General features: G+C 43.1%; 1 protein-coding gene across 1 annotated transcript; it reads left to right on the forward strand.

Moving 5' to 3' along the window:
• The first annotated feature begins 3520 nt into the window (after window positions 1–3520).
• MYL3 (myosin light chain 3) lies at window positions 3521–41329 on the forward strand. Its single transcript, XM_051609965.1, has 7 exons — window positions 3521–3734; window positions 26669–26696; window positions 32152–32301; window positions 33437–33610; window positions 35997–36074; window positions 37571–37606; window positions 41229–41329. The coding sequence occupies exons 1-6, from the start codon at window positions 3612–3614 to the stop codon at window positions 37597–37599; spliced, it is 582 nt and encodes a 193-aa protein (XP_051465925.1). The 5' UTR covers window positions 3521–3611; the 3' UTR covers window positions 37600–37606; window positions 41229–41329.
• The last annotated feature ends 30760 nt before the right edge of the window (window positions 41330–72089 follow it).

A 72089-nucleotide genomic window follows, 5' to 3' on the forward strand; every position in this document is an offset into this window, starting at 1 on the left:
TTGGACTAGATGATCTCCAGATGGTCCTTCCAACCCCCATCATTCTGTGATTCTGTGATATTGAGATAATCTTTGTATACCAATATGACTACTGAATTTTGGCTGAGAACCTGACTGAGGTGAATTTTCAGCCACCTTTCTGAATTGCCTTTGTTATTATTTTTCTTATGTCTTTTTATTAGATAATAGCTGAAGGAAAAAGAGAAACCCCCACCAACAAACCCCACAACTATGGCTGATCTGTGGAATTCAGAAGAGAAAGTGAAATACTAGCCTCCTGGTTATTATGGTCTCATCTTGCAGAGGTGGAGGTGACAAGATTCCAAGCAGCTGTTGAGCTTTTGCTGACAGTTTCATTGCCTGATATATTCCAGTGCTTTTTTCAGCTCAGGAATAAGACTTGATGCCTCTTTCAAATGTTGGGTAAAACACACTTATGTGTTTAGGCTGGTGTCTGCTTAGATGCTGCCCTGGTGGTTACAGCTGCTCTCAGGGCACATACTAATTTGCTCTCCAGTTCTGCTGCTTTGAATTTTCAGAATCCAGAATTTCCTGGGTCTGTGTTGGCTCCTGCAATGTCCATCAAGAAGTCTGTAGTGGGGGAACATGGTGAAATGACTCCCTGGTAGTTCTTTGGGTCTGTAGAAAGCTCTTACAATTCTCCAGCCATGACTTATTTCAATGCAGAAATCAATGCAGCAAAACTTTTTACAGGGCAGGAAAACAATGCAAGATTTCTGGTATTTCTTTGCAGAAATGTCTACTGCTTTCAGTGTTTGCTGAGATTTCTTTTTCTGATCAACAAGGTACATCAAATGCTTTCCACACTTCACTCTTGACAGAAATGGGACAAGTGAGAAATAGCAACCTGCAGAAAAACCTTTACCCTAGGGCTTTGCAATATGAAGCAATCTCAAAAGATGGAATTGAGCCCAGGTTGGGTTCATCTCACTGAATTTCAATGTCTACAGTGTAAATATCTTTCTGTGAACTGTGTGGCTCTGCTCCCATCAGAGTCAATGAGAACTAGTCCATACATTCAGCACGAGGCAGATGTGTCACTTTAAGCTGAAGCTTCATTACGTTGCTTAAATGCAAGTTTCTGGTGTCATTTGAGATGCTTCTGCCTACCATGGTCTCTCCAGAGCTGTGTAGATGTCCTGCAGCTTATTAATTCACGGGGTATGGGATTAATTTGCCTATATTGGTGTGTCTAGATCCATTTCTGATACCCTCTGGTATTTGAGACATGTATGGGACATGTTTCTACCTTACGGAAACTGCTCCCCTCACTGCAATGGCCATAGTGAGTAGATCAGTATGTTGTCATGTTGCTGTGAGAAACTTGTTCCTCAGGTGACCACATGGATTGGGACTGGCGGGCTCCATCACAGTGGATTTGTGACAGTGACAACTAAAGAGGACTAGAGTCTGGTCTGGTAAGAGTGAGCAGACAGATCTCCACACCACTTCTCATGATGACACATCCCTTCTGTACCACCAGCCCTGTGGAGAGGACCAGAATTGAGTTTCCTGGAAGGTGAGAAGATGCAGGGCAAAATGCAATTCTCCACGCAGTCCCTTAAACCCTGAAACACCAAAATATCTCACCAGCTTGGTCAGGAGCAGCTCATGACTCCTGCTACAGACAGTGTTCCTGAAGTGTCCTCTTTGATTAAGGGAGTGAACTTTGCTTCCCAGTATCCAAAAAGCACAAATTATCTTTACTGTGGCAATCTGGCTGTTGCAGTGATGTATTTATTGTGGCATTCCCTCCAACCTGAAATCACAAAGCAGTTTCTGATTCAGGTAGGATATGGACCTGCATGCTACAATGTACAGACACAAAGATCAGCCCTTCTCCATTCCTTCTCCAGTCTCTCTAGGATTCTCTACAACTCTCTCCAGGTTTCTCTACAAGCTCTACAACTACATGAAAGGAGATTGTAGCAATGTGGGTATTGGTCTCTTCTCCCAAGTAACAAGTAATAGAACCAAAGGAAATAGCCTCAAGTCTTGCCAAGGATGTTTAGATTGGGTATTAGGAAAAAGTCTTCCCTGAAAGGGTTGTCATGCACTGGAACAGGCTGCCAGGGCAGTGGTAGAGACCCCATCCCTGGAGGGGTTTTAAAGACATGCAGACATGATGCTTGGGGACATGGTTTAGTGGTGGACTTGGCAGTGCTTGGTTAAAGGTTGGACTTGCTGATCCTAAAGGGCTTTTCCAATCAAAACAGTTATATGGTTCCATGATTCCCAACCATTTTCACTTGCTGAAGCTGTGGTGGAGACAGCAGCTTAACAGAGGTGGTCAGTTTTCTGCATAGTATTCATGTTGCTCTTCATTGTGTACTGCCAGTCAGGGATGTGCCATGACCTGGGAGCAGCTGGGTGCCATAAAGCACAAGCCTCTTCCAGCAAAGCCACCCAGGAACAGAGGAGTGCAGAGAGGCAGGCACTGGGGGTCAGGCTGACAGCAGTGTTAGGAAAAGCAGGTCTCAAAGGGGGCTGGATGAGAGATAATCAGAATTTCACAGTAAATAAGAAAACCAGATATATATGATTCAATTGCTATTTATTTGAAATGTCAGCATGGATCCCCTTGCAAATACTTTGTGATTAGGTGGCTGGTTGTCTTTTCACAGGGCATGATGTTTCTTTGGAGAAAAAAAAACCAAACTCTAGGCAATGTGGAAAAGACTGTGTGGCAGAGAGTGACCTCCTGATTTAGAAAAATGACTTAACCAAATAGAGATCTGAAAATGGTTAACTCCATTCTGCTTTGAAGGGGGGGATATTTAAATCAAAGTGAAGCTGGGATTAGAAAGGCTTCAACTGGACACCCTTATCTTAGTTATTTGAATGGGAATTTGGCATTCAAGTCCCTAAAATGGTCTGGAAAATCTCAGCCATGAGGATGTACTCAGAGACAGACAGTGCTATCAGAGCCCCTGTGTGTAGATGTGTGTGTGTTTCACTGCTGGCTAGATGCTTTCTGCTGTAAGCAATACTGGTACTTTACAGCTTCCCAGGAGAAGACTGGTGTATGATCTGGGGCATGGATTCATCCCTGTGCCAGCTGACAGGTTGATGGAGAACTTCCCATATAGGCTCATCCTCATGTCTAAATATAATTTTGTGCTTGTCTATTAACGAACCGTGGCACAACAAAGGCCAGGGGTGCCATCCAGCCTGAAAGAGTGAGCTGGGAAAATAAGTGTCAGCACGGCTCTGGGGAGGAAAAAACCCATGGATAGCACCTGGGTTGTAACCCAACCTTGTACACGTACAGGCATACCCAAGCACACCAAAAATGTTTGACCCAGAGCCAGCCTCAGCCCTAAAATCCCCAAACTCTCTTTCCATTTAGGTGCTAATTCGTAACGATGCCCTGTCCCATGGCTCTAAAATAGCCCCGTAGATGTCTTGTCCTTTTATAGCAGTGGCCCTATTGTCAGCTCTGGCATGTGACAGGTCTGAGAGTGACACAATGTGTGACTTTAAGAGACTGGCCAGAGATAAAGACCTGTGGTGATTTATCCTGCAGCAGCCACCTCTTTCCTCTCTGTCTCCTTCTCTCCTTTCCTGAAGCAGCCCATCAGCAAACCAACATGGCACCAAAGAAGCCTGAACCTAAGAAGGCTGAACCTAAGAAGGAAGAACCCAAACCAGCACCTAAACCAGCAGAACCAGAACCCAAAAAAGAAGTTGAATTTAACCCAGCTTCTGTCAAAGTATGTATCTTTTGTCTTGGTAGGGGAGGAAGCAGGCTGGTGGGGCTTGGGTCGGTGGTGGTTCTGGTGATGGTGCGCTCAAGATGACCTTCTCCAAAAGCAGCTCCTGGTTTTGAGCAGAAAGTGAGCAGCAAAAGCAATTGTCACAGGCAGAATAGGACTGGGAGCAAAGTCATTGGGTGCTCTGCTAAACAGAGAAGCTAAGAGCTGAATTTTGTTTTATCTGAGGATGTTCAGACTTGTTTGTCTGATCCCCAAAGTTGCAAAGGTTATTGCACGCTCAGTGGGAAGCGTGCTGCTCCTCTGCAGGAGGGATTGCAGGGAGGTGCCAGGAAGGCTTGACTGTACTCAGGGCTGACCAGTAACTATATTGTAGGCTTGGAGCGGGTTTGACGGGTTGATTTAATTTCTCTCTGCCTTCAATGCATTGTTTTGGTAGACAACACCAGCCTGGGAATTCCTTAAAGTGAGGCAGTGACATCACCTTTGGTTTTCCAGAAAAGCCCAAGTGAATGGCAAAGGGCCCATGTGCCTGTCTGTGTGTTTTGGAAGGCAGGGAGGAACTTGGGCAAAAATCCTGATTGCCTGAAAAACCTCCTACTTTCAGGTTATGCCCTAGGGTTTCCTCCAAAGGGCACAAGGCTTCTCTTACTCCTCCTTCAGAGAATTATGTGCTGGAAAGCCTCACTGCTGATCTCAGCAGGGTTTGCTGAGGTTTTCTCAAATGTGTAAGGACAAGATTAGGTTTTCAAGGCCATTTCAGAAATAGGTTTTGAGAGAATATGGGGTCACTAACCCTGAGCTGCCTAACTGGCATCATGTTGCCCTTTCAGTGAACCACCCCATCGATAGGGAGCTGCCCATGTTGAGGAAACACTCAAGGTTTTAAAGCTGTGAAGTAGATCATTCCAGTGAAATGATGCTGAAAAGCAGGTAGCTAAGAGTGATTCTTTTAGTTCAAAAGAATTTTGTCAGAGAATAAGGAGAAAGAAATTCTGTATTCTTATGGAAATGACTATGAAATGGATTGTCAGAACATGACACTTGATTTTTAAATACTCAAAAACCAAATAAAGATCTAAAGATCAACAGTTCTCCTTCTGCACCACACTCATTCACATGCAATGTCAGGGACCACTGAATGCACCTTGTGGAGCAGCTTTCCCATTTTGTTTGTGCAGTAAATACCACATGACAGATAGACATTGCAAGACATGGCAGGATTTCTTTGCAGGGCATTGTCTTTCAGGAATTGTCCTCTGCGAAAAGGCATTGCCCTTGGGGAAAAGAAGAGGAGCTTTACAGCATCTCACAGGTTTCTTTCTCATGGGGCATTGGGCCAGGCAATGACTGGGTGTCAATCAATTATATTTTGTTGATCAGTTTAAAGCAGCCAGATACTTTCCTGCTTTTACAAGAAACCGGGCAAACAACAGAGGAGTCCTGGTGGGCATTAGGTTAGACATAGGTTGGACATTAGGAGAAAGATCTTTCCTGTGAGGGTGGTGAGATGCTGGAACAAGCTGCCCAGGAAGGTTGTGGATGCCCCCTCCCTGGAGATCTTCAAGGGCAGGTTGGCTGGGACCTTGAGCAACCTGATCTGGTGGGAGGTGTCCCTGCCCATGCAGGGGGGTTGGGACTAGATAATCTTTAAGGTCCCTTCCAACCCAAACCGTGCTATGATTCTGTGATGATCACCTGTGTTTGTGGTGAGCCAGAGGACGTGACACAAGTCATGACATATTGCCAAAGAGGAAAATGGACAGAATGCCACTGCCATCCAAGCCATCAGCTCCTCAGAGCTGAGACCAGGGATGAATGTCTCTGGAACACTCTCTTGTTAGCTTTATTTTTATTTTTTTCTTGTTACTTTTTAAAGTAAAATTTCCCCCTCAGAGAACCACAAAAAACGATGTCAGAAAGGGAATATGTTACCCTGACCCTTCAGTGTGCCTCCTGAGCACACTGCAGCAGCTCTCCTGGGTGCCTGGTAAATCCCAGGCTGCTGAAACCATTTGCTTCTGAGAATGACTTCCATCGTGACCTTGGGCAAGTGGTACGTGGTGGCATCCAGCTCTCTGCTAACATCTCTGTACTTAACATTCCTGCAACTGTAAAAGGAGGAGGGGGTAATTGCAATAACTTCACTCAGAGGGCACAGATACCTTCACATTGTGGTATTATTCAGCTGGGATACCATGACATTGTGGTATGAAGGGCAGCTAAGTCCAGTAGAAAGATGAGTTGTAATTAAAAAAAAAAAAAAATCAACAAAACAAAGAACAAACAAACCCAAACCCCAAACTGGTACTGCTCAAAAATAGTGATGCATCCTAGCAGTCATCACAATTTCAAAATCATCAAATACATTTTCACCCCAGTAGGATTTAAAACTAATCTATTTCTGCATTATTATTTTTTTCAAAACTTACTCACTCTGCAGTCTTATTCACCCAAATTCCTATTTTTCCCTCCAGCACAATTTGCAATTATGGGCTCTTATCATGTTTATTTAAAGTGTGAAAAAATATGTATTGAGTTCCTGAAAATTAAGTAAAACCAGTACTCCTGAGACAACATCCCTTCATCTCTACAAAGAATATCCCATTATCTAGTACACACAAAACTGGACTAGGGAAAGCATTGGTAGATGCATAGCTTGGGTCTGGGGCAATTATTTGTTTCTCCAGAACTCATAGCAAAGGGAGATGATATTCTCTAGAGAAGTTTTCCTGGGAAGTTTTCAATTAAATGTTTTTCATCCAAAAATGCAGCTGTCAAAATTGCAGCTATTTGTACACGATGGGTTGGATCTGTGTCAGAAACCTAGCTTTGGTGGAGCTCAGGTCATCTGGTATAGATCAGAATACCTCCCCGGATCATCATCCAACATTTGAAAAAAAGTGTTTTAATGAGTTTTGAAATTCTCCAAGTGTCTCATTTCTGCATTCCAGGGTGAAACTGGTTCTTATTTTCATGCAGAAGATAAACTATAGTTAAATAAAGGAGGGGAAAACAGACTCGTATCAAAACAAAACGTTAAAAATTTTCAAACTGCATCTTTGATGGGAATATCTCAATTTTCCAATGTTTATTCTTAGCTCTTATTGCACAATGTTATATTTGGAAGGTTTTAACTTTTTTTGGAGATGTGTCTTAGATGCTAAGAAGTCTCAAAGCCAGAGTGTTTCTGTGGTAGAAAAAAAGCTTCTTCAGTTTTCCTGACTGTTAGAGTCTACTGTCATGATAATGGTCTAAGAACATTATTCTGCACTCCAGAATCATCTTATGTTTTCCCATTGGTTTTCTCTTGCTTCTCCATGGTCTCAATCTGTTGGGTCTCCATTGGGATGTCAGTTAATGTGGCCTCAATGTGAGATATGGCCCCCTGAGTAAATGCAGTTATTCTAAAATGTTAATGTTGCTCACACGTATATTCCCACAGGATTTGATCCAATACTTAGAAATTTTCAGAGTAGATTGGGTGTGATTGAATGTTGTTTGCAACTCATAGAAAAGAGGTTTTTTGGGGGGAGGGGGTTTGTGTGTCTTTTTTTCTGTTAAACTTTGGCTGAGTTCATGAGGAAGTTTTTTATTTTAAGGGAAAATGTACTTCTGTGGAATGGCCCCTGAACCTTTTTGAGGAACAGATTGTCCCAAAGAGATCTGGTAACATGAAGATTGTCTTTTCCATCTTTCTCATCCATTTTGCCAGAAACACATTCCACTCTCCTGAAAACCCGACTGCAAATGATGCAAATGAAAAACAGGATTCATCCTTTTATTGTTATGGACACAGAAAGTGGGACTGGCTCCTCTAGCTTTAACCACTGGAAAGCTGATCAATGATCTTAAATAATCTATAATAAACAGGGAGAAACTCTCTAGGGGTTTGCCCCTTGCTGCAGTGATAAACACCTTTGTCAGGATGGATGCCCTTGGGAGATGCCGATCTGGTGACAAGAGGAGATGAGGCAGGTATTTGGGTGCCAACATTTCAGCAGCTAAAGTTAGCTGAGATGACGTGTGCTCCAAGTCCAGTGAGTCCTGGATACAGAAAGGCCACAGAGAGACAGCTGGTGTACATGAGGTCCTGGAAGGGACACAGCTTACCAGAGAGAGCTGTCCTTAGTAACCACATTTTCCCCAGCCATCACTTGATACTCCTATTGTAGCAGCATGCAGTACTACAGGTGGCTGGGAAAAAAAAACAGTCATCATTTATTTTTGAGGAGTGCTGTGATCTTGAAGCCATGTGAAACCTGAAAAGCCCTGCAGGCTTCTGAACATCTGCAGGGATGCTAAAAACAAAAACAAAACCAAAAAACTTCTTTCTCGTTCTGTGAGAAAAGATGTAAGAGCATCAGGGAGGGGAGCAGCCACGAGGGAAATACACAGGCATGGGGCAACACCAGTAAAGATGAGATCTTGCAGGACTTGTCTGCTCATCTCCAAAGCATGGAGTGTGCTGAAGGGTGATGACAGGGTTGCAGGAAAGGATTTGTGCAAGGGGGGAATGTGTGAGTCTCCTTGGCGGTGAGAAGCAGGGATGAGCAGAGGTCAGACAGTCTGCAGCCCAGGGGAAGGGAAGCAAATGTCCCTTGGGGGAGATGGATTAGTTTTCAGAGAGAAACCCCATTTCAACTACAAATTCCCTGCTAGTTGCGATTGTCAGAGCAGTCTTCAGTGCCTTGCTGGAGAATTTATACTGGGCTGAAGTGAGTGAAATGACTATTTCAGAGTGAGGTTGGACGTGGGAGAAATACATATGAGTTAATAGTGGACAGCTCTGTGAGAAGGGCTTAGAGTGCTGAAAAGGCAGGAGTTACTTTGTGGATAAAAATGGTTTTATTTGTAGGGTAAATGTGTTGCATGAGTGTGCATGAGAGAAATAAATGCTCTATTAAACACTTGTTTGTATTAAAGAAATTCAGTTTATGGGGGTAATGAGGGTGTGTACAAGAGAGGATGAAGGAGCATGACAGTTTTGTGCCTTTGTGCCTGAGGCAGAGGTTTTGTAATCAAGTTTTTGAGGGGTTTGTGTGTGCAATCTGTAGCCGTGGGGTGTGTGCCCTGATTTTGTGAAGTTTTGTAGCTGTGTGAGAGGTTTTGAATGTACCTCTTATTCAGCGAGAGGAATTCAGCTACACCCCTGACTTCCGTAAGAAGAGAGGGGAGTGTGTGTGTTTGCTTGTAGAGGTGAAGTGTTTTGTAGGCAAAAAGGCTCTTTGTGAGTAAGAAAGGTGAGGTATTGGCCCACTTGAGAGAGATTTTGAGTGTGCAAATGAAGTTATTTTATCTGGATGTGTGAGGAAACCAGTGTATGAGCACATGGGCACACATCTCTTCCGGCATGAGCGGCTCAGCCATGGACAAGCTTGTAGCTGGCTGGTGGCAGGACTGTAAGGTCCTTTACCACATAAACCTCTGGAAAACGTGATACAACAGGGGTGAGATAGGAAAGGGGGGATTTTCTTGCCAGAAAAAAGCATTTGCTGGGCCAAGGTTAAGACACCCCAGTGTGGGTGTGATGTGAACCTCAGCATATTGAGCAATCCCTTCTCTCTGGTGAAGAGACAACAGAACAGGTGTCTTCAAAGCCTTTCACCTGTGGTTACACCATGAAACCACAGGTATGTCAACAGGGCACCAGATAGATAGGGGGTGTTAGAGCCACCCAGGGCATCACAGTGCTCAGTGTGGGGACCATTACTTTTGGCCTTTGAGTAGATCACAGGATCACAGAATCACTCTGGTTGGAAAAGTACTGTAAGATCATCAAGTCCAACCATGAGCCTAAGTCTACCAAGTCCAGCGCTAAAGCACATTCCTAAGCACCACATCTACACTTCTTTTAAACACCTCCATGGGTGGTGATTAAGTGAACTCCCTAGAGAGTCTGGCAGATGATGTCCTGGGACATAGTAAAGGCATCCAACCACTAAGGGCTTGTCTGATTCAAAGCAAACCCATCTAGACATCCCATGTATTGTACACACATCATATGTAACTTGCAAGAAGAAATCATGTTATATTTTAGTAAGATGTGGGGTGATGCAGCTCTTTTCCCACTTTCAAACTTGTCAAGGTGTTAGATTTTGCGGAGAGGTTGGCCAAGTCTTCCTTAAAAGTGATGTGGGCCTCTTTACTCGCATGTGTGTGCCTGAGCCTCCAAGATCAGATATCAGGACAACTGAGGCTGGCCACCACAAATTTTCAACATCCCAACACCCTCTCATCTTTCTCTCTCCAACCTATTTTTTTCCCTTGGTTTCATTCCTTCCAGGTGCTACACATTTCCATTGTCATCACCATTATTATTGTTGGCCTAGAGTGCATCTCAGTTGAAATATTTTTAGAGAGCAATTTCCCTCCTGTGCTCACATATTTGAAGGTTTCTGAAGTGGGCAGACACCTGCCAGGCTAAACCAGGCCCATGCTGGGCCTCTTGCTCTCTCAGTGGTTTCTTCCTGAGCCTTTCATGCACAGAGAAATTTGAGCAGTGAGTCTGGAGGAGGCCCCAGGCACAAATGATGGAAAGTTTAGTAAAGGCAAGAGACACCATTGCAAGTCAGGAGGAAATGTTTCCTTTGGGGTTTTATGGGATTTGCCTCTGACTCACGGCACTTGCCATGAACCAGTGCTCTGGCAAGGTGTGAGAACTTCTGTAAGCTTACAGTGATTTATTTTTAATTTAGCAAGTGGTAAATGCCTCTTAGGTATGTGCTCAGACATTTCAGAGACCTGGGAAAATATCTTCAGATGCTCAGCGACAGCTCCCTTCTCACCATAATAACACTACAAACTCCTGCAACTCCAGACTAAGATTTCAGATGTCATATATTTTAAACACCAGATATACTCCTTAGGATGTGATGAATAAATTTGAAAGTGGAAAAAAAGTTCAGTCTGGCTTCTAAGGAGAGAACTTAGACATTTGGTTTAGATGAGATGCTGTCTCAGCCAGTTATATTGAAGAAAAAGGAGCTGCACCCTGAAACCTTTGGGTCCATAAGCTCAAGATGCTATCTCAAGCACAGGGTCTTAGCCAGCACTGCAGCTAAGTGCAGAGAGGCACTGGAAGTTTGAATTGCATTATTAAATATTTTTCCACAACTTGTTAACAGTTGACCCACTTAACTCTTGCACTAGAAAAATAATGAACCAAAGAGTCCTGACTTCCATGTGATGGGAACAGAAGAACCAGAAAAGAACAAAAGAGGAGAAGTTCCACACAAACCCCAGATAACCAGGGTCTTCTGCCCTGCTCAGTTGACCCCAAATGGAAATACGAGGATGAGTGAAGAAGGTCAAAGGCTCCTGCATGATCTGTTAAGTTCTCATGTCACTGAGTGTTGCGAACACTTGTTTTAGAGAGTGTAAGGCTGTTTGTTAATCTAATCTGGCATCCTATATGCAAATTTTGACTCAGATGAGCTCTACTGAGCGCAAAGTTGTTGCTTAGTTAAAAGCATTTTGGTACCAATGACAAAGAAAGAAAGGAAACAAACAAAAATAGGTGGGATTCACCTCTTGTATTTCAGGCATCTACTAGTTAGGCATTCAAGGCCAGGTTAGTCACTTTAGGTTCCCATCTGAGCTGCTAAAGAGAAACAGGCACTTCCAGAAGTTCATTCATTTCACCTGAAGTTGAACTTCTAAGATAGATCTAATAAAGCAGGGTAGAGAAGAGGGCCCCTGAAATATAGACACACTCAAGTAATGATCTGGATGCAGTGAAGAGCCCTGGCAGCTCATTTTTTGTGCCCCAGCTAAAGAGAACTGCAAATATTTGGTGCTCACCAGTGGGACACTGCCAGGGCTGGACTGTGTCTGGGTGCAAGCCAGTAAAACTATCTAGTTTGGTGCTGTATCACTCCACTGGTTTGGATTTCTACCAGTCTGGGGACTTTTCCACAGTATAGACAGGCTGCTGAATGTTAGAAGTTCTTCCCAAGGTCCTACTCTAAAAGAAATTATAGACCTACTCCAAAATCCTGGAAGGACCATGGAAGAGAAGACATCCTCAAGATTCTGAACCTGAGCAATTTCTACCATGCCTGAAAGAAAAACCTGCATTCTCCCTATCTGGCATCTCCTTGGAGCTGGGAGGGATCCAAATTCAGTAACCTGTGGTCCTTGCTAGGAAAAAAAACTGAGCTGAGGATTTCAGGTTATGGTGGGCAGCAGTTGCTTTGAGTGGGAGCTGGAAAATGATCATCCTCCTGGAGAGATCACCCTTCATATTCAGGAGAGCTGGAAGATTCTGTCAGGCCTGTCATCACAGTCCCTGTTCCCTCTCCAAAGCCTCCCTGCCTGTGAGAAGCTGTTGTATGCAGCTACCAAAGGGATTTCCTCAGGAGCTGGTGGCTGAGACATGCTGCCTTGCACAGAAAAACCAGGTGATGGTCAAACTTACAAATCCCCAGTAACATTTTTCTTCAGTGCTTCTGGACGGATCCCAGAGATAAGGATGGTTAAAAAGCCATGCTGCCCTGGCAGGCTTCTGAAGGCAGCTCTGCTCTTTTATTCTCTCCTTTATTTATTACACTGCATGTCAATCTGAAAGCTCAGGATGTTCCCAGCCAAGAGGGCCTTTGTGGGGCAGCTTTTAATAATGGAGAGAGCACCTTTCTCCCTCCTGCCCCTCCCTTCAGAGCAGCTGGCCCCAGGATGACATGGGTTTGGCAGCTTGCTTGACAGAAATGAATCAGTGCCTGAAAATGTAAAGCGTGTTTCAGTGTTAGGAAACAACGTGCAGCTTTGACCCAGTGAAATCACAGAATCACAGAATTGTTTTGCTTGGAAAAGACCTTTAAGATCATCAAGTCTAACTTTTCACCCAGGACAGCCAAGGCTACCTCTAAACCATGTTCCCAAGCATCACATCTACATGTCTTTAAAATTCCTCCAGGGATGGGGAGTCCCCCCCTGCCCTGGGCAGCCTGGGCAGCCTGGGCCAGGGCTTGACAACCCTTTCCAGGAAGGAATTGTTCCCCAGATCCAACCTCAACCTCCCCTGGCACAACTTGAGGCCGTTCCCTCTTGTCCCATCCCTTGTTCCTGGGGAGCAGAGCCCGACCCCCCTGGCTCCAACCTCCTCTCAGGCAGCTGCAGAGCCAGCAGGTCTCCCCTCAGCCTCCTTGGCTCCAGGCTGGACACCCCCAGCTCCCTCAGCTGCTCCTGCTCAGACTGGTGCTCCAGCCCCTTCCCCAGCTCCCTTACCTCTCTGGACACGCTCCAGAATTATTTCATCAGAAGAGGGGATGTGGGTTGACTCAAGTGCCTGTGGCTTTAGCATCATGATGATCCTCAGGAGATGCAGGCCAGGATGCAGAACTGCAAAGAAACAGTAAGATGGTGAGCAAGAATGCATGAAAACACAGCCCAAGGGTTTCTGTGGGGTATATTCTGCTCATTCTTAGAGCCAAAGCTGAATAGCTCAGCAAATTAAAGAAGCTTTCCAGATGTATTTTCTGGGCCATTGAAAGTCTGGCTGTCTTTGTCTACCTCTCTTGTTCACTGGGTGACATTTCTAGTAAAAATACTTTTTGGGGAGACTGGAAAAGTACAGCTTGGTGGTACCAGAAGGTTTTGCAAATGCGTATAGATTTTGCAAACAGTTTCCAAATGAAATCTGAAAAGCATAAAGAAAATTACCAGTTTCAGCTTATTTTAATATAAATTCCCTGTTTAGGTTTTTTTGATCTAAAGCAACTAGTAATTTTGAAGGGTTCTGTCCTTCATATAAAAAAAAATACCCAGAAATATGTAATGGTTGCAATTACTTCCATTTGGGCAAAAGAGAACATCTTGACTGATCTGAACCGTTTTTCTCCCTCATTTCCAACTAAAACTGTCATCAAGTAGAACACAAAAACCAAGTATGTTTTTATTCTTAATCAACATGACTTTTTCCCTGGAAATCTGGGAATTGCTCAGTGTCACCGTAAAATAAGCAGTAGGATGATTTATTTATTTTTTAAAAATCAATTTTCTGGGCAGTTTCCCTCTCCAATTCTTTGGCACACAGCTGACAAAAAATAACTTTTTTCTTGCAGTATCTGAGGTCTGTGGCCCAGGGACACACACAACCAAACCTGTAAGCAGCTCAGCTTGGTGTGAGGGGTGTAGAGATGAAAATCTGTCCAGTTCCATATGGTCTTTTTTATTTGAAATAAATCACAGTTGCAGCATTCCTAAATTCTCAGACCTTGGGGCATTGAAAGCAAAATGTGCAGCTTTCTGAGGCTGCATCTGGATTGCTGAGAACCAGGAGTGCAGTGAGATTTTTTTGAACATGGCTTTCCTTAGTCTCTTGTGGAAAGAAGATGAAGGGAGGTTGTAGGGAGGCTGGTGTTGGTCTCTTCTCCCAAGTAACTAGTAACAGGATGAGAGGAAATGGGTTTCAATTGTGCCAGGGAAGGTTAAGGTTGGATATTAGGAAAAGTTTCTTTACTGAAAGAGTGGTGAGGCCTTGGAATGGGCTGCCCAGGGAGCTGGTGGAGTCACCATCCCTGCACATGTTCAAGAAGTGTTTAAATGTGGCACTTCAGGATATAGTTTAGTTGTTGTGGTAGTTGGATTAGGGTTGGACTTGATGATCTTGAAGGTCTCTTCTAACCTTAATAATTCTATAATTCCTTGATTCGATGATCTCTTTACAGAAACTCAAACACCATCCATTTCATTACTCTGATACAGAAGAAAAGGTCGTGGCAGTGGTTAAACCCTGCCCAAGGATAGCCCAGCATTACTGACTCAGCTGAAATCAAAGTAAGATTTTCTGCAGGTGTGTCTAGGTTTGGTTTTTTCAGCTCCTTCTACACTTCCCCTCATACTTCTGGATGTTTCTCATCTTTATCTGTCCACCCTGATATTTATACACTCCTCGTCTCTCTGCAGTATTTCCCAGCCTGCTTTTCACTTCTGCATGAAGGACAGAAATTGTGCAAATTGTGCAAAGCAAAGAATTGTATAAAAGCAAAGCATTGATTTGAAAGGATTTCATTGCTCTCACAGGGGGATTTCAATGTAGATGTTATTTTCCCAGTTCATTTTCTCTTTTCAGTCTCTGTCTCAGACAAACAAGGACACAAGAAGTTGTTTATTTCTGTTTTGCCACTGGATGAAGTCTGCAGATTTTTGAAAAAGGGAAGATGAGAGAATAACAAACTCTTTTGACAGTTTCTGGGGTTTTCAAGTGGCTCTGCAGTAGGTCTTGACCTAGAAAGCCCTTACAGCAATACATCCTGCCATGGAAATGTACCTTCTGAGATCTCAGGCAACATGTCTGTCTCTTCAGCACGTGGTGTGGATGTGGACTCTGTCTTTATTTGATTTATAGGTGAGGAAGGAAGCAAAAGATCAGTGTGCAGATCTCATGCTATGAGGGTGCATACTCAAGGTGGGAAGCAATGAGAGCTGCATGACCACAGCCTTACATTATGGCTCCAGCCAGTGCCTCCCAGCCTTGCCTTTTCCTTTTCCTCTTTCCAATCTGCCCCTTGATGAACAGGGAGTTATTAAAAGCACACTCTGGATATGGAGCAGCACTGCAATAAGATCTGCATTTCTCACATAGCTGTTAAACCTCAATCAATATGGTTTTAATTGTCATTTGTGTAACGTGCAATAACTATTAAATTTAAATTAAATGCACAGCTCAGAGCATGCAGAAGGCCCTGGCTAAAGTGCTAACTTTTCCTGAGTTGCTGGAAAGCTGGACTGCAGAAACAGAGTATTTATTCCTCCCATAAACCTGTTAAATATTAATTTGGAGAAGGGAAAAAAATGTTGAGAGTAGCTATAGGAGGGATGGGGGTGGAGAGGAACAGTGGCTCTTAAAAGAAACAGACATGGTGTTTTTTTCCTAACTTTTGTTATTGTTGGAGCAGAGGTGCCTGGGTGCATGTTTCCCCAGTGTATGTGCTGACAGGACAGAAAAAAGTGTTAGTAGGTCTTCCCCCCTGGAACTACCCTGTGAACTAGCCCCCTGTGACTACCCCACATAAGGCAGTGAGTTGGATGGGAATGTGACATGGAGCCAGATGATTACGTGGTGCTTTTCCTCCTGCTCCTGCACCCAGCCCTTCTCAGGCACAGGCTGATTATGAAACCGTCACCAAGTCCTTGCCACGCTGGCCCAGGGCAATGCATCTCCATGTGAAGTGAATTCCCAAGTGAAGGAGCCCTTTGGCTTCACTCTGCAAGCCCCAGAAGTGACCTCAGGAACCATGTCCTTGAGTAAAGATCTATCTCTGTGCTACCATGTTACAGCAGCAAAGGGAGGACAGTGACAAATATAGCTCTGACAGGGGCTTTCATGAAGGGTTTTGATGTGCTAGAAGAGTAGAGCTGATATAAATACCTAAAAGCAGTTCCCCCTGGCAGCAGGTAAAGGCAGAGTGTATCTACACAAATTTTCAGACAGAGACATGCAGTGGTTACCTGCTCTGGACTGGACAAAAGCAGGTACCCAGTTAGCTCTGCACCAAGACCAGCAGCATGGGAAGAGCCTCTCCATGGACATGTCTTTTCTGGAGAGATCTACCCACCTTGCTGCAAAAGCTCTTGGCCTTTGGGTCTGAAACTAACCCAACCTCTCCTAAAGCTGTGGTGGCTCAAAATATAAAGCTTTCTGATGTTAGACTGTGAGCTCCTCCACCTCCATCTTCTTCCTCCCACTCTTCTGGGAGCCCTCAGGGACTTATCTGTTGTTTTAAGGTTTCCAAGTGACTTTGCTGTAAGGTTTCCAAGTGACAAAGTGGCTGGGTAAAGGCTAGATATTACTAAAACCAGCAACATCAAAGTAATATCAAAAATATTTCCCAACAATATTTCATATATATATATATACACGTATCAAATTATACTATTCTGGCAAGTGTAAAGAAGTGAAAAGAAATATGGGAAAGGAAATGGATGTAATAGGAGTAGAGGGGCAATGCCAATGTAATCTCCAGAAGGTTGGGGATTTTTTCCTTCCTAAGCAGCTTTCCTTCCTGAGTTTAGTTTCATGTCTCATTGTATGTGTCTTACATGGCACCATTCCCTCCCCTGCCCTGTCGGCTATCTGAATTCTAAAAAGCAGACAGCCAGAGAGGCACTCACCTAAATTTAACTTGAAATCATCAGGCTATGCTCAGGGTATGTGGTCAGCTTGCAGCTCAGCTCTCTTTGATGAGATAGATGCTTCCCAGAATTCCAGCCATGGACAGGGAACTGGGTATTGCTGCCACTAATAACAGGGATCAGAAGAGCTTTACTGGCTTTTGCTCTTGAATGCTGTCCACGTCACAGACAGATTCCCAGCAGGGGGCCAAGCAGCAAAGCCCCTTCCATTCACACATACACCCATGTTGATTTATCCCAGCTGAATACCTGCATCCTGCTTTGCCAAAGAGCTGTGCTCTAGATCCAAAAGATCCTGGCCTCTAGATTTAAAAGGATCAGTGTAGATTTATACCAGTCCTTTATAAACTATCATGTCTCACTTCTGGTTTCTCTGTGTACGTATGGTTGTCAATGTGAGTTGTGCAAACAATCTGTATTAAGAAGAAAATCTTCCCTGTGAGAGCTGTGATACACTAGCCCGTGTTGTCCAAAGAGACTGTGGATGTCCTGCCCCTGGAAGTGTTTAAGGCCAGCCTGGATGGGGCTTGGAACAACCTGGTGTAGTGAGAGGTGTCCCTGCCCACAGCAGGTGAGGTGGAACTGGATGATCTTGAAGGTCACTTCCAACCCAAACCATTCTAGAATTCTATTTTATATATTTATATATATATATGTGTGTGTGTGTGTGTGTGTATGTATCTGTAGTAAATATCCATATGTATATATAAAAGTCTATAGTGTATGGATGTGTGCATAGATGTGTGTAGGAAAGAAATGTGAGTGTGCATTTACGTATGTACATACAAATCACACACACAAATAAATACATATGAGCAAACATTTACATCCATGAGTGCCCTATGAAGTTCTTCTTTATCCATTTCCCCAGTTGCATATATAAGCACACAGTGCACCTACCCATGCAAGGTGCCTGGATGTCCAACACGGGGAGTAGTGCCCCTCTCCCTGCCCTCCAACAGGTTCAGGAGAGCCAAGCTCCACAGTCCATCCTTCTGGGCTCACTCTGGGAAGGAAGGTGGCTGGAGCCAGCCCAGCCTCCAGCCTGCAAAAACTGCTCCACTGCAGCAAAATTACACATCCAAAGCCTAGAATAGAAACTGTGACAATCTACTGATTGTGTTTTCTGGGAAGCAGCAGAACCTCACAGCCACTGGGCAGACGTGGCTAAAAAAACCTCCTGTGAGAAGCCTGCTCCTGTGAATGATCTTAGAAAAACAAACCCATTTATAACCCACCCGCCTTAAAACAGCAATGGGGAGCAAGAAAATAAAAAAATGCATTGTTGAGAACCCAACTATGGTTAAGAGCTGCCTGATGCTAACTGCTGAGTGCCTGTGGGGGTGGGAGGGCAGAGAAGAAGGGGAAAAAAAAAAACCAACAAAAGTAAAAACAAGGAAGAAGAAAAAAATAAAAATGAAAATATAAAATGCTGGTAAGAAAAATAGCTCAAAGTTTTCCCTGTATGTGGTTGGTGCTGACTAGTAGGTAACAGTCACAGCCTGGCAGAGGGTAGAAATGTTTTCTCTCTTTGATTTAATATTTGCAAAAAGAACTGCCTCCCCCCAAAAACAAAACCCCACAAAAAACCAACCTAAAAAAATGCACCCCTCTCTGTCCAGAAACTAAATGTCCTTGAATGTCTTGCTGCTTGGTGACAGCATCTTATACACACACTGAAGTTGCCTCCAACCTCCTTGCTTGTGATGGCAGGAGCTGGCTATAATGAGAGCAAAGTGATGTTGGGCACTGAGGCAACATGCACAGAGCTTGCAGGTCTCTGGAGAAACTTGTTTTTCAGTGTCACCCTCCAGGCTCCACTGCAAAGCCTGGAGAAAACTGTTACAGGTTGGAGCATTTGTTAATATGATCAGATTTTGGACACTGACACCATGGTAAGCAGACTGAAAGCAACCCAAAACCAAACTCTGTAATGTCAGCTCTGTTTGTGGTTGTAAGAAATTTCAGATTTGGCTTCTTTCTGAATCAATAAATAAACCTCTAAATCAAGCAAAGGACCCCAGCAGGCTGAACTGAAAGGAAAAAGTCATGGTGGTGGCAGGGAGAGGGAAAGGGTTTCTCCTACTTTTTGTCTTCCATTTGAAATGTTGATAAAAGGGCAGGATTTAAAATTCCCAACCTCTTGACCAAGATCCCAGCTGGGGCTCAGCTTTTCAAACTGGAGCTCCCTGGTGAGGCTGGGGACAGGCAGGAACATCCAGTACAGCTGTGGTTACAAAGTGAGTTCAGAGCCGTGTGTTTTTCAGCTCACAGTGAATAACGTCCTGCTTCGGAAAAGAACTTGAAAAAATCCCAACCAGAAGCAACCCCCAGAGTATGAAGCATGGCAGATATTTTTTTTTGTGCTCGTGGATTTTCTACAGGGAAATTTTGGCCCATTTAAAGCTGAGGCTGGGTTACAGTGGGATTATTTTGGGGGAGGCATGTGCACCGTGCCTGCCAGCTTCGGGTAAGAAAAGCAGAGCTCTCCCCGTTGCCAGCGCGTTATCATGGTGACACTTCAGCACCTTATCCTGTTGGGTTCTTTTCAAGACAGTTGCAGGGCAAGGGCTGTGACATTTTAAAGGGTCCAGGTGCTGTTTGGCTTTGTAGGAATTGCAAGTACATGAGGATGGGTGGGATTTGCTGGGGGCTGGCCATTGGCTTCATCCCAACCCTGGGAAGGCTTGGAGTGCTGATGGCTGCAATGCCAAAGATGGAGAAAAGCAACACTTTTGGAATGGAGTTGGGAGAGTGTGAAGTTTGCATCACATTGCATGATGTGAGGTTGTGTCAAGGTATGTCTGGGAAACCTTCATGTTTTCTACACAGGACACTGAAATTCTTGTGTTTGTGCGTTGCTGGGCTGCAAAACACTGTCAGACCAGTTCTGGGAGGAAGAAAGAGGACTGGAACACCTGCCTTACAAGGAAAGGCTGAGAGACCTGGGGCTGTTCAGTCTGGAGAGGAGAAGACTGAAGGGAGATCTAATTAATGTCTATAAATACATGAGGGCAACAAGAAGGCAGGGACAAGCTCTTGTCACTTGTGCCTTGTGACAGGACAAGGGGCAACAGATTCAAACTGGAGTCCAGGAAGTTCCACCTCAACATGAGGAAGAACTTCTTTCCTGTGAGGGTGACAGAGCCCTGGGACAGGCTGCCCAGAGAGGTGGTGGAGTCTCCTTCTCTGGGGACTTTCAAGACCTGTCTGGATGCCTTTCTGAGTGATCTGCCCTAGTTTTTGGTCCTGTTCTGGCAGGGGGGTTGGACTTGATGATCTTCCGAGGTTCCTTCCAACTCCTAACATTCTGTGATTCTGTGAAAAGCAAGGTAGATGGTTGTGGTGACTGGTGCTGCAGGTGGAGGTACTTTGCCAAGGTGTTTCATTTCTCAGAGGAGCTCCCTGTGTACTATCAAGAGCTTCAGCTTCCCCATTCAAACCTGACTCCTCTGCTTCCAGATTTTTACTTTACACACATTTTTCTGCTACCTCTTCCCTGAGACACTTTGAACTTATTTCACTTAGGCCAACCTCATATGATCTCATTCCTTTCTGGTGTGACTGGCACATCATCAGCAACCTACAAGGGTTACACAAATGTCTCATCTGAGAGCAAAATTAGTTTAGCAAAAGGTGGTTGTTTTTAGGCTTGGTGGGGGAATTAAAATATTAGAAGACACCAGCTTGAATTTTCAGGAGGAGGTTTCAGTAACACACAAAAAACCCACAGAAATTCTTTTTTGGCAGCTCAACATGGATTTGTTGAGTCCAGGAAGGCTTGTTTTGGTAGGGTTTGGACGATGTGGGCGAGTGGGATTCTTTAAGTCAATTTTACATGAAATATGACATTTCAATATGAAAATATTTGAATTTAAAATATTTAGAAAGAGAAGAACAAAGCTGCCAGTATTTACAAGACAAAACATTAGATTTTGGAAATGAAAGACAAAGTGAAAGGTTTTTGTGTAAAAATAATAAGTGGAATAATAATAATAATAATGCCTCTGGTTTTTTCTTACTTTAATCTGCTAACCAAATTAAATACAGAAGTGTCTGCCTTTTTCTGGGCACTTTCCAACATACTGTGTCCACCAAATGTGACCAAGTTTCCCTGTCCTGCTTGAGACCTTCCTTCATCTTAAGATGTTCATATTGCAAGGGGCACGTGATGTCCCATAATTACATGTGGAACGGTGGAGACCACCTGGCCTCGTGCATGTGAATTGGGAAATGGGTCTTGTTCCTTCCTAACACCCACTTACCAGGAGGTTTGAGGGCCAGAAACCCCCAGGAAGTATTGCAATGTGGTCCACAAGTTGCTCACTTGGGGTTCTTCTCCATCAGAGACATAACCCAACAATCTACTGCCTGTCTACTTCAAGCAGACAGCACAGGCAACCTCTGACCTCTCCTAAACCCCAGGCTCTCCTCCAGGACTTAACAGAGATAATGTTTTAGGTTTTATAATTTCTTTCATGGTTGCAAACATCTGAACAAAGATCTTCTAGTGAGGCTGGTGAAGGGGGGAGTTGCAGAGAAGGTGGGAAGCCAGTCGTCGATAAATGGTTGAAGAATCCCAAACCATGTTGCTGCAGGGAGAACAGTCAGTCCACAGAGTGGTTTATATTTTTGGTGCTGGCCATTGCCAGAAGCTGTCGCAGTTCTCCAGGACGGCTGTGTTGTTCTCCTGTTGAGGCTCTGGAATTTCCCTTTGCACTCCAGAAAGTTGTGGTGACACATTCCCCAGCCCAAAAAGGGCTACTGCTGGAGTTGGAAAAGGATGGTGAGTGAACAGCTCACTGCTCCTTCTGCCCCGGAAGGTATTTACAAAGAAACAAGAAGCAAGGGCATGTGAAGCACTGCCAAGGAACTGCCACCCAATGCTCTGAAGATGCAGAACACCAGCACCAAAGGTGAGGCTGCTTTGAGTGGACAGGTTGCCTAAAAAGTGCAAAGCTGAACCTGTGCCCTGTGGACTTAGCAGGCTGTGGTTCCTCGCTCAGTGGCAATTCAGAGCACAACAGTACAGCTGAGCAGGTTCAGAGCGAGGTGTTGAAGTCCAGGATTGTGTTGCATTTCTTTCTTTGGGATAGGAATATCATGGGTTCCCCAAATCCATTTCTCAGTGTCTCCACAGTCCTTCACCCGCCCATCCTAGAATAATCAAATGGTTTGGGTTGGAAGGGACCTTAAAGATCATTTAGTTTCAACTCCCCTGCCATGGGTGGGGACACCTCCCACTAGCCCACATTCAGTGCAATGCACCTACTTCAGCTCTCCCCCTCTCTAGCTTTGTTGCCACCTGGGAATATCACATGGAATGGCTCTGAGACCCAAAGCAGTGCTTCCTACCCCCAAAACCAGACACAGCTCATTCACACAAGATTTTTGTGTCCACTTCTTGAGGGACAAGGTGAATCAAAACATGACAGAACTCATCCATGCTTGTTCCAAACTAAAGTAGGGACCAGAAACCCATAAGGCTGAAGTTACAGTAGAAGCAGTGGAGATACACTGCTGAAATTATTCAGCTCTCAGGAAACCCAGATAAAAGAAAGATTAAAATTGAACATTTTGTCATGGAAAAGAGTGCAGGCTGGAGAAAAAAGTGCTTATGTAACAGCATCCTCTGCATGACCTTGACAAAGACTTTGCCTCATTTTTTCTGATCTTGAAGTATTTTTAATGAAGGGCTTCACCAACTCAGCTGAAAATAATGGTTGATTCCTATTGCCACTTCACTTTCCTTATTGGTATAGTCAGGTATCATAAAAAGTCAACAATTCTGTTCTCTCTTTGACTCCCAGACACTGTATTTTCTGTCATTCCATAATTATCTGTCATTTCAGACCATCTTGAAGTATTTTTTCTTCTGAAAGCATTGGTGGCAAACCTGAAAAATAGAGTATCAGTAGAGTTTTATGGTTGGGTTTCTATCTTGCAAAACATTCATTGTATTTTAGCTGTTCCACGTGAAGATTGGGTGCAACCTCTTGTACTGCGTGTCACAGCTCACATAGTCATAGAATCACAGACTGGTTTGAGTCGGCAGGGAACTGAAAGTTCATCTAGTTCCATACCCCTACATGGACAGAGACACCTCCCACTAGGTCAGGTTGTTCAGAGCCAAATGGGACCTGCCTTTGAACACTTCCAGGGATGGGGCAGCCACAGCTTCTCTGGGTAACTCGTTCCACTGTCTCACCACCCTCATAGTGAAGAATTTCCTCTTAATGTCTAGCCTAAATCTCCCCTCTTCCAGTTTTGATCCATTACCTCTTGATCTCTCACTACAAACCCTTTTGAAAAGTCCTTCCTCAGCTTTCCTGGAGCCCCTTCAGGCACTGGAAGGTGCTCTAAGATCTCCTGAGAGCCTCCTCTTCTCCACTCTCACCCCAACTCTCTCAGCCTGTCTCCAATCAGAGCTTCTTCAGCCCTTTGATCATCTTTGTGGCCTTCCCCTGGAATTTTCTCCAGGATCTCCATGTCCTTCTTACATTAGGGGCTCCAGAATTGGACACAATGCTCCAGGTGGGGTCTCATGAGGACTGGGTAAAGGGGCAGAATCCCCTCCCTGGCCCTGCTGGCCACACTGCTTTTGATGATGTCCAGGACATGGTTGCTTTCTGGGCTGGAAGTGCACATGGCTCATGTTGAGCTTCTTGTCCACCACCACCCCCAAGTCCTTTTCCTCTGAACTGTTTTTGATCCATTCTCCACACATACCAGTCAAGTGTCTGTATGCTGTACCACACCTTCCCTCCCATCAAACCAGAGCTGAGTAGAAATAATGAAGTCCTCAGGGCAACCCTGGGACCCAAATGTAGATATAGCAAAAGTTTCAGAAGGCAAAGGACATGAGTGATCAGGATTGACCATCAAACTAAGGGTTGGAGCTGTATGAGACTTGGCCATGTGTCAAGGTTTGCCCATGGGCAGTGGAGGAGTTTATGCACCTCATGATTACTCTGCACAAAAAAAGCTGGGAGAAGGGACGATGGGGATGTTGTGTATTAATATTTTCAAAAGGGCCTTAGTGGAAAAACCCACATGATTGTGGAATACAAATGCAATCTCAACATGATACTGATCTTGCTGGCCTTTTGGGTCTCTTCCCATCTGCTGCATTTCTGCCTACTAAATCAGTCTGCCAAGAGCACAATAAAAACAAAACCCTTCTCTTTCTTCAAAACTAGCCCTGCCATGGCTCAGTGAAAACCTGGCTCTCTGAATTAGGATTCCTCAGAATACCATGAAACAAGTAGAATATTGTTTCTTTTCTGGAGGGGCTCCTTGCTTGCATTGTCTAAATACTTCTCCCCAGAAGACCTTCTGACTGGTGGTTAGCAACAGTTTTATTAATAGGACTGGTTTCAGGCTTTGTTATGTCTGACTTATCATGCACAGAGTTATGTGTTTGATTGAGGTACTAAGGGTTTAATCAAAAAATTCCCTGAGATATGAAGCTGTGAATGACGTTCACAAGGGGTGTGTGCATCCCTCCTGGGGCCTCTGGGCCAGAATCAGCTTAATGCCTTTGTTTAGACAAAGAGGAATGTTGCATTAGGGCTACAGTTGATGTCACTGGTCACCAGGTGATGATCCCCTAAAGCCATGATCCTTAAAACAGCAGGAAAGCTGGCATAACACTTCTTGTTTGTTATGGAAAGATTTTAATTCAGATGCCTGGTGTCTTCAAAGGATACGTAGCACAGTCCACAGTCAGGGCAGGAGACAAGTAGGAAGAAATTAGCAATCAGCAGCTGTTTCTCACGTGACTTTATGCCAAGCACCACCACTGTGAGCCTTGGTGTTGTGGTGCTTGGCACTCATAGGAATGTCCTTGCTTGCTCCTTGTTCCTTGCTTGTCCCAAATATTCCCTGCAACCTCAGGGAGCAGAAAAAATGCCAGGGGAAAGTCAATTCTTGTGAAATGCCAGCATATTTAAAACTATCAAACAAACAAACAAACAAACAGAGAAATGAAACCCCAATGGAAAGAATTCTGGACTAGGAACTGGAGAATGTAAAGCCATATCTGGGAAAGCAAATTGACATTAAGGCTGGGAGCAGGTTTTTCAGCCTCCTGCTTCAGGTGAGGAGGTGCTGAGAGAGCCCAGTGAAGTCTGGTGTGGTGCTGGTGTGCAGTGGTGTAAGTGCCTGGGGCAGGAGTGGGCCTGGGCTTCAGGGATACCAAAGATGACATTGGTTTTGTGTATTTCTCACCATTCTGAGGGAGAGGGAAAGGAAAAAAAAACCACCTCAGCCATCTTCAGTCTAAATATAGTCCAAAGTTCATTCCATCCATCTTCAATGATACCTTATGGCTGTGTAAATGATGACTCACCTTTCCCTACAACTCCACGGTGGTTTGTGCTGAGAGGGGAGAAAATAGCAGCAGCCACCACCCACACATCTCTGCAACCTTCCTGAGAGGAAGCCATGCCTGGGTGGTAAGTCTGGTCAAACCATCTGCCATGACCTTGCCAGCTGTCACACAGGGCCTCCCAGCGCTGGGTGGTGGTTTTATAGGGCCCATAATCTAAGGTGAGGCATGCTCAGCCCTTCAGCTCCAAACTTCTCTTTTGCTCCAGCTGTGGGAATTTACAGTCATCCTTTTTTTGCTCTGGTACAGTTTCTCCTGGCCTGCAGTCTGCCAAAGAATTAGCTCACACCTGGGTGAGACTCACCAGAAAGGGACATCTAGATCTGTGTTAGTTACCCACACTCTTTTTATTTGAGTTAGAAAAACTGATTGATCCACTCAGTGAAAAGGAGAACATAACTCATCTTCTCTCCAAGTATGGACCTAAGGCAAGTCAAATCACACCCAGAAGTGCCCATTCCCTTCTACCTGCTATAAAGCAAGTGTGAGGTCATGGACATAAATGTCTACATCTAAGTGTAGCTGAGATGAGTTCTTCCCCAAGAGCAAGCCATGATACTGATTTATATACAAGTTGCCAGCCTGGCTTTATTGCACTCACAGTGGTTATTGATGCTTGAATAAACTCAGTATAGTTCCAGTCACATTCTCCAGTCACAAGCTTGATACAATTAAGCACACTGAGCACAGAGTTGCTGCTGACAATGCACCTGTATAAACGTGTTCCCTGATGGGTATTTATTTCTAATTAATCTATGGAATGTGGATTTGGGATAGGACTCAATCTAGATTATTATAACCTTCCTGACGAAGATGAGTTTGGACCACTCCACATGTCAGGAAAGGGAAGAGCATTGCTTTTCTTTTGGGGGCTCCTTTCTTGCATTCTTTGAATGCTTCCTTCCAGACAGCCTCCTGACTGCCAGTTGGATTACTCTTTTATTTATTGGATTTCATTCAAGGCAAGTGGTGACTGAAAATTGCAAACAAAGTGGTAATGCCCTGAATGAACTAGTTCAGATAAGATTGAACAGGACAGACACAAAAACATAGTGGCTTAATTTTCAACAATTGCAGGACTAGTGGTGAGTGCTGCCTTCCAAGTTCACCAGATGTTTTCTGGTTCTTCCTTCTTCTAAGTCAGAAGATCACAGAATCACAGAATCTTAGGGGTTCGAATGGACCTTGAAAGATCATCCAGTCCAACCCCCCTGCCAGAGAAGGATCACCCAGAGCACATCACACAGGAACTTGTCCAGGTTCTGTAAAATTATTTCATTGGAATTATGAGTCAGTCTCTTTCATGAATCTCAAAAACACCCAGACCCATAAGACAGAGACTAATGCAGTGTGGCTCTTATTTGTTTCAGTTTTCTGGTTTCATCTGGCTTTTATTCTTTGTCTCTTCCAGGTTGAATTCACCCCTGATCAGATTGAAGGTGAGGAAGATGTGTTTCTCTTCTGTGCACAGTAAATAGCATCACTGGGAGGTGCTGGCAAGTGTTGATGTGGACACTAGCGTGGTACTGGAGCTCCCTTGAGAAGGAAGTTCATGTTTCATTCAAGTTTAATTCATGGCTTTGCTCTTGCTCCGTTCCTCCTCCAAACCCTCTGTTGTGTTGGTCAAATGAAAAGGGGAAAAGTCTCTCACTGTGCAGATTAGGTATTTATTTCATTAAAGAAAACATCAGCTTCTTTGATAATGAAGCAAAATCAAGAAAGAGAAAAAAAATAAAACAACAAACAAACCAAAACCACACACACGTGGCCAAAACCTTCAGTCCAAACAGGCACTCTTTCTATAAGAAAACCCACTGACAAAATACCAAACCTTTCCAGAAAGTCTCACAGCTCCTCTTTTGAGAAATTTCCCCTGTGTTCAATCAGAATTTAATCAGTAACAGTTTTACAGTTTTGTGACAGCTCTTCAGAAACCAGTAATACTGACAGTGATGGCTTTTTAAAAAACAAACAAACAAACAAACCCAAACAAACAAAAAACCAACCAAAAATTCAAAGTAAAAAATCAGCATTACTTTCTGAAATCTTTGTCCCAGCCCAAGAAATTGATACTGAAACCTCCTGGATGAAGCCCTGGGAACATTACCACTGCAGCTGTCCCCTCTTTCCTCAACTACCAGCCTGCTTTTGACTTTATGGGATAATTGATGGTTGGAGTCCAACATGTCGTAGAATTTTGCTTTGGTCTTAAATGACTTGGCAGAACTTGGTAGAGCCTATGAAAGATGGTATCAGAAAATGGGTTAATTAGAACCAATGAAAAAAAAGAAATTACAGGCTATCCAGTCAGGCTGATTCAGAGGAGAGGTATAGAAAAAAGGATTTTCAGAACTGGAACCAAATGCCATAATATCTTAGAAATTGAAGATTTGCCACAGACTTCCAACATTACATAAGGATTTTTTAAGCCCCCTTCAAGCTTTAGTTTCTATTTTAGAAAAACAGGTCAGAAGTAGTAACTCATGATTAGAGGCAATCGTTACGTTCTGAGAATCTACCTTTTTTCCAGTCCCAAAGTAAAGGGAGAATTGTAAAAGAGGCACAGCTGTGAGCCACAAACCTTTGAGCTATTCCAGCAGCACACACTAGTTGGATGTCTCCTCAGTCAATGTTCTGGAGATGGAATAGGACTCACCTAGTTTCTATACCTTGCTTCCACTCTTGCTGAGGAGAGCTAGCTCTTGAGACCATAGAAGAGAGTGGGAAAAGATTTATCCAGAAAAAAATAATAATATGAAAATGAGGTGCTTGTCTGGCCATCAGCCCATTGGGATAGCTAGAAAATGACAAGTTTGGAACAACCCCAGGGCTGCCATAAAAGATAGCAGGTCTAGAGCAGATGTAGATCATCTTTAGAAACAGAAACTTGCATCTTCTTTCTTTCCTTCTTCTTACAGCTGCCTGCTGGTCTAGCTGTACAGAAAAGCATACACAGAAAAACAGGGAATCCAAGACTTGTGAAATAGGATGTCCTTGAAATATCAAAGGGAAAGCCATGGGACAGGAAGCAGATAACATCATCTGTGTGAGAAAGGCTGTGAGACATCCACATCAGCTACAACAGCATAGAGGAGTCATGCTCTGTGCTAGCACTAGGAAGGGACACTAAATCCCCTCCAGGTTAATCCCACACTCGGCTCACAGGTTCTGCCAGGAGTTCCTGGCAGGACTGACCTGAACATCACCTGGGGACTGATCACTGCTCCTCAATCAGCTCCTCAAGTCCTTTCCTCCTGGCCTCTTCTAGTTCCTTTTTTCTCTCTCCTTCACCTGACCTTTAGAATGTTCCTAGATTCCTAGGCAGACAGATTGATAGGTGCTAGAAAGATATTTACAGTGAAGGAGAGCTTAGATTCTTCAGATGTAGATTTATATCTGCATCACGGTCCACAGTTGTTCCTGGATTGTCCCTGGTACCGGCTGTCCTTTGTACTGGTTTGTGCATGTCAAACCCTTGCCAAGAAGGGTGCTACCAGTTTAAGAAAGTGGATAATCAGTATTCCAGTGCTTGGGACTGTTTTATTTCATCTTAAAAGCCCATGCTAGAAAGCAAACACCACTTGCCATGATTTATAGCTGTTATAGTGGCTGTTGGCATGACTCAAGAGTTGGGATTCACAGGAGTTCTGTATTAATATATCTTTTTTATTTGTTTTCTCCTTCCCATTCTTCAAGTTTCCAAGATTGTCAGCTCTTCATTTCTTCTGGGTTTTGGTTGCACTTGTTTTATTCTGGGTTCATTTTCAGCTCCACACTGCACTGCTGATTTTGTCAAATGGCCTCTTCCATGGAGCCATCAGGAGATCGAAGTCACCTGTAATACCTTTATATGTGTTGTGGTGTTGGTTTTTTTGTTTGTTTGTTTTTGTTTTTTTAAAAAGACCTCTAATGTATAATAACCACCTCTCTCTCTGTTGTCCAGATGAGGACTTAAGTGTCTCAGTGAGACAAGATCCTTCCACAATTGTCAGCTGAAATTAGATCAATTGAAAGTTGATTCTACGTGTTAGATATTCCTGCCTGTCAGTAACATCTATCCCCAGCCTATTATCATTGAGCCCAGTTGGTTTTCTGACAGCTGACTCTGATCTGAGGTGGTGGAGAAAACAAATAAAATGCAACATCTCCAAGTTTTGTCCAGCCTTATCTTCTAAGATACCTAAAAGTTACCTGAAGGAGGCCTACAGGAAAGCTGGAGAGGGACATTTTACAAGGAAATGGAGCAATAGGATGAGGGGGAACAAATTTAAGCTGAAAGACAAGAAATTTAGATGATACATTACGGAGAAATTCTTTGCTCTGAGGGTGGTGAGACACTGCCACAGGTTGCCCAGAGAAGCTGTATCTCCTCCATCCCTGGAAGTGTTCAAGGGCAGGTTGGATGGAGCTCTGAGCAACGTGACCTAGTGGGAAGTGTCCTTGCCTCTGGCAGTGGGGTTGTAACTAGCTGACCTTTAAGGTCCCTTCCCACCCAAAACATCCTGTGATTCTATGATACTCTGAACCCTCTTGCTAAGGAAGAGACTTCACTGTGCCAGACTTACTTCCCTGCAAGGATTCAGTGTTGTATTAGGCCCCAAAATACTCGTGACAGAAGGAGAAGAATTGTCTGTTGGTGAAGCCACATGAACACATCCATCTTTGCATGTCCTCCTGCCTCAACTGTGAGTGAAAGTCATTGGTTGTGGCAATGTGTATTTATGAAACTGGATTCCTGGCCTCTTCAGCCCCCTTAATTGCTGAAAAGAGAAGAATAAGAGCTATTCAAGATGAGAAGATAGGTAGCAATTAGGCCTATGAAAATATACACTGCTCCTGCCAGTGGTTTAATGGCTAGGAGGAGGATAAAGGACAACATAGCAAGGCTGGTTTCATTGTTTTGATGGAAACTTGCATGAAGCCAACAAACTCAAATGCAAATGCAGAAAAAAACCCCAAACGGTCCACTTCTGTATATTGACAAGATGGGGTTTCCAAACCCACAGGCCAATGTTCTGGTGAAAGGCAGTTACATCTGATTTAATATTAAAAAAAGAAAAAAAAAGAAAAAAGAGAAGCGTGAGCTGTCAGGAGCTGTGATGAATTGTGAACCTTTAGGAGATGGTGGGAAGGGTGCTCAGGCAACTGTTCTCGGGGAGCAGGTGAGCAGCATGTGGATGAGTAGCTCAGGGAGGTAGGTGTGTTTCTTATCCACCTCAGCTGCTGAGACCCCCAGGAAAAGACAGAGCTGGGAGTGGGGCTCTGCCCCCCTTCCACTGTCAGGAAGGAGCCCATGAAAATCCACTATTGCCCTCTGCTGGAGTGAGGGCTGCCAATGGGGCCTGGGTTCCAGCTGGTGACAGAGAGAAAGATCCAGGAGAAAGAGGCAGGGAGAGAAAGAGAGAGCAAAGAGGAAAAGCAAAGAAGAAAACAAGTGTTACAGTGGAGTGTTATTTAGCCCAAAATGAGAAAACACAGCCTTGTCTGAAAGTGTTGGATGAGGAAGGAAATTAGTAAGTTATGAGTGGAATGATAAAATAAAAGGGAGAGAGGCAAAGCTAGCAACACTAGCAACACTAGAAGAAAGAAGGAGAGAGCAAAATAAGCAAAAGAGAAGAAAGAAAAAAAAAGAAGGAGGAGGAATATTCAATAGGAGAAGGAACTGAGAAGGGAAAGATGGAGAAAAACTGGTGTGCAAAGTGCATGGCTGAATGGTTGAGTCAGGAGCTACAGGGAAAAAAAGCAACCACACTGGTTGGAGAGAAGGAGGGAAACTTGTACAGAAGAGTAACAGCAGGAGAAGGGGCATATCCAGGGCTTTGCAGCCAAAGGGATGTGTGTTCATTAAAGGATAACAGCCTGTTACTGCTGCCTGCACGCCGAGATGCTCCTCTGGCTCTGCCACGTGTCTGCAGCTGCAGCAGGGAGAGGTGAAGCTGAGCAACTAGTGTCTGGGGAAGTCTCCCCTGGGATCCTGCACTGACTCCATTCATTAGTGGTAGATCAAACACCTTCTCCCATGGGAATGATCTTGTCAAATTATTGCTGCTCACAGTGGTCAGGGAATCACTATTCAGCCAGAAGACAAGACCTGAGGATATGTTCACAAGGATGCAGTGGAGGTGAGCAGAGGTTGTCTTGCAAGTGCTCTGCATGAGTGCACAGGGGAAAGCAGGCAGATGTGAAACCACTGGAGGGAATGATTGTATCTCCACACGTGATATCTGACCTGAAACTGGTAGCTGATGGAATACCAAACCTTACTTGTCCAGATGAAATGGGACTGGGTGCTAGTAAAAAGAAAAATAAGATGATTCATCTAGATCTGCTCATTGGCACTGTTAAATACAACAATTAGGCAATGATAAGATTTCCCATATACTTTCACCCTCTCCCACTAGTAGACTCTTGGTTGTGTGATAGTTCCTGTAGGTTATCATGGCATATCCTGTTACCTGCTAACAGAGGTGTTCCTTTATCCCAGTGGGCTGTGTCAGTGCTCTGTCAGAGTTCAGTGCTGAACACAATATCCAGTTAGCTCATGAGCAGAACTGCTATTCAATTCTGTGCCATTCTGAGTGCTCCTGATGAGCTGGAAAGCTCTCAAGGCCAACCATTTCCAGAAGTTTTTCTGCACTTCCCCATGTTAGCTGGGATGGAAATACCATGAGAAGAACATTTGACCTCTCCAGTTCCGTTCCCTGACTGAACCGGGACATGCAGGGGAGGAGGAACACAAACATTGTAGATAACAGCAAGAACAAAGCCAATCAAACTTGTTCCCAAACTTCAAAATAAAAGAGTTGGGTAGAGTTAGTTAGGGGGAAGATCTGGTCTTGCTTTAGTTTTATCTGAGGCAGCATAACATGCACTTCTTATGTTCTTATTTTCCAGAATTTAAGGAAGCATTCTCACTCTTCGACCGAACTCCTAAATCTGAGATGAAAATCACATATGCACAATGTGGAGATGTCTTGAGAGCTTTGGGGCAAAATCCAACCCAGGCTGAGGTCATGAAACTGCTTGGCAGACCCAAACCAGAAGGTTGGTGTCCTCTGTGTTCTTTTTGGAAAAGATGACTCCCAGAATGATTTGTGAAGCAGATGAGGTCTCTGTTCTCTGATGGAAAGATTCCTTGTGAAGTAACAAAGGGTATGGAACAGCCTCTGCAGACCAAGAGCAGAAAAAGAAATGAGTAAAACTGTGATCTTGCAGACAATATAATTGTCTCCAATTTAGGAGAATGAATTAATTTAATGGGCCTATGTGTCAATGTGTTTTACCATGTCAAGCTTTTGCCTTTTAAAATTGCTTTGATGACAGACATTCACACATGTTTACTAAAAATGCAGACTTTTTAAAGACATCCAAAGAAAAAAAAAGAATAGACCGAGTGTGGAGACACATCTTGCTCTACAAAAGTACGTGTTAGGAGATCTGGAATGACTGCAGTAATATCTCCCTTCAATGTTCATCATACACGAAATATTTTGTCAGAAGACAGGAACCGTCTCTCAGACCTTATCTACATGCAGGCATTTCTAGATTAATTCTCTGTCCTTTCCTCCCACTGAGGTGGAACTGACAGGCCCCCATTCCACAATTATGGTATTTCAGGATATGGCAATGACACAGTGACAGCTAGGACAAGGCTTCATAAAGGAACAAAATACCTTCAAATAATCTTGAAAGGCAAAGAATTAGGAAAATGGGATACACAGCCCTGGTTTAGCTTATTTGCTCTTTAGCTCCTCTCCCAGAATGGTGGGAAACATCTCTACATCATTGGGCTGATTTTGTAATGGGAATGAGCTTCACTTACTGTCTTCTGTGTAGTTTCATACTTTTGTTTGCATGAAGCAGCCTTGGGAGCCTTATAATATTTTTTTTCCTTAATGTCTGTTTATGTCAGATACTAGGAGACATCGGTCTGTCTCTCTGTCTGTCTGTTTATCCATCCATCCATCCATCCAAAACCCACATTTATCTCTTTGGTCATCCTCTTTCCCACTCTGCCTGTCCATTCTTCCATCTGTACTTATGATATTTCTATGTTCTTCTCTCCCTTTTAGCTGGCTTTTATCACCACAGTTCTTCTACCCTCATCACCCTCATAGTGAGTGCCCCTCAGCTCTCCCAAAATCCACCAAAACTTTCATTTCCATCTGTGTCTTTGTAGAGATGAACTCCAAGATGATTGACTTTGAGACCTTCCTGCCCATGCTCCAGCATATTGCCAAGACAAAAGACACAGGCACCTATGAGGACTTCGTGGAGGGTCTGCGTGTCTTCGACAAGGAGGGAAATGGGACAGTGATGGGGGCTGAACTCCGCCATGTTCTGGCTACACTGGGTAAAGTGAACCTCTCCTCACATGGTTTCATCATTGAAGTCTTTCCATACAGCTTGTATCCTTAGATACAAGCTTTTATCATTAGATACAAGCTTCTATCCTTTAGACTGGATATTACAAAGAACTTCTTTGCCAAAAGAGTGGTTGGACAGTGGAACAGGCTGCCCAGGGAGGTGGTGGAGTCACCATCCCTGGAAGTGTTTAAAAGAAATTTAGATATAGTGCTTAGCAACATTATTTAATCACTGAATGGGTAGATTAGGTTATGGTAGGGGGGTTTAGGTTATGGTTGGACTTGATGATCTTCTAGGTCCCTTCCAGCCAGGATGATTCTATGATTATGGGTAACCTTTATGGAGAAAATTATTGGACAAGACTTCAGCCATCACACTGCCCTCAGTTATAAAGACTAAAAAAAGTTCTGTAATAATGAAACTAAAAATCCTTCCTTTCCTTCCTTTCCTCCCCTCCTCTAGTGTCTCTAGTGGTTTATTGCTCCAATAAACATTGTATTTCTAGCACAATAACATTATTCGAACAGTGGAAACCCCATCTATTCCTTCAATATTTCAGCCCATTTTTATGCACCTTCAAGAAAAATTTGAAATGGAAAGCCCTGGTTTTAAAGGAAGGATCAATATTTCTCCATCCTCTCAAATGTTGAGTTCAGAAGCTCAGTTTTTCACAGAGTGATGACAACAGAATGAGTGCAGGACAGAAAAATTGGGTCTAACTTAATGACAGGTTTCCAATTTGGATTAGAAGGCCCTGGCATGTTACTGAGCATTTTTGTCCACTATTTTAAAAAAGCATGAGCTTTTACACAGGAGATTTAATTTAGCCCAAAGGTTTCCAATGATGGTTTTGACATGAGGTATCTATTAAAAAACCCAAACCTTTTATGCCCAGGGGTTGTCATGCCATGACACATCCATCTCTATTAATGACAGAGGGAATAAGAAAAGAAATAAATCATTTTTATCACTGATGTTATTGAATCAGTTTGAGGGCTAAATTCAATGATAACAAAAAAATCCAAACCCACAGGGTGAGGACTGCTGCCCTGTCTAACCTTACCAGGGACAAATAAATTACTGTGGGCAGTTTTGTGAGTTTCACAGCATTAAAAGAAAGAATTTAGTACTTACCCTTCTCTTTCCAGTGACCCAGGACCATGTGGCAATGTTGGCACTGATAGGAAGTATTTAAATCTGAAGAATTAATAGTTCTGTTCAGAGTGACATCTCTAAACACTGGTCAAACCCTAGGCACAGCCAAGTAGTCTTAGCTACTAAGTAAATTAGCATGATTTACTAAGCATGACTAATTAAACTGATTAAGTTAATTAAAAAACCCAACACATCAGTTAAATTTTCCCAGATTCATCTCAGCTGAAGACTCATTCCTGTATGCCAAAACTCAGTGATAGAAAAATGGAACAACATGAATAACAGAGCAAATCCAGTGCATTTCATCTTCTTTTCATGTTTATGATTTCAGGTGGCCAAGAAGGCTACCAACATCCTGGCTTGTGTCAGCACTGGGGTGGCCAGCAGGGGCAGGGCAGGGATCATCCCCCTGTGCTGGGCACTGGGGAGGGGGCACCTGGAATCCTGGGGCCAGGTCTGGGCCCCTCAGGACAAGAAGGACATGGAGGGGCTGGAGCGTGTCCAGGGAAGGGCAAGGGAGCTGGGGAAGGGGCTGGAGCACCAGTCTGAGCAGGAGCAGCTGAGGGAGCTGGGGGTGTCCAGCCTGGAGCCAAGGAGGTGAGGGGAGACCTGCTGGCTCTGCAGCTGCCTGAGAGGAGGTTGGAGCCAGGGGGGTCGGGCTCTGCTCCCCATCCTAAAATCAGTGCCTAATTTCACAATGAAGAGACTGGTTGTGTTGATCTCTGCTTCAACAGGATGAAGCCTTACAGACAAATAGGAATTTAATATTGAGTTAATTTAATTTAATTGAATGGATCACTGGTACAAATCAGAGTTTGTAAGTTTGATCTTGGAATCTTCCTGAACCACAAATACAGGGACAAACTAGATGGTGACTCTACTAAGAGTTTACTTGGTTAGGACTCAGTTAAAAAGTGACTAAAGCCTTTAAGATTTGGCACTTAGAGGAAGCTTATTCTTAGAAGAATGAGTATGTGAATATAAGATCATGTGGGTTTCCATATTTATTGTGTCTTTCTGGTTTTCAGATCAAATTTTCTCTTTTTGCAAGTTCAGAAGTAGCTTTCCTAGCAGTCAGCATCACAAATTAAACAGAGGAGAAAATCTCCCCCCCTTCTCTTTCTTGTCTCTTTTTAGTCTTAGAATCTTTGATCTGCACTTTGTAAAGTGCTAGAAAAGGGTTCGAGTACTAATCAGGTATTTTTCTTTCTGCCCAGGTGAGAGGTTGACTGAAGAGGAAGTTGATAAGCTCATGGCTGGTCAGGAAGATGCCAATGGCTGTATCAACTATGAAGGTAGATATGAACACTTGTCTTAACAACGGCCATGTGCTTGGAGGCTTTGTTGCAATCATCCTGAGAAAATTTAAACCTGTGGAAGATCTGATCCAGAAGATCAGGATTTGTGCTTTTCCAAACTTTAGATCAATTCAGATTCCGTCATTCACCTGATACACCCTATCCCTGGAAGCTGCCTTGTATTTTCCACAGCTGCAAGGCTGTGACCTTTTCAGGAGGTGGGGCTGAATATTCTTATTTTGTTTGACTTTTAAAACACACGCATTATGTTTTTTTCCTATCTGTTCCCACTGTTCCTTGTCCTCTCAACAAGAAATACACACCCCTTTTCAGACCCCTGTACAGAAAATCACTAAGTTTTCTTTCAAAACCTCAGGAAAAAAAATAAACAAATAATGTTATCCTTGACATCCTCTTTGGGGTCCTTAGAATCCTACAAGACCTCACAAAGACCTTCCAGTTTATTTCAGTGCTGTTGGAGGAAGTCAAAAGAAAAGGACCTGATCATGACTACATGGACCATAGTTCTCTTCTGCCTCCTGCAAACCTGCATGCTTCAGGCATAAGCACAGGTTTCCCTCCACACCTGAGTCCTTCTTGAGGAAAACTGGTGACTGACCATTGCATCATCTTGCTGATCTAGCTGGTCTGTCATAGTCACTGAGCCTTTTATAAATATTTGGGTCTCCTATTTACAAATTCCAGTGATCTGAGCTCAGGGAAACCCTTCTTACAAGTAGTTTACTGGTTGAAGTCAGTAGATTTTAGCCAACCCAGATGGCTCATCAACTTATGCTGAATTCAGAGAAATTCAAAGCATGGGAGGATTATTGGTGAGGAAAACACAGTTCCTTACTGCAAAATTTAGCTTTCCTTTTCCTCTTGAATTTCAAATAATATATAATGAATATTCTTTAGATGGAAAAAAAATTGAACCCCAAACTTTTTGAAATAAAAGCTTGATTTTTACTTTAAAATTCCTTATTTGTTTGTAAACCTGAGTTCACTGGAGAGATATAGTCACAACAACTGACCCAGTGGCCTTCTGTGGATCCTGAAGGTTCACTCCAGAGGCACCTTCAGAGTCTCCTGGTTTAGGACAAACGTGCTGAAGTCTTGAAAGCCTTACAAGATGAGAACCCAGAGTTCCTTATGGTTGTATATTTGGAAATCCAGTTCCATCTGGCAGCCAGGGGTAAGAAACTAAACAAGTTATGAATGGACTGATGTGTGTGTCCACTTCAAGTGGCTACCTAGCTGTGTGGCTACACCACTATATATATATAGTTATATATATATATAACTTATATATATATATATATAATATAAATGACTTGTTTGCACCTGGTATCTGGAATCTTATTTACAAAGTGCTGTGGTCTTTGCATCAGAGGAAGCAAGAAGAGTGAATTTAAACAACAACCAGGCTGAGCTACCCAGGAGGTCACTGAGTTCAGTGAAAGTGAATTGAATTCTCTTTGTTTTATTTTCAGCTTTTGTGAAACATATCATGGCTAACTGAACACGAGGTGAGTCTTTTCTGTCTTTCTTGCATACCCTATTATTTTGGTTTCAGCCTCTGACATAAGCCTGAAGAGTGTGTAAGTGGCTAATCAAAGAGTGATTATGTACAAGGAAGCAGGACAAGAATGAATAAAATCTTATAATCATCCCATCAAGCACACAGAAAATCCATTATTTTTCTGCCATTGTCTGGTAAATCTGGATATCTTTATTTTAAAAGTCCAACATAACATTTCCTGAAGGGGGATTTGATTTCCAAAGACTTAATCCTTCCTTTATGATTGACTGGAAACTTAAAAGGATGCACATTTTTCATGTCCACTTACAAGTTACTTCTCCTAATCTTGTCCCAAAAAAAGACATGGACATAGAACTGAGCTGATTAGATCAAGAGTGGTCAAAAAAGACAAGGAAATGTTGGTACAAAGGAATAACATATTGTTATGTCCCTGAATTTACACTTGGAAGATAATTATTTGCCTTCCTTAAATCTGGCTCTCAGCATCTTCTGGCAAATGGGATGGCTTTCCAGAAAAAGACATGGGCTTTGTCCAGCATATCTCCTGGCTTTATTCAGCAGTGTTGTCCAAACCACAGCACCATTAGGGGTATCTCTGTCTCACCATTGCAAATGAGCTGAACTTCATTTCCAGTATTTCCTGGTCATCATTCAGTTCTGTATTCCTGGAAAAGATGCCCACTGTTTTCAACTGGCATTCATCCTTATTTACCTCTGTTCAGCTCTTGGGGAGGGTCTGACCTGAGGGTTAACCAGCTCCATCTCTTCTGCAAAGTATCTGATAGACTGGGAAAAACAGTGGCTTCCTTCAGATTGTTGGTTGGTTTGGATTTTGGTTGGTTGGAGTTTTTTGGCTCGTTGGTTGGTTTTTGTTGTGGGTTGTTGTTTTTTTTTTTTCTTTCTTATATTTTGCTTTATTTTTTCTACTCTGTCCTGACCAAACCTGACTTTATCCCAGCCCACTGAGACTGCTGTGTGCTGACTTTTGATTATGTTCACTGGCACCCCAGGGAGAGAGTTAAGTAGGAGTCACATCCAGGTCTTTGGGACTTTTGTTCCAAAACATAACTGAATAAAATGTGAATTGGCTAAAATATATTGGCTAAAATAAGATATATTTTATTATTATTATGGTCTAGTTTTCTTTCTTAAACATATTTATCTTCTCTGAACATGCATTTCTCAAAACTGGCTCCCAGTTTTTGATTCCAAAGATCTGGACTGGCTCACAGCCATGATAGGTAATCCCACTGCTAGCATGATCTTCACTTGTTATTTAGAGATGCTTTCAGTCTTTAATCCCATCCTAATTACAGGGCCATGGGAAATCCCATTCCTTCGTAGTTAGGAACCTGTGTCAGCCACCAAGAAGACAAGAGAAAGTGAGCAGTGGTAGGCTGTAAAGCTGGCACAAGGCTGGGAGCTGCAGCACAGGGGTCATCAAGAGTGTCTCTGCTTAGGATGGGTTTGGAAAGGATTTGCCAATGAGCCATGAGAGATGTCATTCAGGGATGGCATCTCCCACTATGTGCTGTGTTGCTGTTGCTTTGTTTAGGGAAAGACAAACACAGTCATTACCCTTGGGAGGGTGATGGCCCTTTGCCATAGCACATGTAACAAGCAAATCCCAAAACACTGGATTTGAACTCAATCGGAATCTGGATCTGAATCCAAAAATCAAGTAGTGACTTATATTTCTTGGCCATTCCCATATACTGAGGAAAGCTAGAGCAGAATCCACACATAAGAACTAAACTGTCCCTTCCCTTTTCCCCTTTCCCCTTGCCCCTTTCCCCTTTCCCCTTCCCCTCTCTTTATTTTCTGGGCATAACTCTTGAGACTACTCTGTATTGATTTTCTTCTATATCCTCTCCACTGACTTGTCCCCAAGTGCTCTCTATTATTTGTAAGACAGAGTAGATCAATTACATCTTCAATTAGTGATTCTTCCACGATTTTTTAAAGTCCCTCCAGGTCAGGTGTTCTGCAGGATTACACCCAACTGTTCTTCCTTCACAACAGACTTTGCTGTAGAAAACACCCCCACATTGGCTGTACATCTGCTCCTTACACTACTCAGCAGGAAAGACATGGGCAGCAGGAAATATCAAGCTTTCTCACATAGTTTGAAAGCACTGTACTCTACTCGTGGTCCAGTGACCACTGTAATATGGAGCAGGGCTGTGGGATCTGTGCATGGACCACCTGTGAGGGCAGTACACACAACTGATGGCTCAGGGTGCTGAGCCATCTCCTATGAACTATAGCATTACCAAATGATCCTTGAGGTCCCTTCCAACCTGGCATTCCATGATTTTATGATTCTATGACCTTTTCCCCTGCCATGTGACTGAATGAGCAGAGTGTGATGAGCAGAGTCAATCTTATCTCAGGGTTTATCTCTTGGGTGCCTATGCATTCACCATAGCTGAGTCATGGTTGGACTCAATGATCTTGAAGGTCTTTTCCAACCTGAATGATTCTGTGATGTTGTGATGAAGCATCCAAAAATGCTGGGAAAGAACATATTTGGGATTCTGTTTGAGTTGTTCATATACCAGCTCCTCTAACGTAGACCTCATGTCACAAAACCACCCTGATATATGAGAGTAAATATATGAGCTAAAGTAGTAGAGTACTACAGCTGGGGAGGATGTCCATAGTGTACACAGAGGCTCCATTTGGTGTCCCACATGTAGGTTCTTAGTGTTGAGGTGCTGCAGGTGTCTCATATATGGATGGCTTCATGGATGAGATGCAGAGCCTGTGGCAGACTTGCCCCTTCTTGCAGCCAGGTAGGATGTTCTAGGACATCTCAAGTGGCTGTAGGCACTGAGGTGTGGGCAAATTAATTGAGTCCTGTAGATTGAACTCATGTGAAATCCTAGGATATACCATCTGTATCTGATCAGTTGAAATAGTATTCTGTGGTTCCCACCAGATTGACATGCCTAAAGAAAGGTGTCTACATGAATGTGGGATATCTGTTTCCAGACCTAAAGGAGGTCCAGTTAGATGGAACATGCAGAGTTGTTCACTTCATCTGAAGAAGGGACATAAGTGCACTGAGTCCAGCTGCCAATGTTGAGAAGGACAAATCCCCCATGAACACTATGTCATATTTACCGTCTGTATGGGAATGTTCTGAATGCTTTGGGGCTCTCAAATTGCATCAGATACTTATGGATTGGGAACAGAATCCTGCCTGAAATCTGGATGTTAGTTTAGAGAAATCCTGGGGCTCAAATGTTGCTGATGGGAGACTGACTACGGATAATAGAGGGATAACAGAACTAGGAGAAATTGCCCAGTGGCTCAGGAACTGTATTGTTTTTCTGAAAAGCTCAGTGTTTACCTTGTCTTCATGTCTGACATGGCTGTATTTCCTCTCCATATCACTGCTTCCCACGTTTTGTCCATCACTGAGTGCAAGACAACTAAGGTTATTTTGTCACATTGGGCATTTGCTCTTTGATGTTAGTTGACATCTACTTAGTGCAGAGACACGCAGCTTCAGGCCTCGCTGCCAATTAGCTGAGGCTGATTCCTAGTGACATTGTTTGGTTCTTCTGTCTTCCTCTAATGCTTAAAAATAACTTTATTTTTAGGACAAGATAGACACCCGGAACCCCAGATGCTGGCCTTGGATTTCAATGTAATGGAATGTCTCCTCATTTTTCATCCCAGGTTCCCATTACAGAGCTACAAAATGTGCTGCCCCTAAAGTTATTTGGGTAAATGTGGTTTTATTTGTTTTGTCTTGTTTCTTCATGGGAAGGGGATGGTCTCTGTAAGGATTCAAAGCACTCGGGAAACTGAAGAAGCTGGAATCTGAGCTATGGATACCTGGGCATTCCCATATTTTTTTTTTTTTTGTGATACAGAATTTATACAGCAATGCAAAATTGTTAACAAAGAGGGGAGAAAAGTGATCCAATTTTAATGACTAAATCAGTTTTTAAAATGTATTTGTTCCCTCCCCTCTTCCTTGCAAAACAACTGGACCTTTCTCTTGGTGTTGATTGCATTTGTAAAAAAAAAAAATTAAAATAGCTGTAAGAGAAGGGAGAAAATGAACTAAACCAGTTGTATAAATCTCATGCATGCAAGGAATGCTGATAGTCTTCAGAGAACTGGAAAAGTAGAATTCCCAGCAAACACAACTTAGTTTATGTGTTTCTCAGCTTTGGAAGATACCACCATCAACATATACAATGTAAAAAAACCAACAACAAAGTGAAGCAGAAGTGCACACAGTGTTTGCTAAAATGTATCTCTTCTCCACAAGGATTACTTCCCACTCCAGCCTGACCTATGAAACAAGCATAAAGTGTTTCCCAATGCAAACTGGAAGTTGTTCTTGCATCCATGTCTTGGTCCTGTAGCTTTTTGCAGTAAAACATGGAATTCTTTATCACCTGGTTTCATCATTGTTTCTGTGTCTGTGTGATGGAAGGGGAAATGGGAAATAAAGGCTGGTTGGAAAAGCCTCAGTATAACCACGGGAAAGTTGAGAAGTGTGACAAAGCACATGGATTAAGTGGGGTCATTTTCTGGGGTACAATAACAAAGGAAAGGAAAGGAAAGGAAAGGAAAGGAAAGGAAAGGAAAGGAAAGGAAAGGAAAGGAAAGGAAAGGAAAGGAAAGGAAAGGAAAGGAAAGGAAAGGAAAGGAAAGGAAAGGAAAGGAAAGGAAAGGAAAGGAAAGGAAAGGAAAGGAAAGGAAAGGAAAGGAAAGGAAAGGAAAGGAAAGGAAATAATATATTGTTTGAGAGTGGGGGAAAAAGAGAACCTAGAGGCTGGTACAGTTTGTTAGGAAATACCCAAATGTCTTAATATGCAATAGTTTATTTAAGCAAGAGGTATTGCTAAAACAGATAGCTTGGAGACGTGGAGGAAAGATAATCAACGGAACACTGGAATACTGGAATAAAAACTGCACAGCAATGACCAAATAGGTCAGCCCCTCAGAGCAGGGTTGCTCTGAACAAGAGAGTACAAACTATCAAATTACATGAGTATATGAGCTGTAACAAAATGTACCATTGAACAGCCATAATAGAAAAGGAGCAGCTAGAGAGCTAAAGGCAGGATCAAGCTGATGGCAGGAACACTGAAATGCTAAAGGAAATTCAATGAACTAGAGCAGAGGAAAAGAGAAGTACATGCTAATAAAACAGGAATGTCTGATATCCAGCTTGGGTTAACTGCACACAAAGGTATAAGTTAGTGGCAAAACAAAAAAGTCACCATCAATCACTGGTTGTGAAGAAACCACCTCTGAAACATTGGTCTTAAAAGGAGTCACTTGTTGAACAGGCTATTGGTAAAGCCATGAAATGAGCAACTAGGTCTGCTCTAGTGTGCCAGAGCTGGACACTAGACAAGGTCACCAAGAGTGGTCCATCTCCTCAGGACTCCTTTTGGGGGCACCTGTTTCCATTCTCAGCATTGCCTCCTGTGATTTCCTAGGGCCTAGTTTGTCTTGGGGCAAACACCATTTTATAGGCATTTTGCCTTCACCATCTGGTAAAAATGTCTTTAGACCCTCATGATAGCCCAGTGTTATTTTGAATCAGTTCTACAGCACTTGGACAATGTAGTTCTTTCTCCCTTTCCTGCTGTGTAATCACTTGGGAATGTCTCTTGTCTTCTGCAATACTTTTACAAAGGTATCTCTAGATTAAAGACTCCTTGAGCTCTAGGACTCAACTGAGGAGCACTGCAAGGGTTCTGTACAGAAACACTCTGCTAGCAGGTACCTTCCGTGTACCTCCTCTTTGTCCTCCATCCCCTGTTGGTCTGTCACCAAAACTCATCTCTAAATTGGGCTATTGGCATTACACAATGAGTCCTCCATGGCCTAGTCTAGGTCAAACCAGTCAAAATTGCCCTGAAAATCAAAGCCTGGTTGCTTTTCTGAAGTCATTTCAGAGCTATGTAGCTACCACGTCAGGTACAGCTTCAGTGGAGGAGAAACTCTGATTTCTCCAGTGGACCATCAGCTGCTTGCTTCCTTCACTGCTGCCTCAAGGCCACCACCTTGACACTACTCGAACTCCCAGGAAAGGGTCATCTGGAGATATTATAAATCTTGCAAAATGTTTCACCGTACTTTCCCCAAACAACACCTGTCCTCACTGCAGAGGCAGGTGAGCCTCTCAGCTGGGCATATAGGTGGCATTCACCCCTCTAAGCACAGGTATCTGTAGATTTAGTGTCTCCATCTGTCTTAGACTTCAATTCTCATTGGCACAGCTGGTGTCACTACCATGAGGATTACATTTTACTTCTGGTTTTGTTGTTGCTGTTCCTAAAATCATCGAATCACAGACTGGCTTGGGTTGGAAACAACCTTAAAAATGTACAGTTCCTATCCCCGTGCCATGGGCAGGGACACTTCCCCCTAGACCAGTTTGCTCCAAGCTCCACCCAACTTGGCCTTGAACATTTCCAGGGATGGGGCAGCCACAGCTTCTCTGGGCAACCTGGGCTGGTGTCTCACCACCCTCCCAGGAGAGAATTCTTTCATCCTTATAACATGAATCCAGCAGCTGGGACTTACATGAGGCTCCCAGCTATTTCAGGAAAGCTTGAAGAACTGGCAGTGTTGTAAGTGAGCAAGTAGTTCTTTTGATGGAACAGCAGGAGAGCCAAAGACCAACAGGCCGAGCACAACCACCTGAGCTGATGTGCACCAGCCGAGAAGACTGACAAGATGCAGCACACAAAGCAAGCTGGCCTCACCAAGGGCCCAGTGAAGCAGAGCAGAATAAAATAAATGCTGATGTTTCACCCCCAATACATTGTTGGGGTATCCTGAGGAAAGATCTACAGGACAAAGTGTATAAGCAAAGTATGGGGAGAACCTGGAATTGCATCTACTGCATTCCATCTCCCAGGACATGTTATGTTTGAGTTTTGTTTTCATGAGCACAAGATTCACCCACAAGCAAATCAGAATTAATCAGCAGTATTTTCCTCTTCTCTTCACCTGCTCCTCTCCCTTACCCCTAATCCCAAATTAAAAAGAAAAGAAAAAAAATAAATAAAATAACCTGTCATGTAGAGAATGTTTCTTTAAAAAAAAATGTGGGCAGGAGACTTGCCAAGTTTCTTGAAGATCTTTTTATAGCAGTAGCATCTGGCTCTTTGGGAGACTCCTTAGGGAGTTTTGTTGGTGAGTTTACATCTGCTGTGGTTAAGTTGCTAATGGACTGGCTGTCTGGGCTGCTGCCTGTCCCACTGCTTTCTTAGTACCATACTTTGGTTATTTGAGGAGTTTGAGCCTATTGACTTCTTGCCAGAATTGCATAGTACATTCCAGCAGTAAATTGCATTGCAACACCCAGCCATGCAGAAGGGGTTTCAGATGGAGCAAGGATGTTGGCTGGCTTTTCATTACCCCCTCCTTAAACCCACCCAAGCTTGGGTTGAGCAGGGACTGAAGTGTAGATTAGTTTTTAAATCCTAAAGTCAAAACAAAAGTGAAAACTATAATATTAGGTTTTTTTCAGTGATATCCACAAGCAAATAAACGAGTAAATACATCATTAGCTTAATCTGGAGGTCAATTAAAAATACTTGACCTCCTAGTGATATTTTCCTGCTAAATGTTTACTTACTCATCACTCTAAAAGCTGTATTTGAACCTCAACTAATTAATTACTGCTTTGGAGGGAATAATCAAATTGCATGCATCTGCATAATTCTGAATCAAAACATTTTTACATTTTAAACACGATCACATTTTCAACATTTTCCTCTATGACCACATTCATTTTTTTTTCAGTCAAACCTGTTGTCAAAATGATACCTGCTTTTATGCATGGATTTCCTCCATAATACCATTCCCTAGAGAATCTATACCTTTCCCAGAACTGGTTCAGGATTAATTTTTCTCATCTGAACCATCTGTTTTTTTCTGAGCTTTTCCTCCTATGATGAGAATAACTGGCCCTTAGAAACACTGGTTTTCTCTTCTTCCACTGAGAATAAAACTACCCCAAACAACTGCTTCACAATCAGGTTTTTTGACTCAATTCAGTCTTGCCATTTCCAGTCAAAGAAGTCTATAATGGTTTGGGTTGGAAAGGATTTTCAAAATCATGTAGTCCCAACCCCCCCTGCATGGGCAGGGACACCTCCCAGCAGCCCAGGCTGCTCCAAGCCCCATCCAACCTGCCCTTCAACACTGCCAGGGATGGGGCAGCCACAGCTTCCCTGGGCAACCTGGGCCATGGTCTCCCCACCTCCACAGTGAAAAATTTCTTCCCAGTATCTATCTCAATCTCCTTTCAGCTTGAAACCATTTCCCCATATCCCATCACTCCCTGCCCCTGTCCAAAATCCTTCCCCAGCTTTCCTGAAGCCCTTTCAGGTACTGGAAGACTGCTACAGTCCTCTAGGTTATTGACTCATTTTCCTCCAAAATATGCACAACTTCTGCAAATCCTGATTTGAAGGTTTAATGAATGAGATTCATCTCATTACACTCATAAGCTTGACTGGTTTGTTCATGTTTCCTGGTAGAAATAATATCTGATTATATTATTCTGACCTTAAATACATATATGAGAGTTTATGCAGAGATGTAATTAATTAATATCTGGTAGAATTCATATCTGATTATATGATTCTGACCTTAAATACATATATGAGTGTTTATGCAGAGGTGTAACCACTCTGCACATTTGTGGACAGTGTGAGCTATGAATTCACCAAACACATTTTGATACAGGATAGTTGTTCTTTCCTTTTATATTCTTTGGATTCTCTAAAGTCTCTCATGCAGGCTGTGCCCACCTATTCCTCTCCCACTTATCTGGTGAAGCCATTGAAATGTGTCAAAAGCTCAATAGAACAGCAAAATGAATGTTTTCATTTATAAATCCAAAAGTGCCTGTGTTTCTGAACTAGCTGTTCTGTGAATTCCTTCACTTTCCTGTAATAAAAGTGCCACAGAGAGTTATGATGCATGCCAAAGATAAAAGACAGGAGGAATGAAGAAAGAAAAGTACATATGTGTGTAGCTTGACCCATATTGAATGGAAGCAACTGTGTCTCATTTGGGACAGCATTACCATTTGAAGCTGTGCTTCTGTTCCCACTGGGAAGAATTAATGGGTGCACAGGAAGAAGCACACAGACACATAAATAACACAGACTCACACAGAATCTCTCAAGTTGTGGTTTGACATTTCTGGAATGAAGTTTCTAGTTTGATGATACTAGGCTTCTGGGAGCCTAGGGACAGGGAACACAAAACAACCCCAAAACCCATGGCTGTGCATCACAAAGTACTTCTCCAGTGTAAATTCACTTCAAACCAGCTCAAAACTTCTGAAGAACTTTACTTGGCTTATATAGACTCAGAGGGCATGGACTTTGCCACTCTGACTTCATGCTGCCTTGTGAGAAATAAAACATCAGTAGCATCTTTCTGTAAAGCAGCTATAGGAGTAGAAACTCAGCACACTCTGCATCCTGCACGTTGGAAGAGTGACACTACCAGGGTTGCCCACTCAGGGTTGGTCTGGATGAAAATTTGTTTATTTGTTTGTGAGCCTTTTCCAGATGCACTCACAGATAAACTTCCATGCAGAAATACATGAAAACAGAGACACTACTTGAAAATAATGGAATAGTAGAAGAGTTTGGATTGAGGGGAATCTTAAAGATCATCTAGTTCAATCTCTCTGCCATGGGCAGGGACACCTCCCAGCAGCCCAGGCTGCTCCAAGCCCCATCCAACCTTGCCTTGAGCACTTCCAGGGATGGGGCAGCCACAGCTTCTCTGGGCAACCTGGGCCAGGCTCTCACCACCCTCACTTAGAATAATTTCTTCCTAATGTCTCATCTCAGTCTCTCCTCTTTCAGTTTGAAGCCATTCCCCTTCATCCTATAACTCCCTGCCCTTGTAAAAATTCCCTCTCCAGCTTTCTTGTAGGCCCCCAACAAAACTTCCTCTGGCAACTGCCGTTCCAGAAGCACCATTTGCACATGTGACATACCTCTTCATGCTTAGCCTGGATTTTCAACCTTCTAGCTGCATGAAGATGCACTTGTTCAGAGAATGGACCAGGCTGTGTCTTAATAGTGACAGATCAGACATCGCTGGAGTAAAAAAGACTCCCATTGTAGAAGAAGTGAAAAAGAAGAAGACACAAGTCTGTCATCCAGTGCTTTTCTGAGTGAAGGAAACAAACCAGCCTTGGGGATTCCTGTCCTGATGTAGGCAGACACATCCTCAACCCACCCCTGCTCCCACTGCAGGGTGAAAAACCAGGCACCCATGGTATGGAAGAGGTTTCTCCTCAACGCAGCTGAGCAACCTGAGAGCTTAGAGAGTGATGCTTCTGCTGCTCGTTTTAGTTTTGAGAAACATACTGTCTGATAAAGCTTAGTCATGTCTGCTCCTGCCAGGCTGCCTGTCCTTTAGAATATCACACACCAAAGAGACCTTTAAAAAAGAAATAATTTAAAAACCCACCTTCTGCCAAATTCAGTGAAACTGCAGGAAAAATCATTCCAGCAGGTGCTGAACCCATGACTAATTCCTCCCCAGGGCCAATTGTAAGTGCTGAGAGCTGGTAAATAATAGGAACAGAACTATTTGGAATGTGTCAGGATGTCTCAGGAAATCATAAACAATCTCAGAGTAAGTCCATGCAATGACTATCTTTGAGAATCAGGTATTTCATGTAGGAAATTAAGTGCTTATGGTGTGCAGAAAACAATACAGTTATCTTTTTGATCACCTCAGACTATCTCATGTCTCTGTGCTGTTAGTGGGATTTATTTCTTCTCACAGGGTGTCCAAGCCTGAAGTGTCACTGCTGGTTTTAATAGCAGTTGGTTAAGTTCACTCTCTTCTCCCAAGGAAATAGGTACGTGTATGTTTCTAAAGCACATAAATAGCTTTGGATGTTGAAGCTCCACAAAGACAGTGACAGCACCAGTGTGCAAAAGAGACAGAAATGATCTCAGGACACTCACTCACCTGCAGTATGTGTAGGTTGAAGAACCCACCACAGTCAGCAAGGAAAAATATTCAGTCCTGTGTCATGTTTCAGTTCTTCTATTTTAAGTATCACCAGTAGAACAAAACACCTCATGCTCAGAACTCCACTGAATATATTATCACTGCAAAGGCATGTAGTGATAGGACCAGGGGGAATGTTTTTAAGCTGAAAGAGAGGAGATTTAGATGAGATATTAGGAAAGAATTCTTTTCTGTGAGGGTGGTGAGACACTGGCACAGGTTGCCCTGAGAGGATCCTGTTGTCAAAGAGGACTTGCAGACAGGGGTGGGATGAGTTTCCACACTTGCTGCAGGTGATATAATGGAGAATTTTACCCTCTGGAATGACTGTGAATGCTGAGTTAAAGAGAACTGCTTCAAACCATGAGTCGATGCAGTGAACTCTGTTTACACTTCACTTTTCTGCCTTTATATAAGCTGTTCAGAAGCATGAAAAGGTGTGTGTGTTGTCTGGTGCAGCTCTGCCAGCAGAAGCTCTGAGGATAATTACACAGAGAAGAGTGCTTATTTTATATTGGTATAGTCTGGTGGACAGTGGGGAAGCTGCCTCATCAAAGCTCCCCTCCTATAAACCTGCTTCAACTGAGAGATGCAGCTTTCAGACATGATGAAATCTAGATTAAGTATCAAGCTGGTGAATTTAGGAAATAATGAGGTCTTTGGCAATGTGTACAGAGGGGACAACGCATCTGGCATCACGTCTAGATGATTTTAGTTCCCTTTACAAATGCAAATCACAGGAGCTCATTCTCAGCAGTCTCAGTGAAGGTGGCAGTGAGTGCACAGGGAGAGCAGTGATGGTTATGTCATGGTATCTCTGCAGTCTGAAGTGTCTGAGATATCAGATGGGACCAGTATTAATAAACATCAACACTAGTGTTATGAACTCATAGCCTGGCCCTGTTCCATCCACTGAAGGGTTTTTCTGAGAGGAGAGCAATTAGCCTCACAGCTGCAGAGTTTAGAAGGATGCTGTGGTCACTCAGGGAGTTATGGGACACCTGAGACCATGTTGAAGTTTTCCTCATCCTAAAGAAACAGACTGTTTCTGTTAAAAAACACTCTCATAATGATAGCTAACAATGTAATGCTTATGATAAACGGGTTTGGGAGCCCAGGAGCATCTGCTATAGGGCACTAACACATACATATCTGAGCCAGCTTCCCGTTCTGTTCTTTAGAACAAGGGTGATGGATTAAAGTGATTCTTTCCAAGGTCAAAGCTGGAGTTTGCTTCAGAGCCAGGGTAAATACTTAAGAAATACTGACTACTGTCCAGACCCTGTTTTTGTGTACACAAGCACAACAAAAAATACAATCAGATCAACTTTAATAAATAATATAGAAATAACATCCAGGTGCCAAATTCTGCTTCAATGCCCAGTTTGCCATAAAAGCAAAAAATTGAAGTGTAAAACCCCAGAAGATGACTGAAAATAGGTGCCAAAGGGGACTGGTTTATAATTTAGCAGAGGTCAAAAAAGCTGTCTTAAGGAGTTTCAAGGGTAGACTTGGTTCATAGCAGAAAGATTTGAGGGTGGCAAAGGGTGTGCCCTAGGCAGTGCTGGCAATTTCATGCTGCTCTCTTAAAATACCCCGACAATCTAGAAAGCTAAATAAAGTCCTCCCAGGGTGAAAATTCACCCACAATTTATGGGAAATTTGAGCCACATTTTTTTGTATAGAACAGGATTGACTAAAATCACCTCCAAGATGTAAAGACTTGCTCCTGGTCGTGAGATGTGCTGGGAAATGGTGAAGGATAAAGAGGGAAAACAAAATCAGTGGGTGCTTCACTCCTGGGAATAATGTTAGAAGGAACTGGAGATCACATTGTTGCCATCACCCTGTGGGGAGGGAGAGATTGTACCAGATACTTAGAATCACAGAATCATTTTTGGTCGAAAAGGCCTTTAAGATCATTAAGTCCAAACGTTAACCTAGAACAGTCAAGCCCACCACTAACCCATGGCTCTCAGCACCACATCTACATGGCTTTCAAGTACTTCCAGGGATGGCGATTCCACCCCTGCCCTAGGCAGCCTGGGCCAGGGCCTGACAACCCTTTCCATGAAAAAATTATTCCTGATATCTAATCTAAGCCTTCTTCTTCACAATTATTTGGCAAGCTACTAGCAAAATGTTGCCTGTAAGAGCTAAAACATGAATTTGTGTGTGTGTGTTTATGCCCCTGGAGCCCTGCACAGTGGGGACTTTCAGAAGTTTTTGTGGCTTGGGAGTATTTCCTGGGTAAAAAAGGGCCAGAGGTGAGACTGGTATTGCAATGTCCCTCCCTGAAACATTTGTCTGTCCTTGGGGAAACATTGTTCTTGTCTGTCTGGTCACATCCCCACATCCTTTTCTTTTTTATTATTTTTATTTTGTTTGTTTGCTTCTTTGTTTTTCTTCTAGAGGGGTTTGTGAGAGAGGTCACCTCCTGGGGAGAGGAGGGAGGGAAGGAGAAGAAAGGTCTGTCTGTTGTTTATGCAATGTCCAGGCAGGCTGGGGACAAGCTGAGCATCTTGGCCTCTTGCAAAAATACTCCCAAAAGATAAAACCCAGAGGGAAGCCAAAATGGAGCCAATGTATCCTTAACGATGGCACTGGGGAGGTGGTTTGGGTGTCTACAGGAGCTGTTGTCTTTGGCTGTGCTTCCCTGTCTCTAAATGCTTCCTGTCTTTCTGAGGTTTTGTTAGTTTACAGAGTATGTGTTGGACTTGAGGTTCACCCAGGAAATTGGTTCTTGCTGTAGTCAGCAGAAGTGAAGAGAGTGGAGAAAAAGACAGTCTCAGGCTCCCTGCCCAGCAATCCACCCCCCTGTGAAGCCTCCAGGGCACTGTTTCCCCAGAGCAGTTTCTGGAGCAGTTTTTATGGATTGCAGACAAGATTTTCTACAATTTTATTTTAGTGTGTAGACATCCTTGAGACCCAGCTGACCCCTTTTCATCACACACCTTCTCCTTGGCAGCAGGAAGGCCTGAAATGTCCCTTTTCCATTGAAGGCAGCATTGCATCCTTCATTATAGCTCAACCAGAGCAGGACCAGACCAGCTGTGTGCAAAATGAGAAAGCAGATCTGAGATGAGGGTCAGGTTTGATAAACATCCTGGCTTGGTTGAGGGCTTTCTGTCTCCTGATCTGCCACAAAATGTGTCAGACATCATGTCTTGCTCAGGATATAGCTTGAGCATCATATGCCTGCAGTAGATCTACTGTGTCTCACCAACCTTACCCTATAAACATGACTATGCCACACGATCAGGCTGTCACTCCTCCCTGTATAACACAAAGGGAGACACAGACCATTATGAGTATCCAGACTCAAGTACCTAGACAGAAATCCTCTCAGGCAGACATACCTGTCACATCTCTTCTCTTCCTAAAGAAATTTTCACCCATGGTTGGGAACCTGACACAGGCACAGGCACATGGAAAATTAGTTGCAAAGCCATATGAAGTCATGGACATGCAAGCATCTAACTCAGATAAATACAAGATGTGTGGGTACTGGTACCTATAATACATGTTTCTGTATAATCTCATCTTACTGATAACGACTAATAATGGGTTGTCTACAAAAGAAAAGTATATGTTTGTTGAAGAGAAATGTTTGGTGTTAGTGTCTGAGCTATGATTAGAAACTTATCCCCCAAAACTGCTCATCAAGAAGCCCCATTTCCTTTTCAGTCATCACAGGATGGCAGGCAGTAAATACAGCCAGCTAGTGAGGTCCTCAATAAATCAATGTGGGAAGGCTCTGCCATGGGGTGACAGGATCTGGAGCACAAGTCTTCTCTGCCATGGGGTGACAGGATCTGGAGCACAAGTCTTATCAGGAGTGGCTGAGGGAGCTGGGGGTGTTTGGCCTGAAGAAAAGGAGGCTGAGGGGAGATCTTCTTGCTCTCCGCAACTACCTGAAGGGAGGTTGGAGCAATGTGGGAGTTGGTCTTTCCTCTCAAGTGGTAAAACAATGGAAATGGAAGTTGTGCCAGTGGAGTTTTAGATTGAGTGTTAGGAAAAATTAAATATTAGAAAAAAATTCCTTTACTGAAAGGGTTGTCAAGCATTGGAGCAGTCTGCCCAGGGAGATGGTGGAGTCACCATCCTGTGGCAGGCTCATCTCTCACCCTTCCCACAGCAAGACTCCTATAGCCTTTTGGCCTCCTCTCCAGTTCCATCATTTCCAAGTAGGAGGTGTAGCTGGTTGGGCTGGTGGAGCTCAAGGGCTTCAAAGAAGCCACATATGTACTAGTGGGCACCATCTTCCAAGTGTCATTCACAAAGCTTGAGGCCCAGCATGGGGCCTGACACTGGGGCATCCTTTCCTCCAGGCTGTTCCATGCACCAGTGTATCCATAGGTACCTGAGGGGTCTTTGGAGCACAGAGGGCATCTTGCCTTGGCCGTGACAATGAACCTGCCTGTGCCATAGTTCATGACTGGAGGATAGAGAGTAGGAATTTTGCCTCAATTACATGAAAGGCATTTCAAGGCAAGACTATTTCTTCTGCTGAAATCTGATCCAAACACAAGTGGAAATTCCTGCTACTCAACTGACAGTGGTTTAACTTGGGGGACAATTTCCCACTGTTTTGTTGTTTTTTTTTTTCTTCCCCCCTTGGAGGGACTTCTGTCATTGCCAATATCCAGGCTTGCTCCTTTTTCCTTCTCATGGTTCATTTTCTTTTTAAGGCTCGTGATTAGATGTTGTCAGGATCCTGAAACTGACACAGGAATTAGGTCAAGAGGGTTTTTTTTTTGCTTCCACGTGTGGATAGAGGGAGTATTTGCATTACAGACATACTTTGAATTAAACATGAATTGAGTAGTTATCTGGAGTTGGGTCAGGAAGAAGCTGCCAGGAGAATCCCTTCCTGCCTATGAAGCTTTCTGAAAGTTTCATCTCACTGATATAAATAAAAATCCAAATATACATAATTATTGACTTAGCTGCGAGTGTAAATTGCTACTATTGAAACTGGTGATTTCTGACTGGCTTTCCTGAAGGGCACCTATTGATGCAAGTCTGAGAGAAACTGGCATGACTGTGTTGCTGAAAGACAGTTTGTTTTCCTCACCTCCCTTGCCATATTATTTCCAGGTGTGCTCATCTCCAAGTTCCTGCAGGATATGGGTTGATTTAGGGGGCTTGATAATTTTTCTGTGGTTCCTGATTATCTGCTTCTTGGACAACAAATGATGTGGACCATGATTGTAATCAGCACCTTGCAAACAATTGGCTGAGCCACAGAGATGCACTGAGGATTTGCTGAGATGCTGCACTGCCTGCCACATACACTGAGATGAATGTCCCCTCACAGAAAGGTGGCAATTTCTGAGAGTGATATCCTTTAGTGCTCTGCAGATTTCACTTCTCCCATCTGCTACAGGATGACAAAGAACAGAATAAATGTCCTCAGACAGACTCCTGTAGGACAGCACTACATAATAGCTGTCATCAAGTATTTGCTACGGGATTTACGTGACTAAATTGTTCAGTATGTTTAATAATCTGGAGTGTGGCTCTTCTCATCCTGAAGTTTTGCTGAAGGTAAGACAGAACTGTCATCTCCTAAGGTCCCTGTTCCCCTCTGCTGACTGTGAGGAGGGAGGAGGGACACTAAGTCACATACACATGTTGACACTGCAGACCCTGGGGCTCCATTCACCATCTGCAACTATTTAAGAGCTTAATGTGGGCATATTTTTTCCTCAAAAAGCCAAGTGGGTTTGGCATCTGGTGGATGCCTCTGTTGTGGAAAGCCACAGGTAGCAGCAAGAAGTCATTCACAGTGAGCTCATGATGACTCCTTAGAATCCAACTATTCCCCCAGCCCTGCCAAGGCCACCATTAACCCATGTCCCTCAGCACCATCTCCAGGGCTTGGAAACCCCTCCAGGGGTGGGGACCCCACCACTGCCCTGGGCAGCCTGGGCCAGGGCCTGACAACCCTTTCCAGGAAGGAATTGTTCCCCAGATCCAATCTAAACCTTCTTTGGCACAACTTGATGCTGTTTCTTCTGATCCTATTGCTTGTTCCTGTGTAGAAGAGACTGACCCCTCCTGGCTCCAACCTCCTTTCAGAGAGTTGTAGAGAACAAGGAGGTCTCCCCTCAGCCACTCTTATATTGCTTTCCCCCTGATTTCTGGGGATGCTGCCCACCTGGCCATGTCTTTGATATGACTTGAGATGATGGAGGCAGCAGGAGTATGGGACTCCATCCTGCTGCTGTTCCATCACATTGTCACTGCTTCTCTTGGCTCTGTGACCACATAGAGCAGGCAGAGCAACATGTCTGAACTGGCCACTGAACGGATTTGTTGAACCTTTCATCTGCTGAGATCTTTCCTCAGCCCTTGGCTGACCAGAACATACCTAACTGACCTCTGAAAAACCTCTGCCTCTGAGCATGCCAGTACTTTCTCAGTCTCTTTTGGCTTCTCTCCAGAAACAACTTTCTTATTTTACTCTGCTTTTTTTAAACACTAACCATAGCCTAAAATTATTTCACATGCACACACACACATCACACTAGTACATATTTCCAGTATGATCTGCAAAAATGGCAAATTTGTCAATGGGAAGGAAGCCATTCAGAGATGTGAGAGACAGGGAGACATACAAATCCTCTATTATTTAACTATAAATTAAATAACCAGCTGGTTCATAAAGGAGAATTCCAACAGACTGTGAGCTGCTCTGGGGGGTTTCACCTCTTTTCTTCATAGAGCTTTTCTGATTTTTGCAGAACATGTTGATTGGGAAAGCATGTAAGGGAAAGAGGTTGGCAGGCATGAGTTTGAGTGCTTATTTGAGAGTCCATTTAAAGTTGGCAGGCAATTGCCTTATGATTCCACTTATGTGCAAGTTCCCAGACTTTTCATTTGGCCGTGGGATTGCAGGATGGATTTACCTGTAGGTATTTCCATAACTTGGAAAGAATATTTCTTTCAGCAATGCACTGAAATACTTGTCCCCAAGCACTGAGAGGTGGTTGGGATACTATGAGTAGGGTTTGTAATTAGTAGCTTTAGGCCCTTATAAATGATCTGCTTAAACCTGATTCATCTTATCCTAAGAGATAATCAGATACAGTTAAGCAGGTTGGAACTTAAGGACCTGTAGCAAAGAAAGGTAAGTGAAGGAAGGTTTTTTAACTGGACATTTGTATCTCAGGCTTCTGAAGTCAGGTCAAGTAAATCTTAGGTCAAATAAATCTCAGGACTAGGTTTTTTAATATTTTCTGGGAGGTGGAACTGTGTTGGAAATGTATCTATCATGTAAAAGAAGACTTGGCTGTTGACTGTTGGTTTGGGTGAAAATTTAGATTGCATCTAAAATGCTGCACCTAGTTTTGGAACCCAGTCACAGCAAAAACATTGACCAACTGGAGCAAGTTCAGTGGAGGGCCACCAAGATGGTTGGGAGCTGGAACACTTGTTGTGTGAGGAGAGGCTCAGGGAGCTGGGTTTGTGGAGCCTGGAGAAGACAGAGTTTAGAGGGGACTGAAGAAGACAGTCAGGCTTTGAACAGTTGTGGTGGATTGACCATGGCTGGCCAAGAGGTGCCCACCAAGCTGCTCTATCACTCTCCCTTCTCCACAGGGCAAGGGGAGAAAACATGGCTGGAAAACTGACAGAATGAGATAAAGACAATTTAACAAAGAAAAGCAAAGGCCATGTGCAGAAGCAATGGAAATTAGTATTTATTTTTTTACTTCCCATTAGCAGACAATGTCCAGCTGCTTTCTGGGAAGCAGTGCCTCAGTTCAGAAGGCTCGAATGATGTCTTCTGGGTTACACTGAACCCTTTCCTTTGGACTTCCCTCACTTGATCTCCTCTTGCTGTGTTCCTTTACCCTTTGAATGCATGGAACACTAAGCCCTTTTAGAGGCAGCTCCTTCTAAAAGGGGTCATTGCTGCCTTCTCCACTTCTGCCATCAGCTTTGGTTTAAGGTCTGTGGTCCTGACTCCCACAGAGAAGTATATTGGTAGAGAAAAGGTGTATTTTAGATTTCACAGCTGCAGGTGTTAGACAGTGGGGAGGATATGGGGAAATGCCATATGGATTTCTTGCGGTTTGTTAATTTGTTTTTTTCAAAATACTTTTCCTTACTTTGACATCACGGTTGGAGGACCAGAAAGAAAAAAAACAGAACAACAACAAAAAAAAAAACTAAAAAAGGAAACCTCACAGTCATATATTTACCCTCAAATCACTAAATTCAGGCATGAAAGTATATTAGGCCATGTCGATGCACACAGGAAAGCTATTGTTGAGCTAAATTGTTCCTTGGTTTTACTACTGTAACATAGGGGCATGTGTTAGAGTTTAGAGACTCCCTAAAGAGCAGCTGTTGGCCTGTAGCAATTTAATTCAGAATGTAGTTATGCCTAGCTGATTATATTTCTAAACCTGTCTTTGGCTCTCTTCCCTTTTATCTGTAATCTTGTAGGACTGATTCAAAGGCCACCCCAGTCCAGGCAAATCTGCCTTGGAGATTGATGAGGTTTGGATCAGTCTTGGACAGCACAAAGGTTACAGCCAAACATGTGCTTAGTTGTATATCCCATCCGTACAGGGGGTGGGAATGAAACTAAAAGAACAGAACTTTCCATTCCCCAGGGAAAGAAGCTGGTGGAGATTTTCCTAAGCACGTGCCCATCACCTAGGGTACATGCTGCTGTAGCAGTGATCCCAGAAAGTCAGACAACTAAATTAGGGCCAGCACTAAGAGTCTAGATACCCCAGTGTTACCCTGTAGTGAGTGGAGAGAGACAGGCTCTTTCAAAGAGTTCTGGATTGCCCTTTCAAGGGAATCTTTCTCTATTAGTTATAGATATGGCTCAGAAAAATTAGCTTCCTAAAGTAGGTACACCTCTTAGAGTCAGATCCACATCTAGACACCCACACTTGGTCTGCCTGTGGATGTGCAAAATAAGAAAGAGGTCATGAAATGGAGACAAGGCAGCAAATAAGCCATGTAGAACACCTTTCTTTATAAAAAACTTGAAAAAATATAGGTTAGCATGCCAAAATCAGCACCAGAGGGAAGTTTTATACAGTGCTCCCTATTAAAACCTCTATGAATGCCTTTGCAATTACCCTGGCCACACTGTTTCCCAAATATTCCTGAAGGCTAAACTTGTATTTGATACTAATTACAGGGAATATCATGAGGAACCTTAATTGCTAACCCCCAAATTGTAGAGAACCACATTAACTTGTCCATAAAGGAGATAATCAACATTTATGTGGGACATATTAGTCAAGCTGTGAGTGATAATCCCTCTTCAGACCACTCAGCATGATATTCAAGGTAGAATTAGGCACCTGACACAATATCTTAGATTTTGGATAGAGATTCATGGGTTTATTTCAAGGTGCCTTTCCCTGACTCGGATCCTTGCATAACCATCAAACAAAAATGGTGAGACATAAGAAACTTACAAAACTGGATTGAACATGACCCTTTTTTTGAGTAAGGATGAGAATCTACTGCCAAAGAGCTGAGTACCACTTTTTGTGCTTGGGGTGTGCAATTCAGCTTCAAAACTTTGGCCAAACCAGAACAGAGAGACTCCAGTGCTCTACATTAGACACCTGCCTTTACCAGAAAATTAATTTTTTATGCTGGATATGGTATTTCCCTTGGACTTTCCACCTGCAAAACACAGCCTACAATAATTGATTCATCTTCTCAGGAGTGACTCATCTATCTAGGCTCAGAAATCTCTTTACATTTTAGATGATTAAAGTTATTCCACCGGTTCTTCACTTTCAAAGTCAGATGATCATGAGTTTCCCACTGGCCTTCTGTCACATCTATAAGCTCAGATGACACTCAGCACTGATTTTTAGCAAGCCAAATTGTTCCACTGATATTTGTTATTAAATAAACAAGTGTACAACATGCAATGGATGTTGAACTTAGGGTCTCTGGAGAAAGCAATCACAAGGAAGCATATCTACTGCTCTCTTGGAGTGAAAACAGTGATTCACATGGTAAATAATTAAGGACAGAAATATACAATTTTTTTGAGTTATAGTAAAAAGTGGTTATAAATCTTTGAGGAATCAACTTTTATCTGAGTTCGATGGGTGAAGCAAAAAAGTTATTGGCTTTCTTGCAGTAAAGAGAAACTTTGGTATCGAATACTGAGATTTAGGTAAGAAGGAATGCAAGACATTGGAAGATGGTTTTGATTTCCTTCTGGGGAAATAACTAGAAACTTTTCAGAGAGATCTCAGGGAATATCCTGAGCCAGTGCAGTGCAATGAATTAGATGAGCTGCTTTCTGCTGGAACCTCTTTGGTTGTTTACACCTCGAATACCCTAAGGATGCTCAAATGATGTTCTCATGCAAAAGCTCAGCTTATTTTATTGCTGTTTCATCAGGACTCCAGCTCTCTGTTTTTCTGTTGTTACAGAAGCTGATCTGTGCAAGACCTTTTGATTCATAGCCTGCATTTGAACGACTGGTTATGAAGGTTCATAACTGCAGCTCTAGAAGCTCTTGTAAGTGACTTTGGGCAACAGTCTTGAAAAGGGAGATAAATCTTACAGAGTTTGGAAAGTGGGAAATTTAATGGATATTACAGATTTAATTAAACATTCATTTTTAGTGAATTTCAAATGTTCTAGGGTTCCTGAGACATCCAAGCTGAGTTTTCAGATATGCCACAGGATCTACAGGAAAGCTGTGTCTGTCTCAAATTGCAACTGAAGGTCAGGCAAGACCACTTAAGGCCTTCTCAGTTGAAAGCAATGCTTTATGTTTAAGGAATTGAATTGCCCCTTCAGGCAGGAGTTCAACTCAAAAATTCAGACATAACTAGAGGTGCCTACACACAGGGAGCAAGCAGTGGGCTAGGTGTAGAAACACCAGTCACAATCTGTGGACATCTTGAGTTCCTTTCAGTCATCAATACACAGAAGCCTCATTTGAGATGCTCCACAGGATCCCATCTGGTGTCTCTCTGGGTGTGTGTGTGGGTCAGGCCCTGTCCTATATTCACCAAGCCTGCTTGGATGTCTTGAATACCAAGATGATAATAAATGCTTAGATTTAAGCAACTAAACTGCATCCCTGTTAGCTTCTCAGCTGAACTCTAAATTTCTCTGAGTACACTAACTGTTTTTCCACTAATTGAAATGAGATCTTATACAACCATTTCAAATACAGACGTGTATTTTCACATCAAACTTGAGTTTCAATCTGCCAGCTGAAACTACCCTGACTTCTGCATAACTCAAGTCAGTCATTTGGGGTGTGTGGTTAGCATTTCTCAGAAGGTCTGCAGCATCCCACAAGAGACATACTTTCACAGAGTACCTCCCTGAACTTGGGTAAACTGCCTTCACTTAAGCGACCTCATGGCACTAATATAGACACTAATATAGTGTCTCAGGTGACATTTTTTTTAGAGCTGGGCCGGATGAAGAGCTCGCATGCATTTTGCCATGGAAGAATGGCATGTTGTTAAAGTGTAATTTGGCTAAAAACATGAGTACTTGGACAATATGAACGTGCTCAGGAATCTTTTCAAGGCATTGCTTGGTTCCCCCCTGCTAGAAACATAAAGCCTGAGCTACCACATCACCCAAACTCAGCACAGTGCTTCAGCACTTGTTTTTAAAGGTGATGAAACAAGACCCCTATGTCCCTACTTACAGCTGAGTGAGTTTTATGTTCTCTACAAGCATTTATTTTTCCACATTTTGCTGCTTCTTTTTTTTTTCTAGTGGAAAATAACTCTACAAGCACCTTTAAAGCAAGCAGCATCAATTAAAAACCCCCTTGTTTCCAAGGCTGTAACCTGACAGCCTGGAGTTTGCAGCTAGAGAGCAGAAAAAGTGCATGTTTTTTGACTTCTTTTTCTAACAGACACAAATTACAGGGTGATCCAGCAACTCAAAGTTGTTTCATTTTTAACAGGGGCCTTTAAAATCAGTGTTCAAAAACAAAGGACATCATCCAGTTCTGAAAGTTAATGGAGCACAACGTTCATTTCAGTTCCGAGTTTTCCTCATGTCTGGTTTGGGAATGCTTGTTTGTAGAGCCACGTGTTTTCATGCAGAACAGGTGCTGGATGCAGAAATGCAGGAACAAATTGACTAGAGAGGCAGCTTGTCAAGATTCAAAACAGACCATCAAAGTAGGAGGTGGAAGACAGCAAGTTGCAAATTGACTATCATGCCAGTGAAGATTTATGTTATTGTCCTGGTATGATTGAGAGATTGTGTATTTATGATTTCCTGAGCAGTCTCAAGTTTTAACCTACTGGTTTTAAACTGGTTTTGGGCATGCCTATGACTTACTGGAGTTAATGTGTTTTTTCACCTTACAAACAACTTAAAAAATGAAAATGCTCTTTTTTTTTTTTTTTCAGAAGGAAGCATTTCAGCATTTTTCTATTCATATCATTCTTTATTTCTTTTCACCTCAAGAAAAAAATGTAATATTTCTTCCCCATTTATTTTTCCTTTCTCCATTTTTTTTTATCCTCTGAATGTTACCAGTGACAGCAAAAGAAACAAATGGCAGCAAAGGCAGGGAGAAGACAACCTGAGAAATAGACAGACATTAAAATGAATATATTTTGAGAGTATTAAGGAGTTTTATTACTTTCTACAAAAAGTTAGGGAAGTTCATTTAACAGCAGAAGATGGACTGTGATGGTAGGAAAATCAGTACATATAAAAAAATATCATAGATATTGGGTTGGAAGGGACATGAAAGAGCATCCAGGTCCAACTCCCCTGCATGGGCAGGGACACCTCCCACAAGAACACTTGGTCTTGAACACTTCCAGGGAGCTGGCATCCACAACTTCCACAACTTCCCTCTGCAACCTGGGTGGTCTCATCACCCTCACACTGAAGAGTTTTCTCCAATGTCTAACCAATGCCAAGCACTGGAAGGTGCTCTAAGTTCTCCCTTGAGCCCTCTCTTCTCTAGGCTGAACAACCTCAGCTCTCTCAGCCTGTCATCATAGGTGCTCCAGCCCTTGCATCACCTTTTTGGCCCTTCTCTGGACTCACTGCAGGAGCTTCATGCCATTTCTGTTTTGGGAGCTCCAGAACTGGGCACAGCACTCCAGGTGGGGTCTCATGAGAGCTGAGTAGAGGGGAAGACTCACCTCCCATGACCTGCTGGCCATGCTTCTTTTGATGCTGCCCAGGGCACAGTCAACTTTCTGGGCTGCAGGTGCACATTGCTGGCTCATCTTGAACTTCTCACCCACCATCACCCCCAAGTCCTTCTCCTCTGGGCTGTTTTCAATTCATCAGTCAATCAATAACACAAATAAAACAGACTTGGAAGATTATCTGTAGCTTTCTGCTGCCTCTGTTGGTGTTCCACTGGGAATCAATGTTACTGCTGCAACATCAAAGTAGCACTGAATATTTTGTTACCATTTGTGAGGTAATTGCACCCCACCTGGAAAAGGCTGAGGCTGAGACGTGAGACCTGACCTGTTCCCAAGTCTAAGTAGCCCACACCAATAAATATTTTGACAGAAGGACTGTAAAAGTTTGAGCAAATGCATTGCAGATCATCATATCGTGGATATCCCATGGTGAGTGAGCAGTAGAGGTCCTGATGTGCTGCTTTCACCTGCTTTGATTATAATCTCAAGGAAGAGTCTATAGTTTCAGCTGTAACTGAAATCTGAAATCTGGCGTTCCCTAGTTCAGCCTTTCTTGTGCCAGCCACCATGATGACTGTCCTAAAATCACAAAGAAAGAGTTTACAACAGTGTTCACTGGAAACCTTGTGACTTCCTTGCTTTAGCTCAGGAAATAATTTCCCTCTCCTGCTCTGCCTTTGGATAGACATTTCTTTCCCTGTCTGGTGCACTGTCCTTCCACCTTTCTGTAATATTTCTGGTGACTTTCATCTCCCAGATGCCAAACATCACATTTCTATGCCAATTGGCAGCAAGTTCCTATTCCCTTCTGTTCTCAACCACCAAGTTGTTTGATACGAAGAAAGCAGATATTTTGTGGTTGCCTCACCCTCCTTAAAGCCCATGGAAAAGAGAAGGGTGGGATGTTCCTGTCCTGTGAGTTTTGGTTATTCTGTGAGATAATTACTAATATGACACCATATAACTTCTCAGAAGACACAACCTGTTAGCTGAAAAGTCTTGACCTATTTGGTGCTGAGCACTTCCCACTTCTGTCAGGGATCTGGGCACTATGACCCACCACACTCCCTACTGATCCTGATTCCCAAATGCAATGAAGATTTTGCTTCTCACACTGGGCTGGTAGTAGACACAAGTTGTTACTGTTCGGCTGAGGACAAAAAGGCTTTCCATAGAATCAAACTTGTGTTTTCCTCCTCCATGGAAGTGTTCAAGGGCAGGTTGGATGGGGCTTGGAGCAACCTGATTTAGTGGGAGATATCCCTGCTCATCCAGGAGGGTTGGAACTAGATGATCTTCAAGGTCCTTTCCAACCCAAACTCTTCTATGATTCTAAGATGGTTCTATGATTACTTGGGCCATGTGTCTTCTCCCATGCTTCTGTTTTAATTGGGCTGTTGTGTTTGTTTTACAGCAGTCACCAGACAGAAACAACCTGAATTCACTAACCTGTGGGGTATTTTACCCTCCTTAAACATTTTCCCAATGATTGTAGCTCTCTGTCTCATCACTTGGATTTAACAGCACTAATATGGTAAAACAATTTCAGTGTTTCCCTTCAGAGCTTTTGCCAATGGGTTGAACTGATTCTAGTTTGTACTTTGGTCAGTTCATTTTGTCAGGGATTAAGCTATTTTCCATGTCCACCAGGGACAGAACAAAAGGTCCTGGACTGAAATTGCAACTAGGGAGATTTAGGTTGGATAGCATGGTAAAATTCCTAATAGGAAGAATAATGATGTACTAAAAGTGATGGATTGAAATGGAGCCTCCTGCTTTGGAAGTATTTAAGAAAAATCTAGATACATCTTTCATGCACATCTATATTTTTACCTTCTCTAGGAAAAAGAAACACAGAACCATCCTACTTTTTAAAGAATGAGATAAAGAATACTGAAATGAATTTAAAAAAACAATTTAAAGTCCCCCCCAAAAAAAAAAACACAAATGGAAAACAAAGAAAATACCTCCCCAAAACACAAACCCCTCACCTTAGAGACCATCATCCAGCATTTCTTATACCAAAATTTAGGTTTCTTTTAAGCTGAGAATGACTCCTGGAAAGGCATAGGATTAATCTGAGTGTGCCACCAACAGACACTTGATCATAGATTTGTTGTATTAAAACTGACTGTTTCTTCCAAGACCCTTTTTATAGTGCAGGTGTGAGATATTTAAGCCTGAGCTTGTTTTCTAGGACTCTTCACAGCTGATGGAGAAAAGAAGCCCTCTCCAGAGGGTGGCTTACTATACTTCTCTCAAATGAGAGGGCTTACTGTCTTAGTTTTCTGTTTCTCTGGAAATTATTATGAAAGGAAACTTGGGAGAGCAGCTGAAAGTTTCCAGTGTCCATTGTTGAATATTGATGATTATCCCTGTCTCTCATTTTCAAACTAGACTTTGCAGCAAATGCAAATTACTGAAAATTATTTTCTTCAGGCTGAGGCCAATCCATAACTTTTTTATTTCTTGATCTCAACAAAAAGTCTAAGTGAGGGACAAGTAGAGCATGTCCTGGGACTCAGTCTGGTTTTAATCCAGATGCAGCTGGATTGGATTAGGCACCCAAATCCAGGAGAGGGGTTCTGGGTGTAAATCTGACATGAAAGGAGATTTTTCAGACCTTTTGAGGATTCAAATCACCACTGGCTCACAAAATTTCTGATGATCTACCTTATTTAGAAGCTCAGCAAGCCAGCTGCACCCATCCTCTATGGGAGCACCTTTTTCTGCCTGTAAAAGAAACCTGCTATTCAGACTCAACAACATATTGGGCCTCACTAAACTTCAGAGGTTTTTGCATCATTAAGACCAAGAGAGAATTCACTGTGTTCTTGCTCTGTGAGGTTTGGGCCCTTGAGCTTCCTTCAGAGATCTTTCTGGATCAAAGTGTGCCTAGGCTCCAGATTAAGCCAAATCTCATTAAAACCAAGAGGATAATCTCTGCTAAAGTGCTCTGTGAGTTGGGGCCTTTGCAATATGCAATGCAAGGCTGGGAGCTAAAGTCACAACTACCTTATAGCAACAAATCACTCTATTACACCAACTGTAATGGGAATCACAGCTTACAAACCAAAACTTTTCAAAGGTTTTCAGACACAGCAGAAAATCCTGAAGGAATAAAACCTTTAAATACATCAGGAGTTTGACTGAAGATTTAAGAGTGTTATTGATCAGGCAGCACAAAAGACATGCAGAAAATGGGAATTCTACAAGCTATTTTTCACTCAAGTCCTTTACAAAAAGTGTGTCTAGACTTGAATTTATGAAAAACACCCTGATGAAATCAGGAAAAATGAATTATTCTCCAGGACTCCTGCTTGGCCGATAACTGCACTGTGGCTGGTTAACTAACCTAGATTATTCTTCTGGAGCTAGATTTTATTTTTCCTGAGGTCAGTATGTCTATACCATTGAATTAACCAGAGGCAAGTCATGGATCTGGGCAGTGTCCCACAGCTTCCCCCACCTTTACATTGTTAGCATGGCCACTGGCATAGCTTTGACCTGTGTCCAAGAGCAAATGCTCAGACAATGCTGGAGTATAGCTGGGGGATAACACAAATGAGCTCATTCCCAGAGGGAAGATTGTCTGTAGCTGCTTATTTTATGGTCTGTGTGGGATGGATAATTTATCTGCACCAGTCACAGTAGAAGAACAGGCTCTGACTGGTATTATTTACTAGCATAAGCATTCCTAGTGTTATGAGTTGGCCCAAATGGATTTAAGAACAAAACCTTTGTCAGAGCAGAATTAGGCAGCTTGGTGTCACCATAGAGAATGGCAGAAGATTTTAGCAGTTTTCCAGCCATACAAGTGACAGGACAAGAGGAAATAGCCTCAAGTTGTGCCAGGATCTTTGGAACAATTTCTTCCTGGAAAGGGTTGTCAGGCCCTGGAACATGTTGCCCAGGGCAGGGGTGGAGTCCCCATCCCTGAAGGGGTTTCCAAGCCCTGGAGATGGTGCTGAGGGACTTGGAGCAGTGGTGGCCTTGGCAGGGCTGCATTAATGGTTAGACTGGATAATCTTAAAGGTTCTTTCTAACTAAAACAATCCTATGATTCTATACAACCTACACATATTTGGAGAATCCTAAACAAGCAGTGACAGAGAAGGATGCTCCTGAGATAGATCCAATGGAACCTCTCCACATGGTATGTGATAACATCTAAAGGAGAACAATGCAAATGGGTGGAGCAGGCTGGTAGGAATAAACACAGGGTCTGGTGTGGTGAGGAAACTGGAGAAGGAACAAAATATGCTGAAGTTTCTCTCTTCTGCTTATATAATGAGTATTTGCTCACCCTGCCTTCAGCACACTGACATTTACAGCCAGGTGGTTACGTTAATGAGAAAGAGAATAAAAGGAAAAGCAGTGTAGGTGAGAAATGTCAGGGGTTAAAAAGGAGTAAGATACTTTCTATCTGCTAGCAAGGGTAACTGTGACTGAAAAAAATCACACCTGCAAGCCTTTTGGGGATGAAAATAATTAAAATGATAAGATTGCAAAGGGTAACCCCTAATAAAGTGGGTTTTTTCATAGACTGAATTGCTGTCAAAGAGAAGATTCCCCTGGGCAATGCAGAGGCTATTTCTGGAATGCAAACTCCAACACATAAACAAATACTTTCCACAAATGATCTTCAAATTCAGAATTTAGATTTTACAGTTTCTCCAGCCTTTGATCTCCAGTTTGACAGGTGTCTATTACTAGCAGTGCCGAGCTATAGATTTAAGATTTAAAAACAAAAACATAAAACATAACATAAAAGCCATAAAACAACCAACCAAACAAACACAAATTTAAATAAAGCTTTTTTAAATTACTCACCTTGTGTACATGAACCTCTTTCCCAAGGGTGGAGCTGTTTTAGTATCCTGGCAGTGCTCTACAAAAGCTTGTTTTGGAGCATGCTGGCTGTTGTGTTTTAAAACTTTGCCCTGAATCATGGCAAGAGAGGTGCTGGAGAGACCTTTTTCATACAATAATACGATGGTTTGGGTTGGAATGAAACCTCAAGATCATCTAGTTCCAACCCCTCTGTGCAGGCAGGGACACCTCCCATCAGCCCAGGTTGCTCCAAGCCCCATCCAACCTGCCCTTCAACACTGCCAGGGATGGGGCAGCCACAGCTTCCCTGGGCAACCTGGGCCAGGGTCTCCCCACCCTCATAGCACAGAATTTCTTCTTATTGTCTAACCTAATCTCACCTTTCATGTACTAGATCTGGAGTTAGATTTTCAGTCAGTGCAAACCAATATTGCACCAGTGATGTTAGCAGAGCAACCTCAGGTTACATCAGCTAAGTATTTAATCACTCAGACCTCACTCCCAGCTTCCAAGACAGAGCATCTTAAAGAGGAAGCCCTATAGCTCTGAGCCTGTCAGGGTTTAACTACTCAGCTACAGAGAAAATGTTGCTGTGCAAGTCTCCAAGATACCTGGATGTGATGGTAAATAGATAATTCAGAACACATGGAGAAGAAACATGGTCCTATCTGCTCCCACTTGTGTGCTCTGGCCTGAAAGTTTGGTCTTGGTCCTTTCAGTATAAGGAAGAAGAAGTGATTTGTTTTACAAAGAAATTAAATGGGTGCAGAGGAAAATACATACAATTTTCAGCTCACTCAAATTTTCTGATTGGTTGCATGGCTGTTTTCCAAATTGCAAGGAAAACTGGTTTGGTTACGGGAGACTCAGCTCACAAAATTATGACCTGCAGTTGCCCTGAAAGCCATTCCTCCAGACCTGCAGATTTTACAGCAACAACTTCATAAAAAGGAAATTATTTCCTGTGAGGGTGGGGAGAGCCTGGCCCAGGTTGCCCAGGGAAGCTGTGGCTGCCCCATCCCTGGCAGTGTTGAAAGGCAGGTTGGATGGGGCTTGGAGCAGCCTGGGCTGCTGGGAGGTGTCCCTGCCCATGCAGGGGGTTGGACCTAGATGGTCTTGAAGGTCACATCCAACCCAAACCATTCTAGGATTCTATGATTCAGACAGGTTTACACCAGGAATCTGGAAAAAAAAAAAAAGATCAGAGCTGTTCTTGGAAATGTTTTGGTGGGGTTTTTTTCTACTCCCTGACAGTTTGCAAACAAATTTGTGACCATAAAAGAAGAATAGCTTATGGCAGAGCAAGGCATTGTGGATTATTTGTGAACTTTTTTGAACTTGAATCTTATATTAATGTCATTCATGTCATTTGGAATTAAAAAAAACAAAATGAAACACAAAAAAAGCAAACAAAAAACCCCCCAAAATTCCACAAAAAATAGAAATAGTTTTTCTTGTTCAGGATTTTTGCTCAGAAAGTTCTTCCTTCCCCCAGGACACAATTAACTAAGGAAAATTGGTTTGGGAAATGCCAACCTGCATTCTTCAAGATGCATATGTTGCCTTCCCAGCCTTCTGCTTCCCCCAGAAAATACTTTTTTTGAGTGACATATTGCTCAGCTGTAGTATTAATTCCCGACTCCAAATCTAAGCACCCAGACAGACACCAACTTTCCAGCTCTCTTTCTGAGAAGAGGAACTCTATTACAGAGTGGTTATGATGCAACCTAATAAATTACTGGCTGGGAAATCATCAGGACTAATTTGCTTAGCTCATCCTGTCCCCTCTGAAACACCAGGTGTCAATGGATGACATCAGGTCTGTGTGCTAGTTTTCATTTTGACTCACTGAGCTGCTGTGGCCCAGCAACACCTTGGCTCCTTCAGGAGCTTTCACACCTTTGTGCACTTGACCTTTTCATTACAAGGTTTGGCCTCCAGCTGGTTTTCCTCTTTTCAATTTATTTAAAAATTTTACTTTATTTTTTTTAGAATTGTGCTCATTGAATGGGAATAAATCCTAATGCCACAAAGCTGCCACTGAAAGGACTGGGTAGAATAAGATTTATGATAAAAACCAAAGATACTTCTGACAAGCAGTCAGCCTTCTTGGGAGCTTGAGAGGTTTCTTCTGGATTGGGAAGCAGCTGTTTCAACACACAAATGCAACAAGGCTGACAACCCCCCAGCCTGCTGTTGTCCTGCAGAAAACAGGGTAAGATTGCAGGTAAGCAAGAAAGGGGTGGTAGGAAAAGCAATTGTTCACCTGAAAACCTCCAGCTTGGCTCAGGAATGGTGCTGAAGGACGTGATTGCTCTTCTCTGCACCTGGCTGGCTGACAGGTAGTCATTTGTTAGGAGGGATCAGAAGTAGCTGGCTTGGTTGCCAGCCACATCCTTGCCTTCTGTGCTGCTGGCACTGCAACTTGCTGTGCCTTAGTTAGGCTAACCCAGCTGGCTGCTCAGTTCCTTCAGACATTTGACTCAGCTAAATGTTCTTGCTAGGATCAGCCAAGAAAGAATGCCCTCAAACCACACAAGTGTGCCAAGAGAGAAGTTTTGGTTTGTTTTCTTCCCTCTCCACCTCCCCCCCTCACTCCACTTACCCAATTTGACAGCAGCAGCTTCTCCAGCCATTTCAATTGTTTTCACTCATTTTCATTTCCCAGATGATCTTTGCTAGATCTTCATTCTTCATTAAAAAAAAATGTCATAGTACTAATACTCCCTTTTGCTCCCCAAAGCCCACACATGCTAGCACACAACATTGGCAGCTGGCATTTTGTTTTGGGTTTGCCTTCTTTTCTTTTATTTTTTTCAAACTCAAGCCAAAGCTTAAAATGTTATTTAACATTATTACTAATCACATTAGCATCAAGCAATAACAGCTGAAATGAGGACGCCATCAAGAGAAGCTTTGAACATTGAGAGGAACACGTTCATACAATCATAGAATGGTTTGGGTTGGAAGGGACCTTAAAGATGATCAGGTTCCAACCTCCCTGCCATGAGCAGGGACACCTCCCACCAGACCAGGCTGCACAAGCCTCATCCAACCTGGCCTTGAACACCTCCAGGGAAGGGGCTTCCACAACTTCCATGGGTAACTTATTCCAGCACCTTCCTGCCCTCACAGTGAAGAATTTCTTCCTGATGTCTGACCTAAATCTCCCCTCTTTCAGTTTAAAACCATTACTCCTTGTCCTATCACTACCCTCTCTGGTGAAAGGCCCCTCCCCAGCTTTTTAGTAGGTCCCGTGCAGGTACTGCAAGGCCACTATAAGGTCTCCAGTTCCAGTTCCTTGCTTTGTGCAGCTCTAACAATGTCACTGAGGGTTGTCCTCTTCTGTTCAACATGAAAACACTGCAGGACACAGTAGGTGCCTGGGACCACCATCTTCCATTATGAATGGAGACCATTGATGAACTGCATAACCAGGTCACCTTGGGAATGCTGGGGAGGAGAGGGGCACAGCTGCAAAGCTTCTTTCCTAAGCTGAACAAAACGGCCAAGAACTAGCTGCACTTGATCCCTTGCTAATCAGTCCTATCTCCTGTACTTGGCTGCATCTTACAGATTTAAAACAGTTTTAAAATTTACTTCCTTCAGAAAGCTCCTGAGTGCCATCAAAACGTCAGTCGTAAGAACATGGAAGAATTACACTGAAGTCTTTCTTCACAATTATTCTTGCAATTGTCACTTTTCTCAGCAGCGTGACATAGCTCTGCAACTGCCTCCTTTCATTTTCCAGCAGGAGAAAATTCATGTGAAAATGAACTTCCAAGGCCTGAAGGCTTAATCCCTGGGAGGATATTCAAAATGGTTCCTAGGATACATCTAGAAACACACTGGGAGATGTTTATTTGTATACAAAGAAGAATAAAATGATCATCAAGATTCTGAAACAATGACTGCTCCACTTACAGCCACTTTTTTCTAATAAAAGGTCTGATCCAAAGTCTGTGGCCAAATAGAAAATTCTTGATTGATCTCAGTGGGATTTAGGGTCCCTTTGGGATCTGAAGGGGACCTAAAAGAAAGGTAGAGAGAGAGTTTTTTACAATGGCCTATAGTGAGAGGACAAGGGGGAATGGTTTCAAACTCAAAAAGGGGAGATTGAGACAAGATATTAGGAAGAAGTTATTTCCTGTGAGGGTGATGAGACACTGGGACAACTGGCCAGGTTTCCCAGAGAAGCTGTAGATGATCCCCCCTTGGAAGTGGTCAAGGCCAGGCTGCATGGGGCTTTGAGCAACCTGATCAAGTGGGAGGTGTCCCTGCCCATGGCAGGGTTTATGGAATTAAGTGATCCTGAAGGTCCCTTCCAACCCAGTCTGTGATTTTATGATTTTATGAAATTATTGGTTCCTACAGAGCCAGTGATTTCAGTGCAGTGAAGCTTATGTACCTTAGGAAGGAATCTGACCTCTCTGGTTTCAGTGGAGTAACACTACCCTGCACTGGTTGAAAAATCTCATTTGCTGTCATTTCTATCCAATTTTTTAATGAATATTATACTCCTCCCCATAAAATCAGACAAATTTCCATCTTTGACTAGATGGACAGTAGACTTGGCCATCCAGTCGGGGTGATATATTCTTGCTAGGAGGTAGGGAAGAATGCCTTACCTTGGTGAGCAGTTGTGAAGGAAAATGGTGATTCAGTCAGGAAGCCATAAGATTTGGTCTGTATTTCTATCTTCTGATTTTTATCTGCAGCACTAGCAGGGGGCCTGATGATGCACTTCAAGGATTCACTGTGTGATGTGGAAACTGTGAACTTTGAGATGTCTGGACACCATGGTCTGAGGGAACTGGTGGGCCAGGTAAGAGCACAGCAGTCCCTAATTGAGCAGCTAAAATATGGGAATAGTGGACACTGCTGAGGTGGCAACTGAGATAATGACATGCTTTGGAGATATAACCTACCCACAGGCTACATTCCTGACACTTTTGAAGCAGGAGTAGATGAGATCGTGTGTCCTAGAGAAGCCTGGGAACCTCTTGTTGTGGCATATTCATTCAGTTGTGTTGATTTGGCACCTAATGCTGAAATAAATGTATGTGTCCTGGTGTCCAGAAATAATCTCCAATGGGGTCAGCATGTGGCAAAGAAGCCTGTAGCTGCAACACCATCAGATGTGAAGAAGCTGTGTTAGTTCCAGCATCTAACTTTAGCTTAACCTCATGAAAACAAAAATGAGACGACAAGGTTTTTGTTGGCTCTGTCAAACCTAAAGGCATCCCAGTGGGCAGGTCAGGCTTAGCCATGATTATGGGAATTTTGGGTCTGATCCAGAGCCTACTGAATCAAAGGGAGTCAATCCATTGACTCCAGCAAGGCTTGAATCTGACCTACTGTGTACAGGAGCAGAGACCTTTATCCACTGGGGAAAACATTGTTTTCCTCTAATCCTCCAGTGTATAATAATTTCAG

This window comes from Apus apus, chromosome 2 (genome assembly GCF_020740795.1).
Source record: "Apus apus isolate bApuApu2 chromosome 2, bApuApu2.pri.cur, whole genome shotgun sequence".
NCBI classification, from domain to species: Eukaryota; Metazoa; Chordata; class Aves; order Apodiformes; family Apodidae; genus Apus; species Apus apus.

Coding starts and splice junctions, on each gene's coding strand:
- MYL3 (XM_051609965.1), top strand. CDS start 3,612: ATGGCACCAAAGAAGCCTGAACCTAAGAAGGCTGAACCTAAGAAGGAA. Junction 26,697..32,151: donor CACCCCTGATCAGATTGAAG/GTGAGGAAGATG, acceptor CTTATTTTCCAG/AATTTAAGGAAGCATTCTCA. Junction 32,302..33,436: donor TGGCAGACCCAAACCAGAAG/GTTGGTGTCCTC, acceptor GTGTCTTTGTAG/AGATGAACTCCAAGATGATT.